The sequence below is a fragment of the Ambystoma mexicanum genome, chromosome 2p (genome assembly GCF_040938575.1).
Source record: "Ambystoma mexicanum isolate Mex_15411 chromosome 2p, UKY_AmexF1_1, whole genome shotgun sequence".
Lineage (NCBI taxonomy): Eukaryota > Metazoa > Chordata > Amphibia > Caudata > Ambystomatidae > Ambystoma > Ambystoma mexicanum.
The window spans coordinates 339,662,719-339,734,807 of NC_090923.1; positions in this window are offsets into that span (position 1 = coordinate 339,662,719).

Here is a 72,089-nt window from a genome sequence, read left to right on the forward strand (position 1 = left end):
TATTGAATACTTGGCATGTTGTGCACTGCACAAGCATTGTTGTGAGGTGTTCCTGGATGTTCGGTATGTACCAGTCCTCCTGGGTGTTTGCTGCAATGTGTTGTTTCAAACTGTGAGAGGAGTAGTGTAATTGTTCAAACGCTGTCTGCAGTAACTCAATGCACATTACTGCCTTGCGTGTGCACTGTTGCAGCCATAGGAGATCAGTGTGTGATTGTGTGCACTCATGTTTGAGCCAAATGTCCTTTTCATCCTGTGGTGCTCTACCCTGGAGCTCTATTATTTGGGCTGTGGGCAGTGTTGTGTAGGGATCCTTTTCCACTTGTGTAGAGGGGGTAGTGATAACGTACTCAGCATACTGGGAGAAACGCTGCCGCTTTGGCTGCCGCATCCACGGCTATGTTTCCCAAAGAGATTTCATCAGGATTGTTGGTATGGGCGGCGCATTTGATGACCGCCACTACAGATGGCTCTGTTAATAAGGAAATCAGGGTGTTTAGTAAGCCTGCATGTTTCATGGGGGAACCGTCTGGCCGTTGGAAGCCCCTTCTTTTCCAGCGCGAGAGACCAGCATGCACCATTGTGGTGGCATATGCAGAGGCTGAGTAAATGGTCACATGACAGTCTTTTGATGCTCGAAGCACTTCTAAGAGTGCTATGAGTTATGATGCTTGTGCTGAGCAGTGGATGGGTAGTCTTTTCATTACTAATGTTTCATATTTCCCGGCTTCTAAGTGCACCAGTACAGCCCCAGTACGTCTTTGACCTGTGTCCTGGTCAACTATCGCTGACCCGTCAATGAAGAGCACCTCGCCATCCTCTAGTAGACTGTATTTTGCTTTGGGGATGTCATCTTCCTCGCCCTCATATTTGACAGAGTCATGTTGTTGCAAGTCCTCCTCCGTACACGTGGTAGGATTTACTATTCTGCAGCACACTACATGGATGTTCGGGCCCGAGATGATAATCTCATATGCCGATGCTCTCTGGGTGGTCAGGGTATACTTCGATCTTTCTAAAATTGCAAATACAGAGGGCTACACGTACAATGTCACTGAGTATGCTATCACAATTGTGGAGCTTTTCTCGATGGCGAAGGCAGCTTCAGTGAGGGCTTGTTCGCATGCAAACTGTCCTTGCATCACTGAATCTAGTGTACCGCTGTAGTAGGCCAGTGGCTTATGGCCCATTGTGCTCTTTTGTGCCAGCACCACAGTATTAAGTCTGCCATTTGAATGTGAAAGTCTGGAGTGGCTAGAACTGTGGCTGTGGAAATCACTTCTTTAAGGACGTTGAAATGTTGTACCATGTCTGCTGTCCATTCTAGCTTATAAATGACCCTTTGTGCTTTCTTAAGGCCCTCTAAGAGTGGTCTTGTGTATTCTGCATAGTCTAGAATCCATGCCCTGCAGTAGTTGCATAGTCCCAGGAACTTCTGCATGTCTTTTACTGTGAATAGCTTGGGCGTGGCGCGCACGGTCGCTGTTCTGTCTGGTATGATTCTTTTGCCATCTGCTGAAATTAGCTGTCCTAAGCATAGTACCTCAAGCTGGCAGTATTGGAGCTTGGCCCTGTCAACCTTGTACCCCTTGTGGGTTAGCAGTTGCAGTAGCGTAATGGAATCTTTGCTGTAGTCTTGCTCACTGTCACTGCGCACTAACTGGATGACCGTGCTGGGCACATGGATGTCACCTAAGTCTTTGTGCAGTATCCTGTTGAATATGCTAGGGCTCTCGCAATACCCCTGGGGCAAACAAGTGTGCTCATAGCGTATTTCACCATGTGTGAATGCTGGGAGGTACTTTGAGCCTGGGTGCAATGTTATTGAACAGAAGGAGTTCTTTAAATCGACCACTGTGAAGTGTGTCGCTTATTTGGGGATGCTGCACAAAATGGAGGCAGGGTTCAGAACCAGAGAAAATTAATTTTGTACTACGTCATTAAGTAGGCGGAGATCCTGGATCATTCTCCAATTACCCCTGTTGCCTTTTTGACAGGTATGTGGCCGTGTTGCATGGTGAGGTGGAGGGCACTGTTATCCCTTGGTGCAATAGGGCCTGTATTGTATCTTTCATTCCCTCTTCTGCCTCCCTTGATAGTGGGTATTGTTTCACTCGGGGTAATACTGCTCCATTCTTTAGTGTGATGCATACTGGCGTCACTTCTCTTAGTAGTCCTACGTTATGTGGGTTAGTTGTCCACAATTGCGTTGCTACGTGCTCCAAGTCGGCCTGGATGAAGGTAGGTGGCACGACAATGGCCATCAGAGAGCTCTACACTCTTGTGTACTGCACCATAATTTCACAGGGGATGCACATTTCAGATATTATCTCCCCGTCATTGTCAATTCTTTGGGGGGTACACTGAGATCAATGCACAATACAGTGTACCACTGGCATCCCTGGCTGTCTGTGCCAAGAACAACAATTATTTTGGCAGATACCAACAGCCCTTGCAAATCTATAATGACAGTATGGTGCCTGCTACTAACTCTGGGGACACTACAGGGCGGAAGATGAAATCAGTTGGCACTCTCCGACAGGCTTTGGTAATTTGCGGCACTGCCTGCACAGGTACTGTTATGCCGTAGATTAACATATCTGGGTCAACAGGGATGCCTCGCACCACTACATCACATGGCAAGGAAGGAAGAGGACTGCTGCAACGCCTAGACGACCAGTGAAGCCCTGCTGCAGATCCGAATTGCCTGAAAATCCGACGACAGAGAAGCCCTTCAAGGTTAACTTTTCCCTTGAGTTTGGTGGGAACAACCAACTCTCAAGCCACCTGGACACTGTCCTATTCTGGTCTAATTTTCATTAGAGTGCTGTTGAAAACCGGATAGCCAAAGGGAGGGAAACCAGTTTGTGGACTTTAAGGCACTCACACCTTAAACCGACATCCTCCTACTGCTTTTGCCCTCTTCCCTGGGCAGTGCGGGAACCTCCCGACGTCCTTCTTGTCCCCACGACTGAAGCTCAGGAACAGCGAGATCTGCTCGAACTGCCAGGAACAACTGCCTCAACTACAGCTTTCTTCATTGACAAGGTACTGTGCAAACACGGTCCGGAAATCTTTTCGGCCATCGAGAAAGTGCGTGAAACTTTCCTCAACTACGAAGGCTTGTCCTTCCCTAAACATTCGTCAAAACTTTCGCCTAGCCAAATCCTTTAAAATCTGGGGCAAAAACTTAACCGTTATATACTGGAACTGTGCTATCCTATACAAAAGACTCTGAACTATTGACTTTGGGTCTTCTATTCTTATAACCTTGTCTTTTCCTTCCCTTATTAAGTATCTGAAGTGCCATTTTGCTCCCACTTCATTTTGGAGCTAAACTTGTTCATTTACTTTCCGGTTGGATTTTTGTGGTGTATTAGTGTGTGATATTGAGCTGCTTATGCTAGAGTAATGTTTTATAACTGACTGAGTAAATAAATGTATATTCTTTTACCAAGAAACCTTGAGTAAGTGTTTACTTGAATCACTGTATTGGTTGGTCCTTTGTGTAACTTGTTCTACTGCTCACTTAAACTCTTGAGATAAGTCTGGCTGCTCATCCATCGCTACCACTTTACTGTGTAGTACGGGCTTGCGCCAAAGGTGAAATTGTGCTTACACTTGTAGTCCTAATTGCCTTTAGTGGTCCCCAAGGGTACTGCAGGTGATTCTGCCTAAGAAGCTTGGACAGCTGCGCTTGGAAGCAGAGAGGCAGGACAACCAGGCCTGGGCACGGGGAATCACAGAGCGGTTGGCCAGGAGGAGGAGGACAGCCCAAGCAAGGTGTGCCCCGATCCCCACGGTCAGGCCCTGACCTTGGTCCCTCACTGACAGCCAGTTGGTCACCCTGTACCGCCTCAACAGGGAGACCATAACAGAGCTGCTCACCACAATACAGGATGACATAGGGAGCAGGATCAACAGCCAGACTAGTGTATGTCCTAAAATTCCTTGGAACTGGCACCTTCCAGCACTCTGTGGCCATGATGCACGGCATGGCACAGCCCACATTCTGTGCAGTGCTGGCCCAGGTGCTTGAAGCCTTCCTGCGGCAAGTGCAATGCCAGATCTCGCTGCCTACCACTCCAGCCCCGGTCAATGCCATAGAGGCACAGTTCTATGCCATTGCCCAAATGCAAAATATGATTGCTGCCCTAGACTGTACCCATGTTGCGCTGGTGGCCCCCAAGGCCCACGAAGCAGTGTACGGAAATTGCAAGCACTACCACTCCATAAATGTCCAGGTGACCTGCAACCCCATCCTCATCATCACCCACTGCTGTGCCCGCTACCATGATTCCAGCCACAATGCCATGGTCTTATGGAACAGCACACTGCCAGGATACATGGAGATGCACAGAGGACAATGGACCTGGATAGTGGGTAAGTAGAAAAGCCAGCACAAATGTGCTGCAGGGCGCATGCCCAATTGGGGGGAGGGGAGAGCTTGCGACGACCACACAAAGGATGGCATGACAAGCAAATGCAAAATCTGCACATATCGGATTTACCTGCATGGAGAAGCACTAGTACACATACAGTATCAACCAAATACACCAACATGACTACAGGTACCACAATGCAACATGCACCTACCAAAGCAATGCTCACAAATGGCCAAATTGCCTCGCAAAATAACATCCCTGCCAGTGCCACGGCCATGCACCCATGTGCGGCCAACCCACAATGCCCACCCGTTGCCACCAGATGCCCAGGGAGGGTCCACAGGGAACCCATCATGCCACATGCACAGTGTAAATACACAGCCACATGACAGCCACCATGTCCGCTGCACATGTCACAGACAGACACCTTATGTAGCATATGCTGAAAGGGAACAGGGTCCATGTGAAGCACAAACAATGCATGGCACGAGTGACACTGCATGCACAGAAATAGAACAGGTCAATTGACCTGATATTGTGTAAGTCCACCCCACGCATTACACTGTGACTAATTCCTGTGCCTCCCCCCATGCAGGTGACTCTTAATACCCAGAGCTGCCCTGGCTGATGACCCCTGTGTGTGATCCACAAACACAGAGAATGCCTACAACCATGCTCACAGCAGGACCTGTGTGTGCCTTGACCGTACCTTTAGCCTCCTGAAGGCACATTTCCGCTGGCTTGACCATACCGGTGGAGGCCTGAGGTACGCACCAGAGAAGTTTTCGCAAAATTGTGCTTGTCTGTGCAATGTTGCACAATATCTGCCTGAAGAGAAATGTTCTGCTACCCCATGACGTGTAACATGCCACCCCCAGAGGATGAGGATGCATTGTCTGTGGCAGAGGAAAATGCATGCATTGCCATAGATGCTGCAAGGTATGGGAGAATGGCACGGCAGGGACTGACAGGCAATTTATTCTGACACTTTCACATGGCACAAGCCATGTACCACTGTGTGACACCACTCCAATCAATAAACACGACCATGACACAATCAGGAATGTCCTCGCAATGATGAATTTTAACAGTTTTTATGGAATGAAGTGACCTAACTATCTCCCCTCCCTCCACCAGCTTCCCATCACACTATTCCCCCTCGCCCACCCACCACCAACTCCTGATCACACTATCCATCCTCCCCACTCCCATCACCAACTCCCCATCACACTATCCCACCTTCCCCCTCCTACTGCCAACTCCCTATCAAACTATCCCACCTCCCACTACCAACTCCCCATCACACTATCCCGTACCCCACCACCACCACCAACTCTCCATCACACTATCCCCTACCCCCACCCTCCCACCACCACCACCGACGCCCCATTACACTATCTCCCCCGACCACCAACTCCCCAGCATGGCCACTCATGGAAATCAGTATCCCAAAGGCCCCCCCAACCGCTGCCAGACCCTGGTGATTTTGTTCACAGAAGGCGCTCTGACGGTCGCTGCAGCGTGCCTTGCTGGGACCCCTCAGGGGGTGTGGATTAAGTGGATAGGACAGAGCCTGTCCCCAGGTTTTGCTGCCGTTGCACCTCCAGCCTCTGCCGGATGGCCTCTGCCAGAGACGACTTCTGTCATTTCCCTGACACGTTAGGCATACATTGTCACGACCGATGTGTTGGCTGTCGTCTCTGCCGTCTCTGCACACACAACCCTACTGGTAGCCCCCTGTATGCTCTCCCTAATGGCCTGCAGGTGTGCAGTGTTTGTGTGGCCAATCTCTTCCATCTCCTGCTGTCTGCACTCCATGTTCTCGAACCTCCCCAACAGCATGCTGCATGTTGTAGTGTGGTGTGTGGGTGAGGGGCTCTACACTGGCCCAGGGCTGTATTCAGGGGAGCTACATGAGGGTTTATCCACATCCAGCTCTGGGGTCCGTGCCCGCTGGCTGCATGGATGTCTCTCCGGGGAGTGTTGGCGCTGATGGCGTGGAGGGCTCTCTGAGGAATGTGGCCCTTCGGCAGGCGATGGCACCGGGCTGGTGTCCCCCTGTAGCTGCTCAGGCGCACTGGCAGCAGGTGTGGCCTCAGTGTCTGTGCATCCGGGCTTCAGGTGTGGGTAAAATGTGCCCTGCACTGTTCCTGGTGGCCTATGGTGTGGGTGTTGCCTTGGCCCTGCTCTGCTGCTGCATTATGCGCCGGGACACCCGCTTGGTGTGGCCTGTGTGGGCCTTTACGGGGTGGTGGTGGCAGTGTTGGCAGACCTTGAAGCCCTGAAAGCGCCGCTCCCTGATGGGCCTTTATCCTCCTCCTCTTCCTCTGATGCCTCTGGCGATGCGTGAGTGACTGTAGGGGACATAGGAAATGTTGTCAGGTATGTCTCCCCTACGTGTGTTGGCATGCAAGGCGCAATTGCCATGGTACAGAGTGTGAATCAAAACATATGGGCAAATGGGCATGGTTAGTAATGGGAGGATGAATGTGGGCCCATTGTCATGGGGTTGCTTGTAGCGATGGGTGTGTGACCCATGACCTGTTGGTCTTTGGCCTGTGTGTGGGTAGGGCAGGGTGTCCATGCTAGGGCAGCTTACGTCGGCCATGATTGCTTGTGGTCCTTCATGGCCCCACATTCCCTCCCTGGGTGGCACTCAGATGGTGGGGGCTGGGGGTGGTGGCTTAGTCCATGGCACTGTCATGGCTCTATAGGGTACTACTGTGCAGCCAGCAGGGCTGCACTGTGGTGCACAGTGATTGGCAGGCTGGGCACATGTCGGTGTCTGTGACTTGTCTGGCATGCCAACATAGGGCAGCCCTACTGGACCCACAACATGCTGGTGTGACTGCTGCACAGTGTTATGGTCGCTCACACACCTCAATCCTGCTGGCACAAGGTGCACCAGTAGGGGTGTGGTGCCAATGGCATTTGTTTGGTTCACTTGCCTGCTCTTCCCGCTGCTGTGACGCTCAGGGGTGCCCTTGGTGCCCTGCCCCATGGCTGATGTGGAGGGAAGCTGATATGCCACCCCGTCACTGTGCCCTGTTGGCATTCCCATCTTCTGGGTCTGCTGACTTGTGTCCCTGTCCACTCGGGCATTTTATGCTGGGCTGTCATTTGTGCATGCATTTTTGTTGGGGGTTCACTCACCTCCTGCCTACTGGCACCCACCTCCCCACTGCCGACACCCTCTATCCCTTTGAGATCCAGCACTGTGCTACATTTCTCCTCCCAAGTGGTGAGGACTGGTGGCTTTACGGTGCCTCCTCCAGTTGCCAGGGACTCCCGGCGGTGTTGGACAGCAGTCTCTGCACCCTGACCCCAATGCCATTCCACCGCTTGCGGCAGCCCTCTCCATCACTGGCTACACTTGATACTGCTGTCACCTTCTGGGAGATGGAATTCTAGATGGCTGTCTTGCGCTACCCAGTGGTCACTTTATGGCGACTGCCATAAAGTTCCTCACAGTGGGTAATTACCTCATCTGTGAGAACCACCAACTGCCCCATGCAAAATTTGGGTTTGCGCAGACGATATCAGCCCCCTTGCCTCTTATGCTCTCCTGCAACATATTTGCATTTTACCAGGACTGTATGGCTGCAGGAAGTGGAGATATTTAATGGATTGTATTTTTCAAAGGGGCAGCCACAATGCTTTCCGTTCCGGCAGTGACACAGTTTCTGCCGGCACTATTCGCGCTGGCGCGAATAGTGCAGGGATCTCCGGCGGTAGCGCTATTAGCACTGCTTTGCCGGCAGTATCCCTAATTTCTGCGCAGTCACTTCCAGGTGCTAATAGCATTATTGCCGGAGTTGGGGCGCGTTCACGCCAGGTTGTGATGCAGATCTAATTCCGCTGAATGACCCAGCAGTAATGCTATTTACACTCAGCGGTAATTGTCCTGGATTACTGCCAGACTTGTAATGCGGCCCTGTGTCTTTAAGTATGTGAGTTTATTAAGAACCCAACAACAAGATAGGACATTAGCCTTAGAACCTAATGCAATCAACCACTACCCAAGCCAAAAGAAAGTAAAACCAAGGCAACTTCAAACCAACAAATATTGCCAAAGTCAGGAGGGAGCTAAGGAAAGTTCCAACGGCGGTAAAGTTATTACTGTGGAGAGTCCTGTGGATCCCCTCTAAACCCCTGCCTAAGGTCTCCTTCTTGGTGGCCAGGAGAGGGCAGACTCTTCCTGATACCAATCCTGGTCCCAGAGAGGTGGGGAGATTTTGCACGGTGAGACACAGTACTTTTCCTGGGAGAAGAATTATTTTACCCCAGATTTAGAGGAGGAATTGGCTTATTGCCATTTTGATATATCTCAGCCTCATACTAAGGCTAAAAAGGTAAAATCTAGAGAAGTACTTCAATTTAGTGTTGAACCTAAAGAACCTATCTTTTATGCCCCTAAGAATCCATATCTTCCACAATGCCAAAGGTATGCCAACAAGAATGGCGAACCTGTGACTTTTCCTACTCCATCTGTCTCTAAAAAGGATAAACATTTGAATTCCTCTTATAATAACATCAAAGGAGGAAAATCTCTACTTAACCCTTTTAAAGATGTAGAGAAATTGAAAATTTCTGCAAAGGACTGCATGTCCCAGAATCCCTCAGGGACTGTGAAGAAGAAGAGGGATAAAGAGACATGCAGGAGCTCAGGTCAGGCAGGCAAGCCTGATAGATTTTTGGCAGGGTCAGACAATTAATTCTAGGGGCCTGTACCTGAAACCAATTAACCCACCCGAGGGGCATAAAGGCTGCTGCAGGGAAGAGCAATAGAAAGAAGCTGGAGCAGGAGCCCGAAGGTCGGTAGTAGCAGAAGAAGTAGAGCACAAGCCTGGCAGTAAACCAGAAAGTGTGACCATAGAAGGGACGCCTGAGCAGAGGAACAACAAATTTCACCTGCAGGCTCTGAGTTGGTCTGGTGCTAACAAACCCTGTTTGGATGTGGCAGCATTGGAAGAGACTGGTAGAAACAGGCAGTCTTTCCAGGTGCGCCTAATTGCTGTGAATCAAGATCTGAAGTAGTGCATCCACCCAAGGCCCATGTGCAGAAGCAAGCTGAGGGAAACTGGAGAGTAGAAGTATCTCCTTTGATGAGGCCGGAGTGGAGACACCCGTGCAGCAGAGGGGTGTGGAAGCCAAGAGGGCCTGCAGCAGTAGTAGAAGAAGAAAGCAAGCCGGGCAGCAGAAGCAGCCCACACTAACAGTGATTGTGGAGTCGGGAAAGAGATGCTCTGTACTCCAAATCAACCAAAATGCCTTGCCGGTAACGGTAGCCAGCTTTGTTGTCATTTGCGTACATACTCAAGCGAGCTAAAGTTGTTAGTAGAAGTGGGAAGTCAGGGAAATGTAACACGCGATGAGATTATCAAAGCTGAAACACCTGCGTGTAGTGAAAGCCTTTCCTTTTCCCATTGTTAAATATAAATCGATGCCGAGCGGTCGTGTAACTCCTGTTAACACGGAGAACACTGCCGGTAAACCTATTGATTACTAATTGACTTTCCCAAAATGTTACAAGCACAGTTTTTTTTTTAAAAACCTTTATTTTAATTCTGATAGGTACTTCACTTCACATAGGTACATTGTTACTCCACCAGGGTGGGCAACAGGGTATAACAACAAAATCACATTTTCATTCTAATATTTAGCTCAAAATATACATCACTTTATTGTAGTTTTCATTCTGTATTCTCGCTGTCACTGCCTCGGGTGCAGTTAAGGTATGATCGCAATGGAGCCCATATGTCCTTTGGTCTACATTCTGCAGTCACACTCATCACATACTGCTCCTCGCTCTCCTGGACACACAGTAGGTCACTTAGCCAAGTCTTGTGATTTGGGGCTGTTTTAGCTTTCCAGGATTGTAATATGTTCCTTTTGGCGACTGCTCCAGCAATCGCTCCAGAGCGGTGGGTCTTAACGGATGCTTTGCCTATGTCGCCCAACAAGTACTTCAGAGGGGTAGCTGGAATATTCATCCCAGTGGCGTTGCTTACAACTCTGGCCACTTCTTCCCAGAAGGCTTTAACAGGGGGGCAGTTCCAATACATGTGAATGGAGTCTGCCGTACTTTACTTGCATTTAGGACAGGTTGTGTCGCAGGTTGGGTCGAACTTGGCTGCCTTGTGTGGTGTTTCAGGTTTTTAAATTGTATTAGTCTAAAGTTGGAGTTAAGTGAGATAGATTTGGTATGTAGACAATACTTGGACCATTTGGTATCCTCGACGGTGATTCCAGGGTGACGCTCCCATTATTGTCTTATGCAGTTTTTGGATGGAGTATGTTCTTGGGCTGCTCTGTATAGACTGGATATCGTACCTGTAAAACCATCTTGTGTCATAGTTGCCGTTATAAATTGGTGAGGTTCGGGGGTGTCAGGGAACGTAGGCCATTTTCTTTTACATCCCGCTTTCAAGCGGTAGTATTGTAATGTTGTGATGAGCTCTGCGCCCACTTTATCCTGAACAACCTTTAGTGTGGCGAACTTGCCCTCTTGGTATAGATCTCCTAGTCTCATTTCCTTATCAGGGTCCCATTTCCTCTGCAGTGCAGTGTCGAATGTGGGCTCTAAATCCGGGTAGTGCCATAAGGACACATGCGGCCAATAAGGGTTCTCACATCCTACTCTTGGGAACAGGGTGGACCAGGCTCTTACCGTTATGGCCACTGGGTCTATTTCCTTGATATTCACTTTTGTTTTTGCAATCTGCATCGCTTGTATGTTGGGAGGGGCTGCTGCAAACTTTTCGGCCCTTACATGAGCGTGTGGTTCGGCTGTATCCGCCCAGTATCTAGTAAAGTGTGCCTGTACGGCATGAAAATATAATGTGTAGTCTGGGGCCGCCAGCCCTCCGGTTTCATACCTTTCGCACATCTTTTGCCAGTTGAGCCTTACTGATTTTCCTCCCCACACGAAGGTGGTAGATAGTTGTTGTAGTTTTTGAAAGAAGTCCCTTCCCGGCCATATGGGGATACCACAGAAAAAGTACAACAGTTTAGGGACCACAACCATTTTGAGCAGGACCACCCGTCCGTATAGGGATATTGGCAATGCACCCCATATTTTGAGTTTTTGTTCCAGAGTGTGTAGGTATGCCTCGTGGTTGTTTATGTAGAGGGTCTGTCTATCTGTGGCCATTAGTATACCCAGGTAGCGTGCAGAGGTGGGGGCGCGCTTGAAACTCGCTGTCGCCTGTGATTGTGTCGTAGTTGGTGTCAGCGGAATGATCTCTGACTTGGTCTGGTTTATGTTGTAGCCAGAGTAGGTTGAGAACGTGGATATCTCCTGCATGATAGGGGGAAGGTGGGTCTCAGGGTGCCTGACATATATCATTGTGTCATCGGCATACACGAGAGGAGCTGTGGGGACCCCCTGATGCGGATGCCCCTCCAGGTATGTTCATGCCTTACCTTGGCTGCCATCCCCTCTATCGTAAGGGCGAATATGAACGGAGATAATGGGCAGTCCTGTCTGGTGCCTCTCCCTAATATGAAGGAGGATGATATAGTGTTGTTTGTCCTAACCACTGCAGTTGGTGTCTTAAACAGCACTCGGATGTATTCTATGACTGTCGGCCCAAACCCCATTTTGACCAGGATGGAAAACATGCAGTTCCATGAGACAGAGTCAAACGCTTTTTCGGCGTCTAGTGTGACTGCAGCAGTTTTGGCATTGGGGTCCAATTGTGATGTAATGGCGAAAAACCTCTGCAGGTTCAGCGCAGTTGATTGAGTTGGGATAAATCCCGACTGGTCCGTGTGTATTAGTTTATTCATGTACGGGATCAGGCAGTTCGAGATTTCCTTGGCGTATATTTTTGTGTCCGTGTTGATTAGAGATAGGGGGCGATAGAATTACAGGTCTTGGGGGGTTTGTGTGGTTTAAGCAGGACAGTTATTACTGCCTCTCTCATGGTGTGTGGTAATATCCCTCCTTCAAGCGCCTCCTCCCATACTTCCATTAGTCTAGAAGCCATCTCGGACTTGTATACTTTATAAAAATCGGCAGGGATACCGTCCGATCCCGGTGCCTTGCCTGCCTGTAGATCTGCTATGGCTTGGTCGATTTCTTCAGACGTCAATGGGAGTTCCAACAGTGCCCTCTTCTCCTAACCTGGGCAACGGGATGGAGTGTATGTATTCTTTAAGTTCTTCCTGGCCCACCGTGTCAGCATTTGTGTATAGTGTGGAATAGAATTGTTTAAATACTTCATTATTTGCTTCTGGGGATCCTGGGGAGTCACAGATACTGGTAATTTGTCTTACTCCCTGTTCAGTTTTGATAAGGGACGCCATTAATTTGCTGGACTTGTTTCCCTCTCCGTATCTCCTTGCCCGCATAGGTTGTGTTATGTGATACAGTTCTCTATCGGCCAGACATTTGTATTTGTCCATTTGAGCCTATATTTTCATTAGGTGTTCTCTCCCATCATTACTGGGTTGTTGGATCTCGAGGTCTCGTAGTTCTCGATCGGTCTGGGACAGTTCCTTCCTTATATCCCTTAGTATGCCATAGGATGTCCCCATCAGTTGGCCTCTTAACCAAACTTTGAACGATTCCCATACCACCTTCAGGGACCGCACTGACCCTTCATTTCGAGTGAAGAATTCTTCTATTTCGGTTCGAAGGGGTTCTATTACTGATTCGTCTTTCAGCAGGTCTGGGGGCATGTGCCAGTTTCAGGTCGTGCGTGTCAAACTCCTCGAACTCCTCGGCATCAGTACACGGGAGGATCTCACATTGCTCCACTTCTGCGATCAGCTGGGGGGAACATAGCCAGTAATCAATCCTGGAGCTGGGCCTGTGTGCCCCCCGAGTAGAATGTGTACTCCCTTAGCTGAGGATGTAATTCACGCCATGTATCCACCAGCGGTAGTGTGGTCATTGCTTGCCTCAATGTCATCTCCGCTCTTGTGAGTTGTCTGCAGTTCCCCATTGAGTGGTCTAGACCCAGGTCCAGTATTAAATTGAGGTCTCTTCCCTAGATCACCTATACAGAGCCCACGGGTGACATCTGTTCTATGATTCGCAGGAAGAACCCTGGGTTGTCCAGATTCAGGCCATATGTATTTACCAGGATAATGTCTTTGTTATGTAGTTGTCCCCAAATGACCACATACCGACCCTCATCATCTGCTATGGATTTGAGCATTTGGAAGTTTAGATGCCTGTGCACCAGCGTGATTACACATCTAGCCATCGATGAGTCATTTGTGGCCACTTTCACTGGGCCCCAGTTTCTTGCAAATGTATCAGTGATTTTTTTTGTGGCGTATGTTTCTTGTAGGAGGAGGATGTCCATCTTGTGTCGATTTGTGTATGCTATTATTTTCCTTGCCTTTATCGGGTTTGCCAGGCCCCTAATGTTCCAGGTGAGTAACTTAACTCCTTGTCCCTTTATTGCCATTTCGTTCGTTGTCGTGGGCTTGCCATAGTTTGCGTTTCATGGATTGTGGTGTCTTACTCCCTGTGTTTCTCCTGTCAGTGTTTTTGTTGTTTTCATACCTTCTTTGGTAGACTTTGTTTCCCTTGTCAGTGTATTCCATCCTGCTTCTTGAGTTGTGAAGCGGATTGTCCCTTCCAACTTGTGGGCAACAGGCCCTACAACTCCACCTCCCCCCTCCCTATCCCCCCAACTGGACAGTGTAAATCCCTTTTTAAACTTTAACGTTTGAGACAACTGTCGGGCGGCTCTGTTTAGGTAGTCTGACCTTCTCCCTCTCCCGACCAGACTGGTCTGATGGCCGCTGTTCCGTCATTGCATGAATCTAGATGGCTTGTCTTCAAGTATTCTAATCGAGTTGTGAGCTCTTGTCTTTCTGTGATTGCAGGATATTGCGTTCGATATACCTCATGGCCTCTTCCAGGGATTCAAAGAACTGTGCCCTCCCTCCATGCTGGAGGCGTTGCTTGGCGGGGAATAGCATTGCGTATGGGGTGGAGCGTGCCCTAAGTGCTTTCTTGACCTGGTCGAAGGTAGGGTGTGCGGCCTGTACACCGTTTGAAAAGTCAGGGTATATGTGTATCCTGTTGGAGTCGAATAGTAAAGTGCCCTTTTCCCCAGAGAGGCGGAGGATCATGTCCCTGTCCCGGTAATTAAGAAGGCGGTTGATAATTGTGCACGGTGGTGCCCCGGGTTTAGGAGGGGCCAGTAGGGCTCTGTTGGCTCTTTCGACTAAGAATTGTTGTGAAAACTGTGCCTCCAGGAAAACGGTGCGGAGCACCTCCTCTAGGTACACTTCCATTACGACATTGAGTTGCTTTTCCGCCAGCCCCACCACCCTTCTATTATTGCGGCGAGACCTCGATTCAAGGTCGTCGCACTTCATTTGTACCTGGGCCAGGTTCTTTTTGATGGATTCAATGTCCTTGCCATGGTTAGTCACGCCATCTTCTACCGTGCTGATGTGACTCTCTGCCTCCGCCATGCGCGTGTTCACCTGGTGTAGGTCCGCTATAATAGATGCCATTGTGGTCCCCATGTCATCAAGTTTGGAATTTACTGCCGCGAAGCCAGCTTGGAGGGCTGTCATATATGGGTCTGTTGAGTCATCTGTCAGGCGCTGGGACGTTGATTGGCTGACTTTTGGTATCACCTCGCCCCTACCCTCCTGGCCATTATTCGTGTATGCATCCATGGGGCCTTTTTTGTTTGCTTTGCTGCCTCTTGGCATATGTTGTGGGGTAGTTTGCACCCCTCTACCCCCGATCGCTGTAGGATTCCAGTCCCTGCCGACTGCCAGAGGGGAGATGGTAGTGCGGAGCGGGCTGTCACCCGATCCCACAAGCACGCCGCTCGCTCAGCTCACTCGCGGCTGCCAGGGAGAAGGAGCCTGCTCTGCTCGGTGTTTGTTTTAAGGCACCAGTCCTCCTCTTCAGCGGGAGGCCTCTGCAGTCCCGTCATGTTTTTTCCCCCGCCCAGTGCCCACCATCGGTCCTCACTGTTGGGGTCCCTCGGGGGCACCCCCGGCACTCCAGTAGGTGTCCGCTGGTACACACGCCGTCCCGACGCCGACAGGCACCAGAGGAGGAGGGGAGCGCAACGAGGCCGCGTCTCGCCTCTGGGGACCCGGAAGTTTCTCACCACGGTATTTCTAAACGATTATGCGTGGTTAGATTGTCCAAATTAAGTCAGCAGGTGCTCTGGGGTTACAGCTACACAGTCCGACATTTTATAATTTTTCTTCATCTCTGGATTCGCAGGATTTTGGCTCGGATTTATGTTTGACGGCGCAGCTACACTCTCAGGCAGCCATTACCGTCGGCGTCCAACAGCGCCCCACGTTACAAGCACAGTTTTAACATCGGAAGAAGTTGCACATGAGACATTGTTTCGCAATTACCTTGGAGACTAGAAGCTGACCAAAAGGTAGGAACCCACATTTTATGAAGTGGCAGTTCAAGAGTAAATGAAATTGTGTGTGCTTAAATTAGTTTTTATTCGATAACAGACTTCTTGTAGCATCCTGAATAACGAAGCATAAGTTGTAGAAGTGGTTGAAGGTGATCAGAGAACAAGTACGACCCAAGCCAGTAGACCAAGCCCATCCAGTATATCCAGCTCATCTAAGAACTGAACACTATTTTTGAGAGTTGTTGAAGCAGTTCTTACCGCAGGGGCCTTAACATAGGGGTGACAAAGGTTATCCAAGGTTTAAAAGAGTGACACTATGACTTTGGGATAACCACTGGAGAAACTGTGTCATTGAAGCTGGGGAAGGGAGCTGGGTACTTGTTCAAATCAACACATTTAAAATCTGTAAAGCTAAGACTATTTAGGTCAAGAAGAAATAGTCTGAACACTTAAAGCAGATTTTAGGTTAACTGCAAGACAGAAGGAAAGATAAAGATATTTCCCTCTCTTGCAGCAAGTGAGAAGAGTGCCTTGCCAACCTGTAGAGGTCATAGAAGTCTTGTGGAAGTTGCCTAACCCTATAAGTTTCAGTAGCAGCAGCAGAACTGTAGTCGCCAATACAACTGTCAGAACTGTAGTAGTTGAATGTAGCAGAAGCAGAAGACATTTGTGGGTCAAGGAAGCCACCCTGCACAGTTTCATTAGTAGAAGGGAGTTGCTGGAGAGAGAGCAAACCCTAAGCAAAAGCATCTTGACCGAAATGTATATAAAAGAGGCTGCAGAAGTTGCAAATAGAAGAGTTGTTAAGCAGTAGTGGTACTTTTGTCTTCAGCTTTGTTCAGTCTTTCCTGGAAGTCCATTGGTGCTGTTGTTTTCTTTGTGGAATTTGGAAAGGGGAATCTTTTCATCAAGCGAAGAAGAACTGTTACGGTTGGTTTTGTATTTGTGTGAACATTTATTTCTTTGGAACCTTTCAAGACTTTTCTTTTCCTGGGAGAAATTGACTTCGGGACATTCCTGGGGGAGTAGGATCTGCCCAGGATGTCATGAACCACCGTGCTCGCCCCTTTTGGAATTCGTGGTCCATGATGCGCCGCGGTGTCTACTCCGGGGTCCTACCAACATGGCCGACGCTTCCGAAGCGCGCTGTGCCATTCCTCTCTTACTACGTTCAGCTTCCTAGAAAAAGGCCACGCCTACGCGGCACCGCGCTTCTCAACGCTACTGCTTGGTGTAGCTAGACGTGCATTCCGAAGTTCGCTTCGCTCTCCCAGTTGTTCCTCCTCCCTTCCTGGTATCCATTTCACCCTGCCCTTACCCAAATTCGTGGACTATTCCTGGAATTTACCCGTTCCTTCGGGTCCTTTCGTCTGCATCCTGGTTCCTCGCTCGGAAGCGGTACTCTTCTGTCGGAAGGCTGCATCTTCACGCTGGTCTCCAAAGACCTGCGTCCAGGCTTGTACAAGTCCCGGACAGTAAGGAAGAAAGAACCTACCTTCAAGAGCGTCACAAGAAAGGAAAGACAGGTGAGAAGGGGAGAAACTTGTGACAGATTGAGACACCTAAAACCTGAAACAAAGACAGAAATGGAAGCCGCTGTACAGGACCTTATGCGAGGCATGCAAGAATTAACCACTGAAGTTCAGAATCTAAAGGCGGAGAATGCTGCATTAAAGCAGCTGGTTTTGTCCAGGGATTCTGCTGCAAAGGAAAGCCTCCTGTTAGGCGGAGTAGTTGACAAATTCGATGGATCTTCCAAAACTCTACGGGCCTTCCTAGATTCCTGTTTGGTACACTTCACTTTCAAACCATACTATTTTTCCACTCCACGGGCTAAGGTCGGCTTCATGATATCTCATCTCACGGGCAATGCCTTATCCTGGGCCACCCCTTTAGTCAATCCTGGCAATGCCCTCCTGGATGATTACGATGGGTTTGTAGAAGCTCTTAAGTCCGTGTTTGAGCGTCCTGAGCTCGTATACAGTGCGCAGGAACGAGTACTCGAATTCCAACAAGGGAACCAGGACATGCTCACGTATGTCACACGCTTCAAGCAGCTAGTCAAAGAGGCTGATTGGTCCCCTGAAGTTAGCTTTACCCTCTTTCGAAGAGGTTTAAATGAAGAGATAAAGGATGAACTAGCCATAGTAGCTCGCCCCAGCTCCTTTCAAGCCCTCCTGGATCTCTCCCTACAGATCGATTTCAGGATCCAGGAAAGGAAGGCCGAGAAAAAGAAATCAAGATCGACATCTCCTAAGTCAGTCGCGAACTATCCTGGTCCTAAAGAAGCAACAAACACTCAAGCCTCTGAACCTGAGCCAATGCAATTAGGAGCCTTCCGAGGACCTATTTCCCCCCAGGAAAGGATGCGCTGAATCAACACCGGGCTATGTATGTATAGCGCCTCAGACAAACATCTTGTGAGAGAATGTCCTTTAGCGCCACCTCGGAAACGCCAGCTCCCGATCCTAGGCGGAGCACAGCTTCGGGAGAAAGACCTTTGCTCCTCGTCTATTCCCTCCTTGAGATCTCCTGGATAGAATACTCTTGTGGTCCTACAGACTACCCCATCCTTTTCCAAAAATAAATCCTACCCCATCCTGGCTTTAGTGGACTGTGGCGCCATGGGCATCTTCATAGACCATAATTGGGTCATTGAACATCACATACCCCGGGAACCTAAAGAAATTATTCAACCGGTCGAAGCCATTGATGGCAGACCCTTGTCTTCTGGACCCATAACCCATCAAACAAAGGATCTACTGTTGTCAGTAAATAATCATCGGGAAATCCTCAAATTTGACATTATAAAATCGGCTCACTATCCTTTGGTTTTGGGTATGCCGTGGTTACCAAATCACAATCCCTACATCAATTGGGCAGCAGGGTCCTTGTTTCTCGGTTCAGAACATTGTATGTCTCAATGTTTATCCCTTACCACATTGTCGCATCCTTCAGAAGATTTCCAGGGATCTCAGCAATCCTCAGTAACTATCTCCAACATCATCCAGATTCCCCGAACTTATCAATCATACTCAGATGTATTTTCAACTGCCATTGTTCAATCACTCCCACCTCACAGACCTGAGGATTGTGCTATTGATACTGAGCCTTCAGTGGTAATTCCTTTTGGAAGAATGTTCATTTTGTCTGAACTGGAAAAGAGGGCCCTCCGAGAATATTTGGACACTAATCTAACAAATGGAACGATTCGACCATCCAAGTCCCCAGCTGGTGCTTCTCTCTTCTTCGTTCCAAAAAAAGACTCCAAGGAACTTAGACCCTGTCTGGATTACCGTGGCCTCAACCAGTGCACTCTCAAGGATCGCTACCCACTCCCCCTTATCTCAGATATCTTGGAGGCTGTGAGGGGAGCTGTCATCTTCACTAAGCTTGATCTCAGGGGGCCTACCATATCATTCGTATAAAAGAAGGCGATGAGTGAAAAACAGCATTCAGAACTCCCTTTGGTCACTTTGAGTACCTGGTAATGCCCTTTGGTCTTGCTAATGCTCCCGCTGTGTTTCAGCGTTTCATGGATCAGATTTTTTCAGATATGTTGTTCCTTTTCGTCATAGTGTACCTAGACGACATATTGATTTACTCCAAGGATACTGGAAAACATCAAGAACATGTGAAGGCAGTTCTACAGCGTTTACGTGAACATAACTTCTAGCCAAACCTGAAAAATGCCTATTCCATGTATCAATTGTTCATTACCTTGGGTTTGTTCTTAGCTCCAAGGGCATCGGAATGGATACTTCCAAGGTCGAGTCCATCCTGTCTTGGCTGTTCCTACTACTGTGAAACACATCCCATCCTTCCTGGGGCTTGCTAACTTTTACAGGAAATTCATACCCACATTTTCTGACATTGTACACCCTATTGTAACACTTTTGAAGAAAGACACTCCATTTCAGTGGACCTCAGCTCAGGAGTCGGCATTTCAACGATTAAAATCGGAATTCACTTGGGCTCCCATCCTAGCCCAACCGGATACAGACCGACCCTTCCTAGTTGAGACTGATGCATCGGATTACACCATCGGAGCAGTCTTGATACTGGAACTTGATGACAAGAAGGAACATCCCATTGCCTATCTATCCCGTACTCTAACTCCCAGTGAAACACACTATTCCGTCCTGGAAAAGGAGTTGCTAGCCATCCGACAAGCCTTCACTGACTGGCGTCATCTCCTTCTGGGAGCCAAACACACAGTACAAGTTCGTACGGACCATCGCAATTTGCAAATCCTAGAGTCCCTGGAGTGCAGAAACAGCCGACAGGCAGGTTGGGCTTTCATTTTTGGATCAATACCAGTTCCAAATACTTCATCTTCCTGGCACACATAATGTCACTGCTGATGCCCTGTCCGGACGTCATGACAATGAGCCTCTCAAAGCACGCTCCTTTCCCAAGATGTTTCCGAATACAATGTTTGTGGCCCAAGCTGACTCCCTGCTGGAAAAGTTCAGAGCTGCAATCCCATTCTCTGAGTTGTGGAAGGATTACATTGGAAAGAACCAATGGTCTTTGGACACAAAGGATGGTTACCTTTTCAAAGAGAACAAGCTGGCTGTGCCCACAGACAACATGAGAACCAAGATTATCCATCTTTGTCATGCACCTTCCATTCCGGACATCGAGGCATCACTTCCACCCTTCATCATATTCAGAGACAATTCTGGTGGCCACGGATGAAAGATGATGTAAGAACCTACGTTCAGTCCTGTGCAGTCTGTAACCAGAATAAACATGATAACCGAAGACCAGCAGGTCTCTTACATCAACCAGCGATGCCAACACGGCCTTGGGAAATCATTGCCACAGACGTCATCGTAGAGTTATCTCCATCCAGAGGATACACAACCATAATGGTTACCTCTGTTCCCTCACATGGCTCATTTTACACCTCTGCTCAAGCTACCATCTTTGTCAGAACTGGCTGGAATCTTCCTGGAACACATATTCAGACTTCATGGACTGCCTTCCAAAATCATCTCAGACAGAGGGCCTCAATACATATCCCAATTTTGGAAACACCTATGTCAAATATTGGGAATTCAGCATGCATTATCATCCGGTTATTACCCTCAAACCAACGGAGCTACGGAACGAGTCAATCAGACTTTAGAGCAGTCGCTTCCTTATTTTTCTACCAAAGTCCAGGATGATTGGTCGCTTCTTATTCCTGTGGCTGAGTTTGCTTACAACAACTCGGACCACTCAGCATCAAGACCAGTCCCTTCTACTGTAGTCAGGGGTTTCATCCTTCAGTTCTACCATCTATACTACCTCATCCAACTCCAGTCACTACAGGCAACTCCTGGATCAAAACCTTAATCAATATCCACAAAGACACTAAGGAACGATTGGAAAAGGCCAGGAAGGATGTCAAACGTTACGCAGACACCAAAAGGAGACCAAGTCCTCCTTATACATTTGGAGATAAGGTCTGGCTGTCCTCGAAGCTTCTTCCACGGCATCTACGGCCAAACAAATTGGCTCCTAAGTATTATGGACCCTTTTCTATAAAGGAGATCGTCAATCCAGTAGCCTACCGACTCCGGCTACCAGATTCCTCGAAAAGGATTCATCCAGTCTTCCACACTTCTTTGTTGAAATCGTTTATACATTCCACCCGAACTGCTCCTAGACCCCCTCCAGTACTCGTCAATAAACAACTTGAGTTCGAGGTCTCCAGGATATGTGATTCCAGATACAGACGCGGCCAGCACCAGTACCTGGTTGAATGGAAGGGGTACCCTCCCAGTGAGCGTACCTGGGAACCGGTCTCAAACATGAATACCCCTCGCCTGTTAAGAAGATATCATCGGATCCACCCAGGCAAACCCGGAGGAGCCGGGCTTAGGAGGAGGCATGCTGTCATGAACCACCGTGCTTGCCTCTTTTGGACTTCATGGTCCATGATGCGGCACAGTGTCTACTCTGCTGTCCTACCAACATGGCCGACGCTTCCGAAGCGCGCCGTGCCATTCCTCTATTACTACGTTCAGCTTCCTAGAAAAAGGCCACGCCTACAATGCGCCACGCGTCTCAATGCTACTGCTTGGTTTAGCTAGACGTGCGTTCTGCAGTTCGCTTTGCTCTCCCAGTTATTCCTTTTTCCTCCTCCCTTCCTGGTATCAATTTCACCCTGTCCTTACCCAAATTCGTGGACTATTCCTGGAATTTACCCATTCCTTCGGGTCCTTTCGTCTGCATCCTGGTTCCTCGCTCGGAAGCGGTACTCTTCTGTCGGAAGGCTGCAACTTCACACTGGACTCCGAAGACACGAGTCCAGGCTTGTACAAGTCCCGGACAGTAAGGAAGAAAGAACCTACCTCCAAGAGCGTCACAAGAAAGGAAAGACAGGTGAGAAGGGGAGAAACTTGTGACACAGGACAAGTAGAAGTCATCCAAGACACTGGTTCTTTTGTAACCTTTCATTTATGTTGTTTTCATATTTCTTTAAATGTTTTTTGTTGTTTAGTGTGAGGGTTAGTATTGTGAATGCTAGGTGGTGTTCCCCTAGATCATAGACTAGGTAGGGAATCCCCTTGTACAGTAGGTTCTGTTAGGGTTTATTGCTTATTTTGGTTTAAAATAAAATGTCGAACCTTAAGAAAACTAAACCTAGTCTTGAGTCTCACATTTCTTACCCCTCACATTGCCCATATTTGAAGAAGCAAATAACAAAAATGAATATAAACCCACATTGCCAAAGCCAAGGAAGAAGTAGAATAAAACCATATCCTTACCAGTATTTGGTTAATAACACAGTGGGGAAACAAGAGTGGCAAGAAGGCTGTCCTTCTGGAAAAGGTTGTTCAGAAGGAGAGGAGCATAACTTGCAGAGGGTTTGGAAAGTACAAAAGAGCACTAAAAAAACATCAATGTGAAGCCTACCTTCCCTGAAGAATTGCTTAAAGCCTGACGTTGTAAAGTAATGAACACTACAAAGCTGTTGTACGCTAATTGTAACCACAGAGGCACTTGTTTGTAAATCACTGTTTGGGCAGGGGAGTTTACCCAAACAGCAACCTTTGAAGTAGTAGGCCTGACATGGGAGTAAAACAGGTGTGATTGAAGTAGTAGGCCTAGCATGGGATTAAACCAGGTAGAAGTTGATGAAGTGCTGTGAAGTGGTGTTAACAAATTATCCTGACAAAGGACGCAAGAACTGTATGAAAGCTGCTGCGGAAGTGTCATATATATTCAGAAATGATAGGCTGTTGCAAAAGCTTCCTGACAAAGACAATTTACATGAATACTGATGAACTAAGGAATTATTTCTTTATGTGAAGAAGATTGCTTTGAGTCTCACTACTACAAGAGGAAAAGAAAGAACATTTTATTGAACCATTGGAGTGTTGGAACTTTTTGTTGTCAAGTTGGAATCACAAATAACTGTGTTAGAACTTTGTTGCAAACCAGGATTTCCTTTTTTTCTTTTTTCTTTTTTCTTTTTGTAACTGTGGAAAAGAATCCTGCTTCAATCTGGGGAAGGGGAATTCAGCCAGATTAGAAGGATAGACTGTTGTCATATTGTGAACTTAATTGTTCTATTTCATTGCATTTACGTCAGAATAGGGATAGTGAGGCGTTTTTGAGTTAATAAGATGGCCTCTTTTGAAAAACCACACAAATTTGGGAAGTGGCTGAGCACACCAAATTTAGGAATTGCAGATTGTTATTTTGAAGTTTGTACAGCTAGTAACTAGCTAAGAGGGATTTACGCTCTGTTAAGGGTGCAAGGGAGAACTCTATGACTCTGGCATCAAAAGTCAATACATAAATTAGAAACAAAGTGTCCATACTTCATGGGCACTCCCGTCCCTTGCACACCTATATTTACTGAAGCATATTCAGTCAGCATTCTAGAAGATTTTCATAATATTGAGAATTTACATCAATGTTGCTTCTAAACCGGAAAAGAATCTTTGTTGTATATTTGATCAACAGTCAGAATTATGTCTGTACTCAACAAAAAGACAGTTAAGTAAAAAGGCAGTTTTTCAAAATGTTTTGTACAACATTTGTTGAATTAGCACAAACATGTTTTACAAATAATAGAGCTTGACGCATTTGAGAATAAGTTCTCTTCTTCAGGAGCAAGATATCATTTCATCTTCAGTTTTCATAATGCAAACACATTTCTATAAAATAAATTTCAAAAATTCAGTTGTTAAACTGGACCTTGTTCATTTAATTGTTAACTCTCTGATGTCAAGAAAAAAGTGTCTTAATGGATACTTCACCTAATGTCATTCCACTGGGAGATCCGTGACAAGATTCTGTTGTACTTATATTCAACGCTCTGAAGTTTACCTGTGGATCATATGTTCACGATATGTTAATGTTTAAATACTATATGATCTTGTAGTTCACTAGTGGGTGGGTTGTATGTCTCTACATGCACCTATTACCTTAAGGGTATCCTCAAACCCCTATAGAAGTGGCGTCCCTTCTTCAGAATTCATCCGCACTACCTGGATGATTCGGCGTATTCCTTTTGTTGTATTAAGCAAGCACAGTCTCCTATAAAGGATGTTGAATATAAGAATCTTAATGTATTTTAGCTAGACATGTGCTGTCGTAGTTCGCTCTCGTTACTTCTTGTTTCCTGGTCCCCATTTGTTACCTCCACATCCTTTCCTTTCCTTGCCTTCACTTCATCCCAGACCTCTGAATACTCACAGCCGAGTGTAAGCTTTGCTGTTTCCAGGACTTCCCGGGCTTTCTGAACGATCCAGGACTCAGACACTGAACATACGCTGGACCCCGAGGACTCTCGCATGGGGTTGTACAAGGCCCGCATTGTAAGCAGGAAGACTCCATCGAAGAAAGAACAAAGACAGGTGAGAAGGGGGGAAACCTGTGACAGATTGAGACGCCAACAAACCGACACTGATACGGACATGGAGGCGGCAGTCCAAGACCTCATGCGCGGCATGCAGGAGTTAACAACAGAAGTTCAGAATCTCAAAGCCGAGAATGCCGCATTAAAACAGTCCTCTCACGTGATTCTGTGACCAAGGAAAGTGTATTGCTGGGTGGAGTAGTGGATAAATACGATGGTTCATCCAAAAGCCTTTGTGGATTCCTTGATTCATGTTTAGTCCACTTTACCTTTAAGCCCTATTACTTCTCTAACCCCAGGGCAAAGGTGGGCTTTATGATTTTGCATCTTTCCGGGAATGCACTAACTTGGGCTACGCCCTTGGTTAATTCTGGAGATGCCCTCCTGGATGACTATGATGGGTTCGTACAGGCTCTAAAGGCCATGTTTGACCACCCAGAACAGGTCTACAGTGCCCAGGAACGACTACTGGATTTCCAACAAGGTTCCCAGGATATGCTGACCTATGTGACACGCTTTAAGCAACTGGCCAAGGACGCAGATTGGTCCCCGGAGGCCTGCTTTACCCTTTTTCGAAGGAAAATATAAATGAGGAAATAAAAGATGAGCTAGCTAGGGTAGCTCGCCCAGGTTCCTTCCAGGCTCTTATGGATCTCTGTTTACAAATAGACTTCAGTATCCAGGAAAGGAAGGCAGAAAGGAAGAAGACTAAAGCGCCTTGCCAAAAGGCCTCCATAGAACCTTCCTCTAAACCTGAGCCCATTCCAGCCCCCACTACAGAACCAGAACCTATGCAATTGGGGGCCTTCCGTGGACCCATATCTCCGCAAGAAAGAATGCGACGGATTCACACTGGGCTGTGTATGTATTGTGCCTCAGATAAACATATTGTGAGAGAATGTCCCTTAGCTCCTCCACGGCGTTCAGGAAACGCCAACTCCCGATCCTAGATGAGCACAGCTTCGGGAGAGAGATGTTTGCTCCACATCTATTCCATCCTTGAACCCTCCTGGACAAAGAAATCTTGTGATCTTGCAGGCCTTTCTATCGCCATCCAAGAAAGTAACTTACCCCATTTTGGCATTGGTGGATTGTGGGGCCATGGGGATATTTATAGATCAAGATTGGGTCACTACGCACCACATTCCATCCATATGAGACTCGAGGCATAATGCAGCCTGTAGACGCTATCGATGGAAGACCCCTCTCTTCAGGATCCATCACCTTGCATACTCAAGAGATCCAGCTCTCTGTAAACCATCATCGGGAGGTTATCAAATTTGACATCATAAAGTCTGCCCATTATCCAATGGTACTGGGTATGCCTTGGTTGCAGAAGCACAACCCATACATCAACTGGGCAGCAGGATCCTTGTTTCTTGGTTCCGAACATTGTATGTCTCATTGTCTCTCCCTGGATTCCTCGTCAACAACCCCAGAAAGTTCCTCGACAAAACAGCAAGGCCCATTCACAGTCTCAAATATTATCCAGGTTCCTCGGGCCTATCAGGATTACACCGATGTGTTCTCAAATGCTATTGTTCAGTCTGTACCCCCTCACAGACCTGAAGACTGTGATATTGATACTGAACCTTCAGCCGTGATTCCTTTTGGAAGGATGTTCATACTATCCGAGCCAGAGAAAAAGGCCCTCTGAGAATACTTGGATACCAACCTAGAAAATGGCACCATACGACCATCCAAATCTCCAGCGGGAGCTTCGTTGTTTTTTGTTCCCAAGAAGGATACCAAGGAGCTTAGGCCTTGTCTTGATTATCGTGGTTTAAACCAATGTACCCTCAAAGACCGCTACCCGTTACCCTTAATCTCGGATATCCTGGAGCGGTGAGAGGATCTGTAGTCTTCACGAAATTGGATCTTAGGGGTGCCTACCATCTAATCCGTATAAAGGAGGGTGACGAATGGAAAACAGCCTTTAGAACACCCTCTGGACATTTTGAATTCCTGGTTATGCCCTTCGGACTCGCCAATGCCCCGGCGGTCTTCCAACGTTTCATCGACCGGGTGTTCTCCGATATGCTGTTCCTCTTTGTCATAGTTTACCTGGATGATATTCTGATATACTCCAAGGACCATCTCAAGCATGAAGAGCATGTTAAGGCAGTCCTACAGCGGTTACGTGAACATAAACTCCTGGCTAAACCAGAGAAATGCCTTTTCCATGTCTCTACTGTTCACTATCAGGGATTTGTCCTCAGTTCAGAAGGAATCGGGATGGATCACTCAAAGGTAAAAGCCATACTGTCCTGGCCTGTCCCAACCACTGTGAAACAGATTTAATCCTTCCTGGGGCTTGCAAACTTTTACCGGAAATTCATACCTTCCTTCTCGGAGATAGTTCGACCGATCATTACACTGTTGAAGAAGGATACTCCCTTTCTTTGGTCAGCAGCCCAAGATAAAGCCTTCCAACGATTGAAATCGGAGTTTACACAAGCCCCCATCTTGGCTCAGCCTGACATTGATCAACCTTTCACAGTGGAGACGGATGCCTCCAACTACTCCATCGGAACACTTCTCAAGCAGGAACTCGAGGACAAGTTAGAACACCCCATCGCTTATCTCTCGCGAACTCTAACTCCTAGCGAGACTCATTATTCTGTCCCGGAAAAGGAACTGTTAGCCATCTGTCAAGCCTTTACCGAATGGCGTCATCTACTCTTGGGGGCAAAACATCCTGTTCAGGTCCGTATGGACCATCGGAATCTTCAAGTTGTGCAATCCCTGGAATGTAGGAATAGTCGTCAAGCCCACTGGGCCGTCTTCTTCGCACAGTATCAGTTCCAAATACAACATGTCCCTGGAACTTACAACATAATTGCTGATGCCTTATCCCGACGTCCCGACTATGAAACTCTTGAAGATCGATCCTTTGCAAAGATGTTTCCCCACACCATTTTCATAGCCCAAGCAATCATTCTCCTGGAAGACATTCAAATCCAAACCCAGTCCTCCGAGATCTGGAAGGAATTTACTGGAAAGAACTGGTGGCATCTTAAAACAAAGGATGGGTATTTATTCAAGGATAATGGCCTGGTTATCCCCAAACAAAGACTGCGACAAAGGATCATAAACCTCTGCTACGATGCCTTTCATTCAGGACATCGTGGCTTCATCAACACTCTCCATTTGATACAAAGGCAATTTTGGTGGCCACTAATGAAAGTTGATGTCCAACGATACATCCAAGCCTATGCAATCTGCAATCAAAACAAGCATGGCAACAAGAGACCGGCGGGTCTCCTACTCCAACCAACACTACCAACAAGGCCCTGGGAATTAATTGCTACAGACTTTATTGTGGAATTGCCACCTTCCAGGGGATACACAACTATCATGGTTACCATAGATTTATTCACTCACATGGCTCATTTTATACTCTTCTATAAACTACCATCTTCCTCAGAACTCGCTGGAATTTTCCTGGAACACATATTCTGACTTCATGGACTCCCTTCCAAGATCATATCAGACAGAGGACCTCAATACATATCTCAATTCTGGAAACACTTATGCCGTATACTAGGAATCCAACGTGCCCTCTCCTCAGGTTATCATCCAGAGACCAACGGAGCTACAGAACGTATGAACCAAACCCTGGAGCAGTATCTTCGTTGTTTCACCACCAAGGTCTAGAACGATTGGTCACTCTTGATACCTGTGGCTGAATTCGCCTACAATAATTTGGATCACTCGGCTGTCAAAACCAGTCCCTTTTTCTGTAGCCATTGGTTCCATCCTTCGGTTCTACCCTCCTTGCTCCCACATCCTACACCAGTACCTACACTCGACTACTGGATTGAAAACCTCATCAACGTAAACAAGCAATCCAAAGAACACCTCGAAAGGGCCCAAGCTTCTACCAAGCTCTATGCAGACTTCAAACGAAGACCAGGGCCTTCTTATGCAGTAGGTGATAAGGTCTGGCTAGCCTCAAAACTACTGCCTCGGCATTTACGACCAAATAACTTGGTCCCCCGGTATTATGGTCCCTTTTCCATAAAGGAAATTATTAACCCAGTGGCCTTCCGTCTCAAACTACTAGACTCCTGGAAGAGGATCCACCCAGTGTTTCACACGTCTCTACTGAAACCATACGTCCAGTCCTCCCAGACTGCTCCTAGGTCTACCCCTGTGATTCTCAATGACCAGCTCAAGAATATGTGACTCAAGGTACAGACGTGGCAGCTACAATATCTGGTCGAATGGAAAGGGTACCCTCCCAGTGAATGCACCTCAGAACCATTCTCAAACCTCAGTGCCCCCAGATTACTCAAAAGGTACCACCTTATACACCCCGGCAAACCCAGAGGGACAGGCCTTTGGAGGAGGCATGTTGTCATGTACCATCGGACTCGTCCCTTCTGGACCTCCTGGTCCCTGACCCATAGAGGCTTGCACTCAGCAGTACACCCAACATGGCCACCGAACCCGGAACACTGTGTACCAGTTTCCGCGTCGCACGCATCACGTTCTGTAAAGCAGACACAACCCCGCGGCTCTGCGCGTCTCAACGCTACCGCTTACTGTGGCTAGACGTGTGCTGTCGTAGTTCGCTCTCGTTACTTCATGTTTCCTGGTTCCTGGTCCCCATTTGTTACCTCCCCATCCTTTCCTTTCCTTGCCTTCACTTCATCCCAGACCTCCGAATACTCGCTGCCTAGTGTACGCTTTGCTGTTTCCAGGACTTCCCGGGCTTTCTGAACGAACCAGGACTCGGACACTGAATTTACGCTGGACCCCAAGGACTCTCGCACAGGGTTGTACAAGGCCCGCACTGTACGCAGGAAGACTCCATCGAAGAAAGAACACAGACAGGTGAGAAGGGGGGAAACCTGTGACAGTGCAAGGGTCGGGAGTGCCCATGATGTATGGACACTTTGTTCATCTTTTGAAAAACCTTCACAAAGTTGTCCGCCTCACATTTCTGACCCCTCACAGCACATTTACTGTGAATTATATTGTGTTTTGTAGTTTTATATTGCATGTATAATATTCCCTTTGTATAAGTGATTGTTCTGATTTTTGTTGTATCTGTATCTATAGTGTATGACATAATGTAATGTCCCGGAAATGCTGGAGGATTGGGGACAACCCACTGATGTTTTTCAGCAAGATTCCTTATGTCACTAGTTAAATATACCAAATTAGTTTTCATTAACTCATTGTGCCTCATTGTCATGACCACTGCTTCCAAGGAGTCAGGAGCAGCCCAACGCCCTTGGAAGCAGGCTCACAACATTCATTGCAGATGCCAGCAAGTCCCTTTAGGGACCTTTTGGGCCTTGTCCTGGCACCGGTGGTGCCAGGCTCATTGTGGGGACTGGTCCCGGCACAAGAAGCGCCGGGCTCATAGCAAATACAGAAGTGCTTGGGTGGACCTACCTGCAGCAGACCATGCTGCTTCCTTACCGACAAGATGATGTCTTCATCCTCTTCTGGCAGGAACTACTTTTCCTCTGGGTGGGGCTGGCACCACTCCCTAGAACTGGAACTCTTTTTCTTACCTGGGCGAGGCTGTGGAAGAAGATGCCTAAGCACTCCTGTGCACTATTTAAACCACACCCAATTGGTGCAACGTGCTTCGCGTTATTCTGCATCAGCAGCAGGACGCTCACCGTGTCAGCTCCAGGGAATCTTCCATTCCGGCTCCTGTGAACGTGAAATCTCCGGATTTACCTGATGAGAATCCAATCTTCAGTCTTCAGCAGCATCTGCAAAACAACAAAAACACAGATTAGCAAAGTCAAGGTCAGCGCTTCAACTTACCCGATCCACCGGAGTGTTTAAGGTATTTGCCGCATTCTTTCTCCGCCATCGAGCCCTGCAAAGACAAAAGAACATTGGTTTGTAACGTTCTGTTTCTGAACGGCTTACCTGTGCGGCGTACGCTCCAAAGTCAGCTCGCACCGCACTCCGCCACCTGCAAGGCAAAAGAGAGACATTAAGGTGCGTTTAAAGGCCTAGAACAGACTTTCTACTTACGTGCCTTCATATGCTCCATCATCTTGTTCACTCTTCGGCACAAACCTGGTCATCATCTCCGGCGCCTTCATCATTCTCCATCTGAAAGGAAAAGACATTAAGGTGCGCATTAAAGTACTGTGGCATTCATTCTACTTACGTGCCTCCACGAACTTTGGCATTCTTTCGCCATCATTTCTTCTCAGTGAACCCTGCAGAAAAGGGACATTAAAAGAGACATTAAGGACTTTGATATATGCAAAATACGCTCGTGCAATTAACGGCGGCATCGCTCTCTACTTACTCTCTGCAATCAAGAGGCTGATCCCAAATCCAGTGAAGTAACTGGACCCAGAGCCCCTGCACAAGACGCAGGATGGAGAGCCCGGCATTCACCTATTTAAGGTGAGCACAGTTAGCAACCGAGTACCACGGGAGGAGAGAGTGTGGGGGTAGAGACTTCATCCAACCTTCCAGCTACTAATCCCCTGATTTTTCCACTTGTAGACATCTCACCCTCCAAGTCAAGCTGTCGGTGAGAAGGGGGCCAAACCAGGGAGCCAAACGAACCGTACGCCTAACATTGAAGACGGTTTCACCGCCCAGCCAAGACCCGCGCCTCCGAGGGAACCAGGTGAGCGTTACAGAACGCAAAGCCTTACCGCATATTTCCCGCCCAGGCGCAATGGAAACCTCAGACACAGACCAATTGGCCCAGTTGCTTGGGGAGTTGAGGGCAGAAGTACACGCAGCACGCCAGGAAACGAATGCCTTAAGGAGAGAGTTAGTTGTTTCTAAGGAGTGAACTGATGATCTTGCCAGACAGTTGTTACAAGCCCAAGCGGGACAAACTCCACTGCCCGCCGCGGGAGGGAGCCATGCTCCAACGACTTCCACTAACCCGGTGCAGATTAATATACCAGGAAATGTACCTTTGGCCCCGCCCAAGCGTTTTTCTGGTGATCCGAAGAGATTTGCTGTATTCTTCAATCAGTGTCGCTTGCACTTTTTGTGTAGACCCGCCGCATTCCCAACGGACCAGGCCAAGGTGGCCTTCGTGCTCTCATATCTTAGTGGCAGTGCCGCAGATTGGTCTATACCTTTAGTGACTCAGGATGACCCTGTTCTTCATAACTTCCAAGACTTTCAAGCTGATATGGAGAGATTGTTCGCACGACACTCCCAGGGTCAGGCCTTGGATAATGAACTTCTTTGACTACGACAGGGTAATCAAGACCTCTTGGCTTACATTGCGTCATTTAACAGACTAGTGGTGGAAACCGGATGGCCGGAAGATAAGAGAATCACGCTTTTCTACAGAGGCCTGCGAGGGGAACTTAAAGTCGTTCTGGCCCAGGTGGTAAATCGGCCACAAGACTGTTCTGAATATATCGATCTGGTGGTTCAATTAGATCACAGGCTACAGAATCGGAAGGCCGATCGTTCCAGATTTGATTCTCGTGTTTTTTCGAGACCACAGAGCTCCGCTAAAGGAAATGATTCTGTGGAACCCATGCAAATTGGGGTCGTGAAAGGACCCCTAACCCAAAAGGAACGGGAAAGGAGAAGACAATTGCAATTATGCTTCTATTGCGGAAATTCAGGACACTTTCTTCGAGATTGCCCGGTGAAACCAAAGAAGAAGATGGTAGGAGCATCCGAGAAAGGTGCCGAAGGTTCTGAGTCGGAAAACGACCTCGCCCGACAAGTGTAGAGGTCCGCTTGCCGAGCGTTAAAACCAGTTCTTTGACCTCGCATTTCGTCATGCCTATGGTCCTCGTGAATCCAGAGCAGCCTAATCGTATGCATGCCATAAAAGCATAAATTGATAGTGGCGCGATCGGCAATTACGTGGATTGTGAAATGGCCGCCAGGATGAATCTACCTCTTTGTCCTAAGACGGTGAGAGACGTCATTACCACCGTGGACGGTACGGAAATAGCTTCCGGACCAGTAACTCACACCACCTTGGAAGTGACGTTGGTAGGCCAAGATGGACATCAAGAGAAGATCGTGTTTGACATGATCAAGGCCCCGCAGTTTCAAGTTATTCTGGGAATCCCTTGGTTGGAGAAGCACAATCCTCAAATCGACTGGCGAGCAAAGACAATTCGGTTTCCAGAATGCGCTCCCACCTGTTATCCTCAGCCTCCCAACAAGCTGGCAGCAACCTCCTCTGAGACTCCACAATTGCCTCCTGAATACCGGGAATATCATGATGTCTTTCGGAAAGATCAAGCTAACACCCTGCCTCCTCACAGGTCATACGACTGTCAGATAGACCTGATTCCGGGATCCACTCCTCCGTGCAGTTGAATTTATGCCCTTACCGAACCAGAAAATCTTCACCTAAGGCAATATTTGGACCAATACCTGGCTAATGAATTTATCCGTCCTTCAAAGTCCCCAGCCTCTTCAGCTCTGTTCTTCGTTCCAAAAAAGGAGGGAGACCTGAGAACATGTATAGATTACCGTGCCCTGAATCAGATAACAATCAAGAACAGATATCCGTTACCATTGATCCCAGAACTACTAGACCAAGTTAAAAGTGCCTGTATTTATACTAAGTTGGACCTCAGAGGAGCTTACCATTTGGTATGAATAAAAGAGGGCGATGAATGGAAGACGGCCTTTCGTACTAAGTATGGATTATTCGAGTATCAAGTAATGCCCTTTGGATTATGCAATGCACCGGCCGCTTTTCAGTACTTTATGAATGACGTCCTCAGAGAACTCATTGATGTGTGTGTAGTTGTCTATATTGATGATATTCTGGTCTACTCGGCCTCTGAGGCTGATCATCGAAAACACATCACAGCGGTACTGGAGAGGCTCCGTCAACACAGACTTTTTGCCAAGCTGGAGAAATGCGTTTTTCACGTTACTGAGGTCGAATTTTTGGGATTCATTTTGTCACCTAACGGAGTTCACATGGACTCAAGAAAAGTGGACGCTATTCTTAAGTGGCCCTCACCAACCTCAGTAAAAGGAGTCCAAAGCATGTTGGGCTTCGCCAACTTTTATCGTAGGTTTATTCCAGACTTCTCTCGAATAGTTCAACCCATTACAGCCCTTCTCAGAAAAAACAAACGTTTCGAATGGTCTACGGAGGCCGAACAAGCCTTTCAAGAACTGAAAACTAAATTCATCTCAGCTCCGGTTTTAAAACATCCCCGCCCGGAACTTCCCTATGTTGTTGAGACCGATGCCTCCAGTCCCGCGATGGGAGCAGTGCTTTCGCAGAGGGACCCAGAAACAAACCAGTTGCACCCTGTGGCCTTTTGGTCCCGCAAATTTTCGGCTCCCGAAATCAACTATACCATTACCGATAAAGAACTTTTAGCTATTAAATCCGCCTTTAAGGCCTGGCGGCACTATCTCCTGGGAGCCCGACACACAGTCACCGTCATTACGGATCATCGCAATTTACAATACTTGAAATCAGCCAAAGCTCAATCCTCTAGACAACTCCGTTGGGCTTTATTTTTCGCCGAATTCGACTTTGTAATTACTTACCGACCAGGCAACAAGAATGGAAAAGCAGATGCCCTCTCCCGAGTGGGAGTAGATGAACTCATGACTAGTCCTGAACCCGTACCAATAATTCCGGAACAAAGAATCCTGGGTTTAATTAACACACAATCCCTTGAAGATATTGAAGCGAAAGTTAAAAAACTTATAACTCCAGCAGAAATAAAAGATTGGAAACTCAAGGGGAAAGATTTTACAACGGAAAAAGACTTACCATACTTTCAAGGTAGATTATATCTGCCATGTACGGATTTACAATCACAGGTCATCTCATGTTACCATGACTCCTTAATGGAAGGGCATGCCGGCATTGCTAAAACGTCTGAAAAAGTAAAAAGACATTTCTGGTGGCCATCTTGGAGGAAGGACATTAAAGATTTTGTAATCTCCTGTGGTGTGTGCGCTCAAAACAAAAGTCAGAAGGAGAAACCATCAGGCCTCTTACATCCAATAGACATTCCTCCTCACCCGTGGCATACTCTCTCCATGGATTTCATCACGGATTTACCACCATGCTCCGGATATAATACGATCTTAGTAATTGTGGACCTATTTTCTAAAATGGCTCATTTTATTCCATTGAAGGGGTTACCCACAGCTTCAATTCTAGCCCGGGAATTCCTCGAGAACATCGTTCGGTTGCACGGCTTTCCTTCAGTTTTAATCTCGGATAGAGGAAGTCAGTTTATTTCCCACTTCTGGCGGAGTTGCTGTCGCTTAGCCCAAATTGACGTAAGGCTTTCAACCAGCCATCATCCCCAGACCGACGGGCAGACCGAGAGGACCAACCAAACTCTGGAACAATATCTACGCTGCATGTTGCAGCAAGCAGAAGGCACTTGGAAAGAAATCCTCTGGATTGCGGAGTACGCTTATAATAATTCAGTCCATTCTGGAACTGGAAAAACCCCTTTTTTCCTCTTGTATGGAATCCACCCTCGCACCTCAAATCTCGATCCACCTCAGACTCTTGGAACACCTGCTGTAGATCACCTGCACTCTACAATCACTCAAGCCTTTAAGGTAGCCACTTCTCATCTTCAGCAAGCCAAGGAACATTACAAGAAGGGTGCAGACCAACATCGAAAGGAAGCTCCTCAATATCAAGTGGGAGATCAAGTCTGGCTGTCCACCAAACATTTACCCTTAAAAGGACCACGTACTTTCAATCCACGATACCTGGGACCTTACCCAATCACTGCCATAATAAATCCAGTGGCAGTTAAATTGGGCCTACCTACTCATATGAAAGTTCATCCCGTCTTCCACGTTTCCTTTCTAAAACCCATGCAACCTGGAACCCGTTTGACAAAATCTCTAGACCCTATCCTAGTGGATGGAGAACTGGAGTTCGAAATTCAGAACATCCTAGACTCCAAGATTTCCAAATCAAAGCTATACTATCTGATTGACTGGAAAGGTTATGGCCCCCAGGAACGGTCTTGGGAACCATCGGAACATGTGCATGCACCCCGTCTGGTCAAGAAGTTTCATCGAACTTTTCCCGACAAACCAAGACCCCCGGAGAAGACGAACTTGGGAGGGGCCTTGAGGGAGGGTGCTGTCATGACCACTGCTTCCAAGGAGTCAGGAGCAGCCCAACGCCCTTGGAAGCAGGCTCACAACATTCATTGCAGACGCCAGCAAGTCCCTTTAGGGACCTTTTGGTCCTTGTCCTGGCACCGGTGGTGCCAGGGTCATTGTGGGGACTGGTCCCGGCACAAGAAGCGCCGGGCTCATAGCAAATACAGAAGTGCTTGGGTGGACCTACCTGCAGCAGACCATGCTGCTTCCTTAACGACAAGATGATGTCTTCATCCTCTTCTGGCAGGAACTACTTTTCCTCTGGGTGGGGCTGGCACCACTCCCTAGAACTGGAACTCTTCTAGAAACTGGAACTCTTTTTCTTACCTGGGCGAGGCTGTGGAAGAAGACGCCTAAGCACTCCTGTGCACTATTTAAACCACACCCGATTGGTGCAACATGCTTCGCGTTATTCTTCATCAGCAGCAGGACGCTCACCGTGTCAGCTCCAGGGAATCTTCCATTCCAGCTCCTGTGAACGCGAAATCTCCGGATTTACCTGATGAGAATCCAATCTTCAGTCTTCAGCAGCATCTGCAAAACAACAAAAACACAGATTAGCAAAGTCAAGGTCAGCGCTTCAACTTACCCGATCCACCGGAGTGTTTAAGGTATTTGCCGCATTCTTTCTCCGCCATCGAGCCCTGCAAAGACAAAAGAACATTGGTTAGTAACGTTCTGTTTCTGAACGGCTTACCTGTGCGACGTACGCTCCAAAGTCAGCTCGCACCGCACTCCGCCACCTGCAAGGCAAAAGAGAGACATTAAGGTGCATTTAAAGGCCTAGAACAGACTTTCTACTTACGTGCCTTCATATGCTCCATCATCTTGTTCACTCTTCGGCACAAACCTGGGCATCATCTCCGGCGCCTTCATCATTCTCCATCTGAAAGGAAAAGACATTAAGGTGCGCACTAAAGTACTGTGGCATTCATTCTACTTACGTGCCTCCACGAACTTTGGCATTCTTTCACCATCATTTCTTCTCAGTGAACCCTGCAGAAAAGGGACGTTAAAAGAGACATTAAGGACTTTGATATATGCAAAATACGCTTGTGCAATTAACGGCGGCATCGCTCTCTACCTACCCTCTGCAATCAAGAGACTGATCCCAAATCCAGTGAAGTAACTGGACCCAGAGCCCCTGCACAAGACGCAGGATGGAGAGCCCGGCATTCACCTATTTAAGGTGAGCACAGTTAGCAACCGAGTACCACGGGAGGAGAGAGTGTGGGGGTAGAGACTTCATCCAACCTTCCAGCTACTAATCCCCTGATTTTTCCACTTGTAGACATCTCACCCTCCAAGTCAAGCTTTCGGTGAGAAGGGGGCCAAACCAGGGAGCCAAACGAACCCTGCGCCTAACATTGAAGACGGTTTCACCACCCAGCCAAGACCCGCGCCTCCGAGGGAACCAGGTGAGCGTTACACTCATGCTGGGTTTGCCGGTCCTGAAATAAGGGTGCCGGTAAACTCACCTGCGCCCTTGTTTCCGGACCGGAAAACTAGGGGTGTGTCTACTGGAGCTGCTGTGCTGACAGGTCTAACCCTGCTGGGCACCGCGGTCACAGTAGGCAAAGCCGTCATGGAAGCACCGGCACCGTTAACAACGGTGCCTGTGCTTCCGTGTCCCCACTCCCATAGAGTCCTATGGGACTCTATGCAAATGTGGATTAACAAATTACCGGCATCTGACTTCCCGGCCACCAGACTTGTAATAGCTCGGTGGCACCGGGAAGTCAGGGGACGGTAATTCTTTACAGGTCTGGCGGCAACCCACCGGTAGCCCCGGCAGGGTTACCGCCGGACCCATAATGAGGTTGTCTCAAATTGAAACGGTTGAGAACAAACTCAAAAGTGTACATTCGACCGAGGCCAGAAATAAATTGAGGGCCTGCATTGATACTGGCCTTATAGCCTACGAAGATGACATCAAACAATGAAAGAAACACACGTTTTTGCGTGATAAAACTGACTGTCATTATGGTTGCGTGTACACCTTTGCTAAAAGGTTTGTCTCCATGAGGCAACAGGTGAAAAATGTGCGTTTGTTCAACATCACTCCTGTAGTGGGGTCTTCTGCTTCAGAATCTGATGCCTCCTCTAGTGAAAATTAAGTACCACCAATTCGGCTGAATGTTTTAGAAGAAATGCGGCTCCTCTGTAAGGATGGGAATACCCAACGGGGCAAGGGCCACGGCAGAGGAAGGGACAGAGGAGGAAATCAGACCTCAAGAAACCAAAGGTTTGGAGAGGCAGACAGGGCAGGGGGATCGGGAAGCAGCAAAACAGAGAGGGTGGCATGCTCTTACAGTCGGGGCAACGATTGAAAAGTCCTACATCGATGCAAGTGGTTAATTTATCTAGCCATGTCTTGATTAAGGAAGAAACTAAGGTATTACATCTGAGATTGAATTTCTGTACATCTACTAATTTTAACTATACTGAGACTAGGTTGGACTTTGATCAGTTTGTAAGAAAATTAAAATTAACTAAGTTCTTCCTGGCCAATCCTAGTAAGGAGACTACACGGCCTATTCGCCAAGGTAGAACTAATTTGTCTATTGCCGAACTTGCCTACTTTAGTAAATATGGCGGTGCTGGCAGACATTCCAGTGGATACTTGTAGTTTGGATCTGGCTGAACAATATCAATACAGATTGGTCTAAGGATAGGAGAAGTCTACACAAATCTAGATTTAATCCACCAATGCCAGCAGGCTATTTAGAAACCTTTCAAGATCTTGTTATTTATTTTATTTTATTTTAGTATTTATAGCAGCGCCAAAGACCCTTAGGTATCACGGTGCTAGTTAAAGTAAGTGCATAGTGGAAGATAATGAAGTGAAAGACAACGCATAATAGTTACAACATGCAGGTAGGAGTACAAGTACAGTGTGGGGCTCTATGTGTCAGACTAGTAGTTGCAGGTAGGTAAAAAAAGACACAGCGTAGGTCTAAGCAATGTCAAATCAAGTCGTTACAGGTAGGTAAAAAGCAAATACAGCGCAGGGCTGAGCAATGTCATTTCCAGTAGTTACAGGTAGGTAAAAAGCGAATACACCACAGGGCTGAGCAATGTCAAATCCTGTAGTTACAGGTAGGTAAAAAGCAAATACATCGCAGGGCTGAGCAATGTCAAATCCGGTAGTTACAGGTAGGTAAAAAGCGAATCGAGCGCAGGGCTGAGCAATGTCAGATCCGGTAAGTTACAGGTCGGTAAAAAAGTGAATACAGTGCAGGGCTGAGCAATGTCAAATCCAGTAGTTACAGGTAGGTAAAAAGCAAATACAGCGCTGGGCTGAGCAATGTCAAGTCCAGTGGTTAAAGGTAGGTAAAAAGCAAATATAGCTCTGGATGAGCACTGTAAATCCAGTAGTTACAGGTAGGTAAAAGGCGAATAGAGCGCAGGGCTGAGCAATGTCAGATCTGGTAGTTACAGGTCGGTAAAAAAGTGAATATAGTGCAGGGCTGAGCAATGTCAAATCTAGTAGTTACAGTTAGGTAAAAAGCAAATACAGCACAGGACTGAGCAATATCCAATCCGGTAGTTACAAGTAGGTAAAAAGCGAATACAGCACAGGACTGAGCAATGTCAAATCCAGTAGTTACAGTTAGGTAAACAATAGAATACAGTGCAGGGATGAGCAATGTAAAATCTAGTAGTTACAGGTCGGTGAAAAGCAAATACAGCTCATGGCTGAGCAATGTCAAATCCAGTGGTTACAGGTGGGTAAAAAACAAATACAGGGCAGGGCTGAGCAATGTCAAATACAGTAGTTACAGGTAGGTAAAAAGCAAATACAGCATTGGGCTGAGCAATGTCAAGTCCAGTGGTTACAGGTAGGTAAAAAGCAAATATAGCTCCTGGATGAGCATTGTCAATCCAGTAGTTACAGCTAGGTAAAAGGCGAATACAGCGCAGGGCTGAGCAATGTCAAATCCGGTAGTTACAAGTAGGTAAAAAGCGAATACACCACAGGGCTGAGCAATGTCAAATCCAGTAGTTACAGGTAGGTAAAAAGCAAATACATCGCAGGGCTGAGCAATGTCAAATCCGGTAGTTACAGGTAGGTAAAAAGCGAATCGAGCGCAGGGCTGAGCAATGTCAGATCCGGTACGTTACAGGTCAGTAAAAAAGTGAATACAGTGCAGGGCTGAGCAATGTCAAATCCAGGAGTTACAGGTAGGTAAAAAGCAAATACAGCGCTGGGCTGAGCAATGTCAAGTCCAGTGGTTACAGGTAGGTAAAAAGCAAATATAGCTCCTGGATGAGCACTGTCAATCCAGTAGTTACAGGTAGGTAAAAGGCAAATACAGCGCAGGGCTGAGCAATGTCAAATCCGGTAGTTACAGGTCGGTAAAAAAGTGAATATAGTGCAGGGCTGAGCAATGTCAAATCTAGTAGTTACAGTTAGGTAAAAAGCGAATACAGCACAGGACTGAGCAATGTCCAATCCGGTAGTTACAAGTAGGTAAAATGCGAATACAGCACAGGACTGAGCAATGTCAAATCCAGTAGTTACAGTTAGGTAAAAAATAGAATAAGGTGAAGGGATGAGCAATGTAAAATCCAGTAGTTACAGGTAGGTAAAAAGCAAATACAGCTCACGGCTGAGCAATGTCAAATCCAGTGGTTACAGGTGGGTAAAAAACAAATACAGGGCAGGGCTGAGCAATGTCAATCCAGTAGTTACAGGTAGGTAAAAAGTGAATACAGTGCAGGGCTGAGCAATGTCAAATCAAGTAGTTACAGGTAGGTAAAAAGCAAATACAGCACAGGGCTGAGCAATATCAAATCCAGTGGTTAGAGGTAGGTAAAAAGCTAATACAGCGCAGGGCTGAGCAATGTCAAGTCCAGTAGGGAGAAGAAACTGGTAAAGCCATCGTGATATGGGGAGCTATGTCAGGTGCACACATAGGCATGAGAAGCAAAGCAACATGAATGAGGGATTGCAAACTGGTTAAGCCACGCCACATGGTATGGGGGCTTCGTCAGCAGCACACATAGGTGTAAGATACAACGTAAGTGATGGTTCATGACTGGCCTGCTCTCCCCATATGGTGTGGGAGGCTGAACAACACTGTGGAAGGTATGTAATTCAAAACTAATGTGGGAATCGTGTAACTAGAGTAGGAATTATATTTAAGCAGATAAGGCACGACAGTCCTGGTAGAGAGTGTCAAAGCAGTGACCTAGAGGAAGCCGAAGAAGCCTCACCCCATGTGCCCGGGGGGGGGCTACGTTGGCTGCAGCAGGCGTTAGCAGAGGGTGTCAGTCAGAGGAAGTGCCAAAGGTGCAGACGCAGTATAAGGTAAGTATATGCATAAAATAACGGGGCAGATGAAGCTGAAGCAAGCCGTGGTAAACATGATGGAAGGGAGAGTTTGTGATCCTGATGATCAGACGGTTGCAGGGGTTAAATACACAGAGAAATGAGTCAACCACTCATACCTTAGACTGTGGTCAATCATGGGCCCTCCCTGGCCCGGACATTGGATGCCCTTAGATGTGGACCTTCGGAGTGGGAAGCCAGCTTTGCCTGCTGGCAAGAGTCCATTCCGGATATGTAGTTGGCCAGCAGCCCATCAGGAGGTGTGACAGCCATAGAGGCTGCATTGCAGGCATGATCGTTCCTCGGGAAGGTGAGCCCCATGCTCAATGAAGCTGGCAGAACAGGGGACAATGTCAGTGGCCATCTTAGAATGCTCCATACCTTCTTGTGGTAAAAAGGCTGTGGCTTAGCAGCCAGGCTGGATGTTGCTTCAGGGGGCATAAGATCTAAAAAAGAGGAGACATGTAAGATATAACACACCTCGTAATGTGTCTCTTAAACAGGAGCAAACTTTACTCCGACTTCAAAATCTGCCTGACCGAGTTATTTAACCTTCAGAAAAGTGGTCCAATATTGTGTTATTGGATTGTGCTGATTATATCGCTCAGACCAATAGACAATTGCGACATTGTAGTTGTTATACTAAATTGTATTGTAATAAATTTCCTAAAATCATCATGGATCTCTTGGCATGATTACAAAAGTGGTCGGATTCTGGTATCTTGGACCCTGATATGCTACATTTCTTTTGCCCTGTGCCCCAGTCATCCCTACCATTTATTTCCTCCTCAGAATTCATAAATTCCTCCACAAACCACGTGTGAGACCTATTGTTACTCTTTCTGGTCACTGTTGGAAAATATGCTGGATTTATTGATGAGACCTTCAATCGTTTGGTGTCCACTCTTCTCTCTTTTCTGAGGGATACCAAGGATTTTCTATCTCACATCAATGGTATACCCTGGGAAGACGGCATGCTGCTGGTCACTCTTGACGTAGTGTCATTTTACAGTGTATTGATCATAAAATTTGGCTTGCAGCGTGCAAATCCTTTAATGACTCTTACAACCATCAGGTTAAGCTGACTGCGTTGGGGGCTACATTTGCCCCATTGTATGTCAATCTCACCATGGGGTGGTAGGAACATAACCATGTTTGGGCTTCTGACAATGAATTTCATACGGACAAAGTGTCCTGCTGGCTTTGCTATATTGATGATTTATTTATTATTTGGAGAGCCAGCGAGGGCACGTGGTTGGACTTTGTTGGGATTCTGAATGACAATTAATTGAATTTACATTTTACAGAATCTCACAGTAGTACTGATTTAGTATTTCTAGATGTCAAGGTACATAAAGAGGCTAATGGTCTGTGCACCACTGTGTTTCGCAAGCCCACCAGTTCGAACCAGCCCTTAGCAGCCATGAGCAATCATGCCAGGACATGTATTAACAGTTTTCCTTATGGGGAGTTTATGCGGTTCCGCCATAACTGCTCTAGTATTTTGATTTTGACTCTGGGCTATCCTAAAGAAATTGTGGAAAGAGTTTTTGTGAAAGCACATAACCTTGACCATGACTCTTTGTTGACTACATCGACCACTTGTGTCACTGATTCAGATATCAGATTGATTTTAACATACAGTTCACATTCCACTTGTGTCCGTGAAATTATTTCCATGTATTTGCATGTTCTTAGAGCTGATAAGGATCTGAATAGAGTCCTGCCAGCTCACTCTTATCTGACCTTCTGTAGAGCTGCTTCCTTGAAGGATAAACTTTCTTCTTGTTTTTTACCACTGGTGAAATCACAAACCTAGTTAGCCCATAATGCTATTGGTTTTATTAAGTGTTCTAGGTGCAAGGTTTGTCTGTATGCTACTTGCTTGTCATCATTCAAACATCCTATAGTTGGTAATACGTTTACCATTCGTAGTAGCATTAATTGTAACACAGACTTTGTTGTTTATATTCTCAGTTGTCCATGCTCCAAGTACTATGTCAGAAGCAGGACTTGCAAGTTAAAAATATGGATTTTACAACACATCCGGGCCATCAAGCATGCTGACTTTTTCTATCCAATTGCCAAACATTTCTCTGAGTAGACAGCTTTACGTTTTTTGGAGTTGCACATATCAATTAACATCCACATGGTGTAAATAGAACATTGAAGCTCAGAGAGCTAGAGATAGGAGTTATTGTGGATTTTCAAACTAAGTTTAATTCAGGACATAATATTGATGAGGAGCTCTACACTTTTATTGGAGTGTAAGGACCAGCATATATCTCATTGACTTTCTTTTGACCTGCTTTTCAATGAATTTGTCGTTTTATTTGTTGTTAATGCCTTTTTATGCAAAGTGATTGGGGTTGCTATTATATGTTTTTCTTTTCCTTTTCTTTTCATTTTTTCTTCTCTACATTATATTCGCCTTGGTGGGTTTATCTTCATTATGTTAATCAGTGTGACCGTCCTGGTTATTATGATTTTTGATTGTAATTATGTCCAGTATATTATGGTCTGCAGCAATCATTTTTTGTTCAGCTATACTCAATTATCACCAGCTGTTTTGGGTAGTTTTTAATGATGTGTGGTTTAAAAAAAATCTCTTGAGTATTTCCTTTCTTTTCTTCTTGCCATTACACCTAATTGACTTTTGACTATGGGTTCTGTATGCATCGCCAAGTATGCGTAATTTTTTGTATATTTAACTGAGCATTTATCTCGACTTGTATTTTTATCCAGCATTAACCCTTTGAGGGTCAACAATCCCCAAGCACATGTCACTTTAAATGTGCCTATTATGGACTATATCACCATTGAAAGTGTATGAGGGGCTTTGTATTGTGCAATTACTTGATGCACGTTGTCCATTGGGACACATTTATTTGTGGAGATCATAATATGGATCCTTGCTGCTGTTATTGTTTACATCCAATTGCACTTTACACTTTGCAGACCTTGGGCTGTGTCTCAATCTGAGCATAGCCCGTCTCTGAGCCGCATACTCTCACTAGACTAGTTGTGTCATGTAGTACATATTAGTTTTTGAGCATGTGTCTTTTTGTGCATTCTGCTATGTTTGGAGGACTTGAGCCGATACACAGGTCAAAAAGATTGGGTGATTTTATTCAGTGCTGCATTTGCTGTATTATCAGTGTTCATGTGGTTTAAGACTAAATTAATTACATTTTTCTTGTGTTTCTTTTTTCTCCTACGGGAGACATTGTAATTTTATAGGGCAAGGGAATGGCTAATATTACCTGTATGTAATTTCAGCTAGTGTTTATGGTGGTTTTATGGTCGGTTGTCACTTGGTTTTCATATGGTGGCTGAAATGATGACTATTAATATGTGTGTGTATTTTTATGAATACTGACATGTGTATTAATGAGATTAATTTTGGCACTCTGCACTTTATTATTTTTTATGTCGGTATTGCTTGCAGCTATTTGATGCTGTGTGTTTTAATTTGCGTATTTACACTGGCAGAATGTGTCTTCTGTGTATTACAATGTTACAAGATGGCTGCAGCCATTTACAAGTCTACAATAGAGACACACCATCATAGAGTTGTGCAATGTTATAATGAGTACCTTTAATATGTCAATGTTAAAGGATATTTGTACCGCACACTATCACCACTGGAATGGTCCCCTGGCGCTCTGGCGGCTCTGAAAAAGGAAAGGGGCGGGGGCGTGAGTTAGTGGGAATAAGCTGGAAAAGTGCAAGAGAGCAGTGATGTGCTGTTGGTGGCCTCAACCCGGTTAACTCAGTTGGCTGGGCTTGTGGTGTTTTCCGGTCGGTAGTCATCGTGTGCTGTTGTGCAAGTCTATGTATGGTTTGTTTTGTTGCTGCAGTGTAGTGAAGTTTGTGCGGAGTGTTGTGTTATAGGCTTGTGGTTGTGTTTGGTTAGAGTTTGAGAGGTGTATGCAAAGGAGTGAAATTGTTAGTGGATTGGTTAATTGGCATTGCTGTCTGGAAGCGAGGCGCTAAACTTCCGTATTCTCTCCAGGTGCCGTGTACGAGCATCTCAGTGTCTCTGTCCAGATCTGGGACAGTCCGAAACTCACAGTCCTTTTCACCCATGGCGACCATTTACATTTGTAACCTTGCCCAAGTTCGGCCCTGGCAACCTACGTCAAACCTGTCAGTATGCGGGGCAGGCAGGTGATTGTGCGTCCTTCAAATCTGGCCCGAAGAGCATTCCCAATCCAGTCAGTGCGCGGCATCGGTCAGCCAAGGCTACTCCATCCATATGTGGCGGAGGTTGGCATTCATCATCTAATTCAGTTGCTCCTGGAGGCTACCGCTCCCAGCCCTTTTCGAAGTGTGGCACATGCCAACGCTTTGCAATTATTTCCTGGGCCGGCACCTGCCATCATTCACAACTCCATCTGGTCTAGGCCCATGCCAATGTCCACAACTTAGTTCAAGTTTGTTTATGATTATGTGTGATCAAGCGCCCTTTGTGGGTGTGAAACGCGTGCATTCTTCTTCTTGTGGTTTTTGAAATTGTTCCAATTAAACATACTTTTTTACTAGACATCACATAGTCTAGCATGGTGCATTCTTTTTGCTGCGTTGCAGTGCGACCCGGCACCGTTTTGTGCTTTCATTTTGGTGGTTTCATTATTTAATGTGTGTAAGATTTTTATAAACCATTTCACAATAAAGAAACACACACAAAGAAAGATATTTAATTTTGTTGGGGCTGTTGCTCTCGGTATCCTTCTAGGATCTTCGCTGACCATAGCCTTCCAGTATTAACTGATCTTAGTTTTCTCAATGTTTTAGGCATTTTGTAAGGTGTTCAGGGCTTGTGCCCAGTAGGCTTAGTGTGCAATGCACACAAGGTCGAGTTTTATTCTTTGGAAAACTGCACTTGCTCCCAATTGACCAGAGGCTGGTGTAGCATTATCGATGTTTCAGATATGGTTCAGATGCATTTTTGTTGCATGATTTTATAATCATTGTTATTCCTGCAATCCTTGTTTTGGTAATCCTGCACACATTTACTGTAGTAATATGCTCAGGATAATAGAAGGAACCAGCTCAAGTCTGCATTGTGTCTTAATTTGAAAAAAAGGGCAAAATCACTTTCAAGAGATGGAGTTGTTACAGTTTACGCTACATCATTCAAGCAGACACCAACACAAATATTTGCATCCACTGGCAATGAAACGGATGTTTCAATTTATGGCAGGAACGTGGCTGTTGGAGACGGTACCCTCAAACAAAAGCCCAGGTAAAGATGATCTATTGTGGGTTGCTCCAGCTGGTTCTTCTCACTATTGGAAAAGATCTGCATTCCAAAGTGTGAACCATCTTCACTGGGTCTATTGATTGTATCTGTAACATTTGCTTATTTTGAGTTTTGTCCATTCTATAACGAACCCTCCTTGTTGTGGTCTATTAAGATCTTTGCCAATTTTGACCATGCCGCCCATGTCAAGACCTGATATTTTACGTGTTGATTTGACTATGTGTTTCATTCTATTCAACTTGTTCTGATTTTGCTTTATTCAGAGCTGTATTTTGTTTCCCAATACAACTAACAATTAAAAAAATATTTCAGGCAACCTTTAATAGAAGGAGAAACTGTTGGGGAGCGGGGACGATCGTCCCAGGGCACCAAGAGGTGCTGCATGAGGCAGAGGCATAAGACTGTGTTGTATGTGCTCGGGGTGTCGATAGAAGCCGCATTATGGATAGCTTATTATATGTTTGGGTATAGATTGCGCTGGGAGGGAAATGCCATCTTAGAAAACAGCAGCCAATTTGAAATCGAGTCCTAGCAGCGCGATGCAGCCAGGGCAGCAGGCCGAGGACAAGAACATAGAAATAAGTATGTGCATGCAGGGTCGGGTTGCAGCGGAGGCAGCAGTGAGAAAGACCAAACCCATGAAGATTCATAATCCTCTCATTGTTTCATACTGTTAGCACATATATCCCTGAGGAATGTGCCCTGCAAGGCGATCAGGGGGCCGAGAGCTCCCTGTGAAAAGTTATCCCATGAGAAGGAGGGCACAAGCCTCCCACCTTCACCAGTCCAGGCCCTAAGCCATAGTTCCCAGATGCCCCCGTCCCAGGACCCCAACATTCAACTATACCAGCCAGCCCCAGACCACTGACCATAAAACTGTTAGATTGCCCATTTATCAGGAAGATCACAGCAGAAAGGCGGGTTCACCACATCTTGGATCCCTGTGATTTGTGCTGCGAGGTGTCAGGGGGAAATGTAACAAATCTAAAACCAGGGTGGGAAGAGATGGGAAGGCGCTGACGTGCCTGAGATCGAGCTGGGGATTGTGAGTTATCGTGACCTCGAAAGTATCCTCTGCACCCATGTCTGCAGCGCCAGGTTCACATTAGGGCACAGATAGGGGATGCAATGATTTGTGTTGGTAATTGCTAAATAGGAGCATCGGGCCTGATGACATATAAAGAAGAACCTTGCGTGGAAGAAGACGAACAGGAGTAGCTGGGACCAATGGCATGGAATCCCTTACGGGGCAGAAGGTATATGTATAGGGTCGTACCAACCAGCACCTGGATCTGTAACCTAGGTAATTTATGTCATTTATGAGACTGCGTGCCTTTATAACTTGTTGCTTATACTGTTTTTGTCAGTGCGCTCCGTGTTAGCAGAGTTCTTTGCTTGCATGTATTTGTCCTTGTTGCGATTAAACCTTGTTCTCCTTGAAGAAGGTGTGCTGGGTGTTTTTCCCTAGCGGGTTGTATTTTTCTAGGTGTGTGCGTTGGAGGTCTGCTAGATAAAAAAACAATTATAAGTAGTAATTACAAGTAGTCCATTATCCTTTATATGTAAAAAAAAAACGTGAAGCCCTAATTATCAATAAGTCTGGATAAGTCGCGATGAGGGTGGGTATTACCTGAAGTGGTAATGTCCCCCCCCTGTTCGGGGCTTATTGTTATTAGTACCCTGACCCGTAAAACCGGGGTACTAAATGCATTTCTTTTGCAAATGAAAAAAAAGAAAGAAAAATGGCCACCAAGCAAGGGGGAACATAGTCTGTTCTCCCTTTCCATGGTGGCCATTGTAAATAGTAAAAAAAAGGTAAACAAATCAAATGGGCACTATAGAAAGGGAGAAGGGACTTCATGTTGTCCCTTCTAACTTTCCATGGCAGCCATTCAAAATAATATGGAAAAAGTTAACTAAAAGAAATGGCCACCATGGAAAGGAAAGAAAGGACCACACATAGTCCCTTCTTCCTTTCCATGGCAGCATGCCGCAGATCGGGAGCCGACGCGCTGGAGAAAGAAGTGCTCCCAGCACGTCCGCTCCTGAAAAGCAGGTAAGTGTTCAGGGAAGGGAGGGAAGGAAGGGAAATCTTGGAGGGGAAATAGGGGTTGGTGGGAGGAGAGCACTTACCTCCTTCTCCGGTGGGGGAACATGGCACCCTCCAGCCCTGAGGAGGGTCAGGGTGGCGGGATTACCGTCTGGTAATCCCCCACGTTCCAAGCCTCCTCAGTGGCTGGGAGGCTGTCACCCCCTAACCCGCCGGGTACTAATTGTGTATAAACATACTCAGGCTGCATGCAAGCTGTGTATATGACTTGTGTGACTACATAAACGTATTTGGCCTTTTAAGTTTGGGCTGTTAGGTGGCACTTGTGCCACCTATAAACCGCAACTATTGCATTAGAATACAGATAGGGAGAAATGGCATATGAGCAGGGACACAAAGCATGTAGGTGTTGTTTGGTTATTTGCCCACCCATTGACTGTCCATAACCATGCTAATCCCTATAATCATTCCTACCCAGTTCCTGCCCCTCCCCGCACAAAACACTGCCTCATGAAAACCCTTTGCGCTCGCTTTAATAAAGCCTTATCATCAAACTTTGCACTTGAAGTGCCTGCCAGTGTTTTTCAAAGCAGTCTTCTGAGAGTTAATGACTTACTTGGAGCTATAAACACGCTACTGGCTCAATAAAAATGTTCTAACCAGGTCTGCCTTCAGCCACTCGATTTATAAACCCCTTTGCATGTGCTTCACTGAAGTCCTGTTAGAAACAAGCATTGGCAAAGCCAACAGTTTTGGCCCGTGTAGGTATTTGCCAGGCACTGCTATTAAATGCCCAGGTATTCTCACCATTTTCTCACCTGCTACCATCAATGGCTAGTTAATACTACTACGGCAGTGCCAAGCAAGCGCCTTTCACACGCCTACACAAAAGCCCAAACTGTTAGCATTGCCAATCCTTGTTTTACATATGAAAGAGCTTTGCCCGTCCACAAGTTGGGCTCTCACGGCTTGAAAGGGGCTATGGCCAACGTTTCCTAAAACAGGAATAAGTAGGTCAGAATAACATGAAATGGGTCAGATAGGGAAGCCTACATGATCCACATCCTAACAGACAGTCCTCAGGACCCACCGCTGCATTACGATGGTACGGCCTACATAAGCATCAACTCCCTCGGCCGCTGAACATGTTCTGATGCACATGACCAACCTCAGCGCCTGATGTCTCGGGCTGGAATAAAAAGAAGGGAAGCACTGTCTTGCTCCATCTCATACATGACCCGATTCTCCCCACCCGAGATCTCTCGCCCCAGTGCTCCAGAACTTTCGCCACACTCTGGCCCCAGCATGCCACCCTGCCTCACAAAAATGCTGCCTGGGCCTTCTCCCTTGAGGTGTGGACCGTTATACTCCTTTAAATTATCAGAGAAAAATGATTGTAATTTGTGCAGAGAAACAACACAAGCCTCACACCCTGTGAGCAAGCTGTCCAATTAGGTATGTCTTGTGAATCTGTCATGTGATTTAGCAACAATTTTTGTTAGGGTGATTACTGAGGCACATGAAAAGAGCAAAGAGCCCACTTTGCAAAGCTTAATCAGATCAATTTCATGCTGAATCACTGTCAAGGACATATTTAAAATGCAAAATGTGGCAATTCTTAGGTTTCCAAAATGCTCTCTGCTTTTATGCAAATCCCCACGATTGTGTTCCCTTGAGATAAGGCGCTGCTTGACTTGAGCTCGGACATACAGGGTTCCCAGGAAAATAAAATCCCTGTCCAGCACTGCCTAATGCCACATATACTTTCGGAAAAGTACCGATTGGACAGAGTGTTAGGCTACTCCAGTTACATTTTCCAACTAGTTATTAGCTCTTTTAGTGTTTATTGGTTATACTTGATATTTTTATTTAAGCAACAGATTAGTCCTTGTTTCTTTCCAGTATACATATTAACTCCCCTGTTCAGAAACCCAAATGCTGCTAATGGAACCAGTAGAAACCAATTTAAACTCTTGTTAACATGTCCTGCAGCGCATCCTTTTGAGCTAAATTATCATTTTTTTCCTAACTTTTATAAATATCAGTATGACATTTATAAAAGTTAGGAAAGCATAAAATTGCCAACATGATTTCCATGCCCTCAAGAAGGGGCTCCATTTAGAAAGTGTAACGGATGGCATGGAAACTGGTTGTTCACCAATTTATAATGTTTCAAATGTGATTTAAATCAAACTGTTAGCATCGGGCCTTGTAATTTCAAATTCACCTCCAAGTGGTAAAAAAAGCAAAGCACAAAAGGATAATTAAAATGTCTGAGCTGATTATCCCGCAATGAGCACCTGAAAGACCGCCCTGACATGTCTATTGAGCAGAGTCACTTTGCTGATTGTTTTCCAAACCCGAGACCATCCCAAGTGCCACAGTTAGTGACTTGGGCTCTTCAATTCGCAATTGAGCAGAATCCAGGGCCCTGCCACTGATACTATCTCTGTGGATCAGCTGGTTAGTTAAATACACTTCGCAAGTCCCACGTGGGGTCACATTACCCTCAATTAACAAACCAGCAGACAAAGGGTTTTGTCATGTAGGTGCTCTCATTAGTCGTGTTTTAATTTGCATTAACTCCCTGAATGTGGCCTCCCATAGTCTGAAGGAAGGCGAGGGGGGCGGGTTAAGTTGTGCAGCGGGGAGCATGCTGTGCTATTCACATGAAGAGGAGGGCTTTCCTAATGCTATTACACTAACCCACAAACCCGGAGAAGGAGTGCTCCAGACACTTTCTCAATAGAGGGCCAAATGCCTAGTGTGCAGTAGCCACATAAGAGGGACAACCTACAATCAGACTGGGAGATTTCTCAGCGCTGTCTGCTGCCATGTAGCTGGCAGGTTGGACAATGTATTCCATGTCACCAGAACAGCCTTTTCCAGTCCTGGAATTTCAATATGCATATCATTGGTATCAGGTGTTGCTCGACGACCGATTCAATTTGCACAATTAAGCAGGTTGTGGAGGAGCAGCACCTCCTCCCCTTGTCCCTGAGAAAACATAGAAGTATGTTCGTTTTTTGGGACACAAGGGCAGCCCTGATTTATTTATTTATTTATTTGCATTTGTATAGCGCACTTACAGCCCAGGGGCATCGAGGCGCTGGATAACCTTGCCAGGCCATCGGGTTGGGAGGCATGGAAGAGGGCCAACGGGGGAGGGACACCTAGTAGGTGGAGGCACCTCCTCAGCGCCAGGTGAAGGGCAACATCATGGGTAGGCGCCACCGTTCAGCGCCAGAAGTGTAGAGGCAAGGGATCCTGGGCGGGTACAAAGAGAGGGGGCGCATTGCGCCCACCCTCTCTTTCCTCCGGCCGGGACCAGTGTGCTTCCTGCCTTGGCAGCATGTTTAGTTTTCCCTCACACCTTTTAGATCAGCAGGTGGAGAGTGTGTTGTGGTGGTTGGAGCACATTGCATTGAATTGAGCAAGGGGCTCAACCTTTTGGGTCACTGGCAGGGAATATATTGCTGATTTACATTAGGGTCCTGGGTTCGGGATGGTGAGGTGTCAGGTCAGGGGCTCATAGAGCGGTCCTCACCGGTCCGTGCAAGGGGAGAGCAGGTCTGGGAGTCGGGTCGGTTTGCGGGGTCTCATATTGCCCATAAACCCATCCCAGAGGGGGGGGGGGGGCTCTGGACATGTACGCTCCCCACCACTCTAGTACGTAAGGGTGACGTAATTGATGATGTAATGATGATTACATATGATTATATCGAATTAGAAAACACAGAATGAAATTTGAACGAACCCAAAACATCTAAAAAGAAATAACGGTTTATTTTTCATTGTTTTTGGAGGTGGGGGATCCCCCCTCAAACCACCCCTTTTTTAATACTTTTCCACCACCCCAAAAACTACTCGTCCCATTCCCAACCATATATATATATATTTTTTGTATTCGTAATTTCTTTTAGTTGTTTTGGGTAAGTCGTTCAAAAATCCATTAGTTGTTATCTTCTTGATAATATCACTGCATATCGTAATAATAACGCAATTGATGACAAAAAGATGACGTAACCTTTTGGTGATGTAATTCATGTATGGCCTTGTCGCATTTTGGTGATGTAAGATATGTAATAAATACGGCCTAATGCCTTCCCAAATGAACATTGGTGTGTGTGTCCCTCACTGGCCCTGCCGCCTGCATCGCCCATAGGAAATGTCTGTGTTATAAATAAATATGGCAACAAAGTTATATCTCTGATTTTATAGTCTACAAACAAAAAAGTGTAATTTCTTAAAGATAATATACTCCTTAACATATAAAGAGTCTGTGAATTACTGCAGGCTGATTGAGTCCGCTGCCTATACACCAGCTGTCATATCTAGGGCCGGGTGAAATTGTGAACTTCTGTTCCACCAGGTAGAAGCGAAATCTGTAATCGGTTTCCCGTAATCCACCGTTCAGCCACCCATGCTATCGAAAAGAGAGCGCAAAGTTTCTTGTGTTATCAAAATGTATATAGCGCAGTGTGCACCCAAAGGCATCTTGACACTAGCTTACGCAGAAGGGGGAGAAGAGAAGATCTAAAACAGGTAGGTTTTCATCGAGTGCCTAAATTAAAAATAATTTTGAGTAGTCAAAGGGCACAAGGAAGAGAATTCCACAACCGTGCGCCGTTCATCAAAAAATACCGACCGCCACCCCGGGAAAGCTTAAAACCAGGTACCACCACCAGACATACGTCAGCAGATCAGAGAGACTGAGCAGGGGTGTAAGGGCAGAATTTTGTTTGTAAATATCCAGCACCCAAATCGTGGAAAGCATGGTGCACCAGGCAAAGAGCCTTGAACTGAATACACTTGGCTAAAGGCAGCCAATAGGAATAGGAGAGATGTGCATATTTCTGGGTGTACCACCCGGGATAATAGCGTCACTGCCAACCGGTCTGGGGTTATTAGTGCCGGATCAAGGGTTGGGCGGTAATGGGTATTTCCCATTTGGTCCATTGGACCCAATGGGGCATTTTTGGCGCAATTAGTGCGCGCTAATAGGGCTGCGCTAATTGCGCCCGAAAATGGGCGTTAAATTGGCTAATTTACCCCCAGCTTGAAGCTGGGGGTAAATGCTACCTAACTCGTGATTGGATGGACCCTTAAATGTGGCGGTAATAGCGTTACCACCGCATTTAAGGGCTACCGCCCAACTCGTGATGAGGCCCACTGACTGTAGTAAATAAACATGTTGTTAGACAGTTGGAACGTGTAATATAGCTCAGTGGCAACATGCTCATCTTGGAAGCAAGATGATGCAGAGCAACACAGATTTAAATGCTGGGTCCGCACGTAGAAACCTCTTTGGTATTAAGTGCGTTATAAATAACCCCATAGACATGTTATATATGTTGCCATTACCCTGCATGCTTTGTATAGCTTGTTGCCAATATAATACAGGTCAAGGGAACCCCAAAAGTTCACCCCTATGGGGAGACCTATCTCTACAGTCTTGGGTCGACAGATATATGTATACAAAAAGAAGGGATAGGGTCTAACACATTTAAACAATTACAGTGACTATCTTGCATTCCTTCCTACTGCTCAGTCCTGAAAAAATTGACCTAGTAGTCAAAACCTAAAATCTCACATTCATTTTTATTGCATTTTCACATCATAATTCAACATAGTACAAATTTAAAACATTCAATAAAAAACATTAATCTAAGAACACCCCAGGCTAGTTTTTCAAAAGCAAAAATCAGAACATAAGATACATCCATGCAGGGGGCGTGGCTTGGAGCTGCCGCTCCTGGCATGGCTCTTTAGAAGCTCCTGGCAGTCTCTATGTATCGAGCACAAAGTTAGCGGCATACCTCTCTGTTTTTCTACATAAATACACAAACGGAATGAGGATGGAATGGTGCAGGTGCCGCTAGGAAAGTTCTCCTCCGAGCTGCCGGGGTTGAGGTGTAATAACCGAGAGAAGAGTACGGCCGGCACAGAGACGGGAAAAAGAAAATGGCAGCTGCAACCAGCCGGAGTTCCACTGACAACATTCGGAGGGGGAGTCATCGCAACTGACGGAGTGCCTAGCCCCAACACTGATGTGGCTTCGCAGGAGGGGCACCGGGGGTCTGGCAGTGACAGAGGAGGTCCCAGCTATGCTCCGCGGCGGAACCCTGAACCTGGAGGCGCCGGCTGCTGCCTGAGATCCCACGTCGCACCGCCTCACTGGAGCACTGGCCAGCGCGTTGAAAGAGGGTGGCCGGCACTGAAACACAGCACTCAAGAGGCGGCCAGCTGGGCGATAGTGGCCCGGGCGGTAGCCGCCCATCATAGAGCCCTGACAAGCAGTGGCTGCGGAGTCTGACCCGGGACACAGCCGCCTCGGCAGGGGCGAGCCTAAGGCGCAAGAGCAGCCTCGGCCGAGGGGGGCGGTCCCCGGGCTACGGCCATCCAGATTCTTCCTGTCTGGAGAGGAGGACCCACGGCACCACATCGCGGGAGGCCCCAGTGGGGAGGAGCTGGAGGAGTGATCGCTCTCCCCTGGGGCTCCTACCACTCGAACAGCGACACCCCATTGCGTGAGTAAAAGCCAGAAGCCTCGGATCGAACCCATGGGAATTAAACCACCTGCAGACCCGGATATGCTCCCTGTGTGAGCCCAATACCGAGTTGGACAGGGAGTGTTCTCCCTCATTAAGGGCATGGCAGCCTAGCCCTATCTCTGCAACCTAGGCAACCCACGATTGTCTGGCGTCTCAACAACACTTGAGCTGGCTGAATCAGTCAGCGCTGTCACAACTCCGGCGCGCCTGCACTCCATCTCCCCAGCTCCCGCTGCAGGGGCCTACATCCGGGACTTGCACCTGAACAGCCTCCTCCTGCTAAAATAATCTGTGGAGCTCGGAGCACTCAGCCCTAACTGGGAATTGTGCACGCAAACCACCCATTAGAGCCTGGGGGAGGTGGAAGCCACTTGCACACCCACTGCTACGAGGCACATGCTTGAAGAGGTCCCTGCCCTGAGGCGCCTCCTGGAGCCGCTCCAATTAAGCGCAATTCTCCCCGTCACCTAACGGTGAACCACCATCTACATCAAGGCAAGGAAGCGGGCAGCGGACCTTTCCCTCCCGCTGAAGGACCCTCTGGATGACGCCAAGTGGAAAAAGCACCCCTCCCACCCCAGGTTTCCAGAGCACTTGCTGGCGATCAGCCTTGCAGAACGAGGGGGGAGCAGCTGCTACTTGGAGCAAGACTTGAGCCGCCTCGGGGGGGCAAGGGAAGTGAGCCAATATAGCACTATCAAACGTGCACCTCGGCTGACCAGTTTCACACACCAGACCCAATGGCGAAGAGTGGCAAAATCGGCCAAGCAGACGGACATAGCGGTTCTCATGAGTGGCTCCACCTCGGAAAAGGCAAGGAAAGGGGGCGCGCAACAAGAATCATCTACCGGTGGCCGGAATGAGCCCAGAGCAATCCGCCACTAAATCAGACTTAAAGAACCTACTTGACGCCCTAACCAAGGAGATCCAAAAGTGCACCGAGGAGGTATCAAAGAAGATCAACCTCCTGGACAAAAGTGTAGCAGAGGTAGGGTCCCGCACAGCGGAGCTGGAAAACGAGTGGTGTGACCAGAAATTCGACTGGGAGCAAAGGCAAGACAGAATCACTGCCCTGGAAGCAAGGTGCGAATTGCTGGAAGCGAAACAGGAGGATGCAGAAAATAGGTCACAGCGTAACAACATCTGCCTCAGAGGCATTCCATCATCTGTCTCAGACTCAGGTCTGGAAGGATTCGTGTCAGACCTATTTAGATGTATTAGATTTATCATTACGCTCCCTGACTGCACACCACTTGAGTTGGACCGTGTACACAGAAAGATCCTGAGGCAATCCTCCAACTCCCCGCCAGACGTACTGGCAATAATCCACTTCTATAAAGTGAAGGAGGAGATCATGAAAGAAGCTAGGTCGATGCAGCAAATCAATTTCAGAGGCTCGACCATCCAGCTCTACCAAGACCTAGCAAACTCCACCCTCCAGAAGTGGAAGGCTCTCAAGGTGCTAACAGAATGGCTGCGAGGCAAAAGCATTCCGTACCAGTGGGGATTCCCAACATCAGTGAAATTCTCCTGGGAGGGAGTCCAGCAGCAGATCCGTTCGCTAAAAGAGGCTGAGAAGTTCTTGGGCGTCAGTGGGGGTAGCGACCCCTCAGGGCCGGAAGATGTCCCCCAACTCGCCTCCGGAAAACCATCAGGAATGTCATGGACAAGAGCCAGTAGAAGACGCAGGGTCTGTGGTCCCCCTCGGAGTACCCCCAAGTCGGACTGATCACCTCAGGTGCCACATGGTCAGAGCTCCCCCATTGGGTGTCTTCAGGGCCCCCCCTGCCTGGGCTTTCACCCCCCTTCTGTTGGGTTTAAGGGGGTCCTTGGCCCCAAAAAGGGGGGGGTTAAGGGAGGGGAAGGGTTGGGGTATCCGAAGAGGCTCAAATGGCCCTTTGTGGGAGCCACCCACTAATCGCCGCTCCTTCTTCTGCCGTTGCAGAGATGCTGCCACCCCTGTCTAGGTTATGCTGGGCCCGGTTGGCCTCAGTTGCTCGGTGCAGGAGCATCGTCAGTTGCCCTGTTAGGTGGGACGTTGTTATTCCTACCAGTTGGCAAAAATGGGGAGGTGGGAAGGGGGGAGAGGGGAAGATATGGGGTTAAAATGTAAAATTGCGGTCACAAGTTCTCCACGCCTCCCATTTTCAGTTACAAAAAGCAACACACTAACACTAGCAACTTGTCTAGGCACACACAATCAGAGGATCTCCCCGAAATCAACATGTGCGTTCTCAAGCAGCGCAGCACTCGCAGCTGATCTCATTATTGAGGTCAATGGGGAGAGTTGATGAAAGTGAAATTAAGATCCTCATGTGCCTTAGCGACCCAGGGAAGCGCAGATCCGTAGAGCACAAATTGGGACTACTGGAGGGAGATGTGGTCCTACTCCAGGAGACCCACCTGCTGCTGGCTGATGAAAAGCGCATTAAATTTAATAGGTACAAAAAGGGATTCTTCGCCACATCTGGGGAGAAAAAGCGAGGGGTTGCAATTTTGCTAAGTGAAAGGGTCCCCCTGACAAGCATCACAGTCAAAAGAGACCCAGGTGGGAGATTCCTACTGGTAAAAGGATACCTCGTGGAGCGCCCCGGCACCATAATCACGGTTTATTGTCCCAACTCCGCCCAGGACAAATGTATCACCACCCTGATTCCCACAATCCTAGCCTTCGCAGAGGGGGTCCTGATCTTGGGTGGGGACTTCAACCTAATTCTGGGCCCCCTGGTAGACAAACTCTCCCCCCGTCCAGAGTAGATTACGCACACGCCCTCTCTATGGCTATTCTCCTCAGGGAAACGGAAACTGTTGACGCGTGGAGACTGCATAACAGTAGATCAAGAGACTACACATATTACTCTCACGCACACAGGGGCTTCTCACAAATAGACCTCCTCCTGGTCTCGGGCATTATCTACCCAAGCCTGGACAAAATAACCATTCACACTCAGACAATTTTGGACCGTGCACCAGTTACCGCAAATCTTAGTATAACGGGTTCCCCTCCGGCCCCCAAAAGATTTTGGAAGCTACATGACTCCATCCTTCTGGACGAGAGCATAAAAAGGGAAACCGGTGAATCCCTCACCAACTACTTCACTGAGAATACAACTCCCGGCACCGCGTTAAATATGGTCTGGGACGCCATGAAGGCAGTGATTAGGGGCACTCTCATTAGCGCAGGGGCGGAGTAAAAAAGGGTCTCAAAAATAGCCGCAGCCAAACTAGAGGACGAGGTGGTATCGCTGGAAAAGTAGCTTCAGTCCCGGAGGTCACGGAAAACCGAGCGAGCATGGAAGAGAGCTAAAACAGCCCTCGAAATGCACTACGGCCAAATCGCTAGCATACACCAAACAATTTGACTATATTAAAGGAAATAAGGCAAATAAAATCCTTGTGTACAAACTAAAAAGAGTCCATAGTAGGAACAACATTCTAAGCCTCATTGGAACCAACGGTAGAACCCATACTTTCAGTTCGAATGTACCGAAAAGAGAGGACCTCAGATACAAATTTGTGAAATTGGAAAGGGCATCCCGTTGTGAAATTGACAAGTATTGGGAAATAATTTCTTTGAAGAATTATCTTTCAAAAGAGCAGATCCCAAGAGGACTACGTATCTTAATTTTTCCGGATTTTAATAAAGATGATGACAAAGATTTAGCAGACAACTGGGAGTCAAATCTAAACCATTGCTCGAGACAAATGTTGGAAATGCTTATTGAACATGCGCAGACGGAACACAAGAAGACGACAGAACAAATAGAGAATATTATAAAGGAAATCAAGGAAACCAAGGCTCTAGATGTTACCAAGGAAAATAATTTTCTGAAGATGTACGAGATTCTTAAGGAATATCAAGATGATATAAAACTCAGAAAGCTAGGGAAGTTCTACCGTGATGATAGAGACTATCAAGATGATAGAGTTTACACTTTCCAAGAAAAATATAACAAAATCACCAAGCAAGTATCTAGAGAAAGCACTCCTAATACTTCGTCAGCAGGCTTGGAGACAGAAGAAGAACTTGAAGGAAATGCAGATACAGCGCAGGTGGCTAGTAAGTCAAAGGGACAGGGCTTTATGAATCAAATTAGACGTTTTAAAAAAGGAAATAGAAATGTCCCAACAAAGCAAGTCCGTTTTCAGATGAACAAAGTACCAGACACCTCACAGAATTCAGTCGGAGCAGAGGCAGGAGAGGAATAGGAAGATCCAGACGGCTTAGACGCCTAACGGCGCCTAACTCGAGCAGCATCACGAGAAGCCGCGAAAAAACAGAAATAAATAACTTAGTGATGAACATATCAAACCAACCGCTAACAGAAGAGGAAATCAGTTTACTGAATAGAGGCTTATCATTTGCCCCAACATCCTTCTACGAACCTATTGATGTTCATATAGATCTTTTTAAATTGGTTCGGAAACTTAAATTAAATACTTTTTTGCAACACAAGTAGACAAAAGGAAACCAACCTCAGAGAGAATAACTAAAAGTGGTATAACTATCGAAGAATTGAATAATGTCCATTTGATAAGATCTCTACAGGAACCAGATGATTACCCAATGCACCAAATAATACATGAGCTAGAAATACAACCGGCAACCTTAACCAGTAAAGAACTCAAATCAAAATCAAAATTCTTACCTCAACTATCACCAGACAATATGGTGGACTCATTTTACAAAGCAGTGACATGTGACTTATATCATTTGAGAACAAAAACTAAATCAAGACGCAGTAGTGTTTCCAAAAACCTCACCCAAAAGGAAATAACAGCAATACAGAATCTTCAACTAAATAAAGATTTGGTTATAAAAGAGGCAGACAAGGGAGGTAACATCATTGTAATGAACCGAGTGGATTATATCAAGATGGCTAATAACCACCTAGAAACTCCAAATTGCTATGAAAAACTGTCAACCAACCCAACAACAAGGATAATACAAGATCTGACAAGTTTAATAGTTTAATGGCTGGTACCGGCAAGGACTAATCTCTGACGAAGAAAAATACATCTTGGGGTAAAAAGACCAATTATTCCAACTATATACTTTCTTCCAAAAGTACACAAAACCTTCGACACCATCCCAGAAGGAAGGCCAATTATGAGTGGCATAGGATGGGCGACAGAACCACTGGCGGAATCTATTGATAATTTAATAAGACCAGAGATAATCAAAATCAAGGCGTAGCTAAAAGATACAACTGCTGTCATCAAAATATTGGAGGAAATACATTGGCAAGACACTTATTTACTGGCTACCTGGGACGTGAAGGCACTGTACACCTCTATTGGGCACCAACTGGCATTGGATGCAATAGATTATACTTTCAAAGATAAGTCTGCCTCACATTATAATTATGCTTGTATGCTGAAAGAAATGCTTAGGGCCACCCTGGAGAACAACATTTTCATATTTGACAAGCAGTTCTTTTGCCATATTTGTGGGGTTGCAATGGGTGTAAAATGCGCCCCAGCCCTAGCCAATTTAGTGATGGGGATGTTCGAGGATCAATTCATTTATAAGTTGCAAGATTTTAAAAACAAGATGATTAAATGGTCAAGATACATTGATGATGTATTACTAATTTGGAACGGAACACCAGAAGAATTAGAAACCTTGTTACATCAAGGGAATGAGAAACAATATAGCTTAGAATTTACCGGACACAGTAGCCGCTCAGAAATAAACTTTCAAGATTTGAACATTTATGTATCTGGCAACCAACTGTATACCAAAACCTTCAGGAAGGAAACAGAGGTAAACTCTACACTTTTCGCAACTAGCTGCCACCATCAACCTGTCATTTTAAACATCCCTAAAGGAGAATTCATTCGTGCAAAACGAAACTGTACTGAACCATCAACTTTTGAGAAAGAATGCAACCTATTATCAAACCGTTTCACAGCAAGAGGGTACCCTCACAAAGCAATTACAACCGCTCGGAAAAAAGCTCAAAACATGACAAGGCAATCAATACTGCATCAAACAACTAATAAAGCACAAACAGACAATATGATTCAATTAATTACTACTTATTGTACAAATAATAGGGAAATCAAGCAAGTTCTTAAACGTAATTGGTATCTTTTGAAATTGGACCCTGTTAAGGTGCGCGTCCCTGGAGCGCTGCGTACCTGAGGTTTCGGTTGCTGTTCTCGCCGGTGACGCCAGGCTGTGAGGTCTGGGAGCAGAATGTAGAGGGTGCGACGCAAGGAGGCAACCCCAACCCAACCCTAGTGGAACAGGGATGGATGGGAACCACCTCCCGACGCCACTGACACACCTCCCTGCGGATTAACATAACGTCGGGACAGTGCAAGCACTGACAGGGAGGTCGATGGATGTGTCAAGCTGGTTACAGTCCAAGGTGAGTGACAATCTCCAAACACAGGAATGGCTGATAAAGATCTTTAGGAAGGTCCACAAACAGTTCACAAGAGGCAGGCGAAGATCCGTGGGCCTGGTACCCTCAGCCAGGCAGGCAAGGAAGGCTTCCAAACAGCATGGAAGATTTGGTCCAATTGGTAGTAACCCAAAGGAACTGGAAGGACCTGGGGTAGGGCAGGAACCCTGGGGGAAAGGAACCAAAGAACCCCCAGGAAGGCAGCCAAGGAACCAGGAGCCAACCCCCTCCCCAGACAAGGATTGGGTTAGAGGAGGACAGGAGGGAAGAAGGGAGGCAGAATGAACCAAGAAGGTTGGACAAAACAGGGATCAGGAAGCCAACCCCCAGGAACCCAGAGAACGAGCTGGAGAGCAGGCACAGACCAGGAAACAGGGAAAACTGGAGCAGAACGAGGGGCACCAAAGCTACGGTCAGCAAGGAAACAAACCGCGTTAATATGAGATTTGCTCAGGAGCCGGACGCTATTTACAGCGTACGGCACGACAACGAGGCTTGGAGCGCTGGTGAGCCTGCGTGTGTGTCGTGGCCAAGCGGGAACCAGAGCGAGGCTTGGAACACAAGCTTGCCTTCTCGTTCCTGGTTACCCGCGAGGTCCGCGCACGCAAGTGGAGGCGCTGACCGCCGACCTGCTGCGGGATGCCGCTTCTCCAGAGCCGGAAACGTGGATACACTTGCCACGTCTGGAGACGGGAGCAAGATGTGATCAGGTAGGTGTTCTAACAGACCCACATGTAGGCAAGCACATTCAAGACTATCCGACGATAGTATACAGAAAAGCAAAAACTTTGAAAATGATGCTAAATCCATCACTGCTGCCAGAAAAAGAAGAGACAAGACCACAGACATGGCTACAACAATCACCATCAGGCTTCAGAAAGTGTGGCTTTTGCACCATGTGTCAATATGCGGCACCAGATACTAACATGTTCACAAATAAAGATGGGGTGATCAAGGAACAGATCAACTGCAGATCCAAATATGTGATCTACGCAATAATATGCGTTTGCAACGTAATGTACATCGGGAGCACAATTCAGGGGTCGAGAACGAGAATCAGAGAACATATCTCTGTAATTGGAAGCCAGGATAAGAATCTCCCACTGTCCCACCACTGGCAAAACCATCATCAACTACACAACAAAAAAGACATTAGGTTTGTGGGCCTCAGAAGAATAAAAATGGGCAAACGTGGAGGAGATCTGGAACTACGCCTGCGGCAAGAAGAAGCCAGACTAATTTGTCGTTTTAAAACTGTGGAACAAGGACTGAATTCAGACAATGAAATGGTTCACGTTTTATGAAAGATGAGCACATTTATTATGACTAACGATATGAAGAATGTGTGTATTATCTTGTATGTACTAGAATTTGAGTTATGAACGAATCACCTAAACTGGGAACTAATAAGGACAGGTCAATGTGTTTGCAAAAAATGATGCACTAAACTATGTAAAGCAGAGGGTGCCAGAATCAGGGTAGGCAAATTAAATGTACTGACAGTGGTCTGATATTATGAGTACCACTAGCATAATTTCAAACTAGGTGGAAGTTAAGAAGAAAGGGGAATTATTAAACAAGGTGACAAAACACATACATGCTTGGTAAATAAACCTAACGCAATAAGTAACTACCATGACCATAATCCCTTGCATTTTACGACAGTGCCGAACGGGGCACTTAAATATAGTCAGGAAATTAAGCAACAAAAATATTGAGTTGGGGAGCTTATAACAAGCAGCCAACATAATTATAATTCTTCAGGTTATTTTCATGACTATGCCGTTTGAGGCACGCTAATTAGAGTTATAACTGCAAGCATCAGAAATTAGTGGGTGTGTGGGAATTGCAATAAATACAATGTTCTATGTATATATTAATCATTAAAATCAATGATGCCCGGAGTGGTAATAGTCTAAAATGCTTTTCAAATCAAATATAGGATTGCCATGAATAAATAGAAAATGGATGAAAGGGCTAAAACAAATATGCTGAACTGTAAAACATGGAGAGGCATCCCAAAATATGGACGCCCGTTTTACTAGTGGGGAATAGAAAGTGATGAGGGACTTAGGGGCACTGAGAGCTGACATTAACGAACTGCAGAGCCTCGGGGAAGAAGGAATCCGACGCTTGGAGCAGGAGCACTGAAATTTTGAGGGAAGCCCTTGAAGGAGGTGGGAAGCCCACCTGTAGGTCTAGGCACGTTTCTAGACCGTGTTGCTCACGAAACTGTATAGTAGACTCGAGGAAACAGAGGCACACGGAGATATGAATACGTGTGCAGTCAATGTAAACATGACGGTATTGGAAACAGCACTTCACAAAGTTGCTGTGCGTTGCAGGCACCGCATTACAATCGCAATGGGAACTTTTCATTTGAAAATGACGCCATTGTTAACAGCACTTCATAAAATTGCTGTGCGCTGCAGGCACCGCGTTACAGTCATAATGGGAGCTGTCAATATAAAATGAGGGTTGTGTAAATAGCACTTCTTAAATTTGCTGTGCGCTGCAGGCACCGCGGTACATTTCGAAAGGGTAAGAAATGGTGTCGTGATTGGGCACTAAGATTACATGAATATGTGCTCATTTAAAGCAGGTATGAGACCTGGAGCCATAAGATTTTTGGACATATTTAACTAAAGATAGGTTCAACTAGATTTAAACAGATGCTGATACAAAAAATATCTATGCTTTTCAACATAGGTGGGATTGAACCCAGAATTTGTTTAACCACTGGACAAGATAAACATTGTACCCTTTAAGGGGAAACCACAACATCTTATAAAGGGTAAGAAGTGACATAATTATGGATGAATGTGCATAAATAAGAGAATATTTAATATCAAGAACCATAACCTGTAACTGTCCTACCTTAGCCCTACAAAAAAATCACCAGAAAAATGCACGGGGTGTTAAGGTGTTAAGATATGATTGAAAAATGCTTTTTAATACCGGGGAAGTGGTTTACACACAAAAGAAGTCACTTTCAGCAATACATGTTTAATAACCGAGTAGGTTTATATATATGATTTTTATTTCTTGCAATGTGTTTTCTTTTCTCCATTTGTTTTCTTTTTTGAACAAGATTTGCCCGGATTTGAAAAAGGCGCAGTATATACTCCGAAGCACGTGTCATCCGAAAGGGGCTAAGAAACAGAACAAACTAAACAAATTAAGATTCTATTTGAGATACAACGGCTTTTTCATTTTGTTACTTATCTATCTTGGCGCAGTAGAGTGCGGGCACAAGCATACTTCTCATACTATTTACAGACGGAGTTCAAGGACTCCATCGTGGCCTTCCCCCATGCGGCAAACAACTGGCTAAAGTACTACAAATACATAAAGAAAGTACAATATTCACAAGGAATAAAACAATATAAGTCGTGCAGGTACAAACACAAGATATCTTCACAAGAAAAGTTCCTCAAGGTCTAAAAAACAACGGTAGAACTCTTTACACTGAGAAGGATAAAATGGAAGAGCTGGTGAATCACCATAGAGCAGTGATGTCCGGCCCGCCCGCACGCCCGGAGGGCTTGCCCAGCTATTTACCACCCATAACCCGCCCCTTGCGACCTCCCTTGCGGCCCTAGAAAACCCGATTTCATCAGATGAAGTCATGGACTCCATTAAGTCTCTAAAAAACACTGCGCCGGGTCCCGACGGGCTAACAGCTAAATTTTATAAAACCTACGCCCACATCCTGGCACCACAACTAACCGCTTTGTTTAACTCCTTTCTGTCCACAGGCTCAGTTACCAAAACAATGGCAGAGTCAGTAACGGTGCTAGTCAAAAAGCCAGGGAAGGACCCGAAACAGGCCTCCTCTTATAGAGCTATAACCCTTATGAATAACGACAAAAAAATATTCTCGAAAATCTTAGCAGCTAGATTGAGGCCGCATCTCCCAGACATAATTGCCCGAGACCAAACAGGGTTCATTCCGGGTAGGGGAACACAAGATAACACCAGGCGCACCATAGACCTGATAGAGAGTGTGTCCAGGACTGCGGAGGGCATGGCAGTATTATCGCTAGACACACACAAAGCATTTGATCTGGTCGACTGGGGGTAAATTGGCAAGGTTCTAGCACAATTTGGGTTTGGCCCGAGATTCTCAAAATTGGTAATGGTGAACTATTGCAACCTCACCACTCAGCTCCGTGTCGACGGCACTAGGTCGGAGCCCATCCATATAACTAGAGGCACCAGGCAAGGCTGCCCCCTATCACCGCTTATCTTTGTCTTATCCATGGAGCCTTTCGCAAACAGGATCCGGCAGAACCCAAAAATCAAAGGGCTCACAGTGGGGAAACACGAGTACAAAATCGCTCTATACGCAGACAACTTGCTTGTCACAGCAACAGCGTTGAACACATCCCTGGGGCCTCTATGGGAGGAAATCGAGAAATCTGGCCGGGTCTCCGGGTTCAAGGTGATTTAGATAAGTCCTCAGCACTACCAATCAACCTCACCAATAGGCAAAAAGCAGCTCTTAGCCTCACTCTACCGATCCCATGGGCAGAATCCACAATTGACTACCTCGGGGTGCGGATCCCCAAGGACATCTCTCACCTGTACTCGTGTAACTTTCCCCAACTCCTAGAAGAATTCCGACGAGACCTGAACCAGTGGGAGTCTCAAGAAATCTCCTGGTTTGGACGCATCGCTGCAGTAAAAATTAATCTGGTCCCCAGACTACAATACCAATGGGCAGCGCTCCCGGTAAATATCTCAGCAAGCGAACTGACCACACTGCAGAGGAACATCCAAAAATTCATCTGGGGGGGCGGGAAGCCCAGACTCGCAAAAAGGGTCATGCTCCGGAGTAGGGTTTCAGGAGGAATGGGAGTCCCGGATGTGACTAGATATTTACACATTCAGCCCAACTCTCCCATGCACGTACATGGTTCCAACCCGTTGACCAACCACTGTGGACCCAGCTGGAAGAAGCCTGGTGCCCGGTGCAGAGCTCCCTCACTTGCCCCCGATAAAGGCACACGCAAATCAGAGCCACTCTTGGCAACACTCACGACCACTAGCAGTTGGAAGGCAGCAGCACTAAAATGGAGTAGCAAAGCCCCCAGAGGGCCCCTCACCCCCATATGGAACAATCCAGACTTCACTCTGGGCAATCCCCCATTAGGAGTTGCAGCATGGAAGGAGGGAGGCCTGGGGAAAATATCTGATATGTTAGAGGGAGGCTCACCCATCACATTTGTGCGGTGTAAAGATAAGCTTGGGGTCGGGGAGAACGAACGGTTCAACTACGTCCAACTTTGTCACTGGGTCTCCCACAGAAATCAGTCAGGGAATGCGGGGCCAGAGAGTTAACAGCGCTGGAGAGCTCACTACTGACCACCGCCCCTAAGGGCAGGATTTCAACACTGTACCGGCTGCTGGAAAGATCGAACCCTGAAAAGAAAGAAAAGTATATGCTAGACTGGGAGAGAGACCTTGGGAGAGAGATTGAATTAGAGGCGTGGGATAAGATCTGGTCCAGACTTCATAAGAGCACGCAATGCATCTCCAACAGGGAAGGAGGCTACAAACTCTGCTACAGATATTACATTACCCCAAATCAGGTAAACAAGGCCAACCCCGAAATCCCCCAAAACTGTTGGAGAGGGTGTACCTCTAATGGCTCCTTATTCCACCTGGTGTGGTCTTGCCCGAAAGCCGGGGCTTACTGGAGGGAGGTAATAGACCAAATAAGGGCAATCACTGGGCTGGCAATCCATGGGATCCCGGAATTGTGCTCCTGGGTGACACAGGGGGCGGTGGGAATACCCATTACCGGGGCTGATATTGCAGCTCTGCACTCATCTCCTACTCGAAAGTTGCAATGGCCAGGCTCTGGAAACACCCAGACGGCCCCTTGATCCCCCTATGGTGGTCAAAGTGCTGGGAAATAGTTGTGGCCGAAAAGGTAACTGCAATACGGACTGGAAAGCTGAACTACTTTTTGAACACCTGGGCTCCAATAGGGTCCAACCCGGCAACATCGTGGCCCGGGACGATCTGCACAAGGACCTGAGGGCTCCAAAGGAGCATGACTATTACCAGACCGTCGATGAGCTTGATCCTACGTGAACGTGCAGAGTGATGTCTCTGTCTAACTGTGTGATTATGCAATATAATGCTTATGTCAGTGTATTTTCTATGTAAACCCTAATAAAATGTTTAATTGAAAAAAAGATACATCTACACATTACTCATAATAAACTCCCGAGAAAACATAATACAAAGATACAATAGGACAAACAAATAAATGCACAATGATCCAATTTGTTTATCTACACGCATAAATCCGACATGTTCCTGTCCCTAACACCAAATAGGTTCGACATTCATCAGGGGCTGTCCTCTGTAATTCTTTAATCAAGTTTCTGATTCTTGTATCTTGGGTGTAGGTATTCACATTAAGAACACTTTCTGCTCTTTATGCACGGTAACGGCCATGTAGTGGAGAATAATTCCACCGTCCTATTCAATAGGAGACAAACTTCATCATAGCCTCTAAATGGCCCCAGAGACACACTTTTCCTGGAGAAATGTAATATTCTACACACATAGGGTTAAGCATCATTTTCATGGTGATGTCAGATCCAATTTTACACCCCACGGGTCAAATCAGGCAACGGTCACGCTCTTCAATAGTGCAGTGAAAACTCCAAATGCACATGGATAGCGAGTACTGAGAACATTTTTGAAAACTAGCCTGTGGGTGTTCTTAGATGAATGTTTTTTATAGAATTGTTTTAGATTTGTACTATGTTGAATTATGATATGAAAATGCAATAAAATTGAATATGAGATTTTAGGTTTGACTACTAGATCCATTTTTTCAGGACTGAGCAGTAGAAAGGAATAGGAGATTGTCGCTGTAAAGCACTACATGTTACCCATATCATGTATTTATCATGTATTTATCATGCTTGGTTTGAAGATGTATATTGCTTTGATTGCCACAAACTGTTGTTGCACAGTAGATTTGTTTAAGTTTTATAATATTATTCATTAATACTTTCTTCCGTAATTTGTTTTGCTTTTGTAGAAACTTTGAAATTGTGAATTTTGCCCCTGATGAAGAGTGAATACTCGAAACGCGTTGGGCCATCAAATGATGAATTAAATTGAAGCTCTTGTGTTAATCATGAAAGTTTTGGTTTATTAATACTTATGAAAGAATTATATTTCAATTATTTTGTATGAACAGTATATAATACATTTGAAGAGCATTAACTACATATGGTGATTTGTACATCAGACACCATATGGTTAAAAATTATTGGTCTGTTTTGACAGATCTTAGACGGTGTGCAGGGGACGGGAGTTCCCCACTTTGGGAAGATCCACTTCTTGTTTTGGGATGATTTTATTGATTATGTTATGGCTATTCACGAGTCAAACTTCAATTTGGAGAGGCGCATAGCTCTCTTGATGCGGGTTTACGGATTGATATGATATGATAGGTTATTTATAACGCGCTTAATACCCAGAGGTTTCTAAGCGCGGACCCAGGGATCGAACCTGTGTTGCTTCGTGTCGTCTTGCTTCCAAGGCAAGCACGTTGCTGCTGAGCTATCCTCCCGGGCATGAGGGCAGGTACATACTGAAACGCCTTCCTGGCCTTGTCTTAACCTCTGAGGCCTCTGGTGAGGGGATAGGCCCGCCTTCTTCCTATGACATAATTCTTAAATTGTTAGACAAACATTACGAAAACAAATTTAGCATCATACTTCAACTGTATTATTTCTCTACCAGGGAGCATGCTAAAGATGAATCAGTAGAATGTTTCTATTACTGCCTTACGTGAACTTGCCAACACATGTAACTTTGGTTCCTCCGATGATGAGCATCTTCCTGACCAGTTCATGCTGAAAGTAAGGGAAACTAGAACCAGAGAAGAAATCTGGTCAAAGGGTGGCCCTAGTTTGGAAGAAGTATTCAATATAGCAAAAAAGCTGTACACATGTTGGCATGTGTAAAAAAAATTGTATTCTAAAATAAATAGAGGATCTGTCATTGTCAACACTTTAGAACCCAAAACCATAAGAAATCAACAAAAGAAACACACTAAGGAAGATGAAGGGCTGAATCACACTAAGGGAGATCCGAAGAAGTCTGCTAGTAGAGTAACATCTTCAGTTTCTCAAAGGAAATGTTTTAGATGTGGGAGTTCATTACTTCTTGCTAACAGTCCAATTTACCCTGCACATAGAGCTCTATGTAAAAGTTGTGGAAGAAAGAGGCATTTTTCCAAATGTTGTCAGAGTTCTTCTCAAAAGGTGTTATGATTACTCTGATTGTGAATGCCCTGATGAAGGTATGTTTTATAATGAGGCCTCAGGTGTAGCATGGTCCATGTGTGAGGTTGTATTAGGTTGCAGAGTCTGAGTACTAACCTGATTAAGCCAAATGTCTCTGCCGCTATGTAGCTGGAGATTTGCCGCTAGTAGACTAGTCCCACACAGTCTCCAATGAGCCCCAAAGAATGGGGGCGCAAAGGGTGTTCTGTGGGCCAAGCCCAATAGGGAAAAAATCCTGTGAAGGGAAAAACCCTCGTCCGCGAGGTACCGTGAATATAGGTGCCAGATTCTGAGGTGCAGAGAATTTCATAGAAAATCCCTCATAGATCACAGTAGGAATCACTTTGAATAACAGCCTCTGGTAGGATCAGAGTAAGGCTGTAATCCGGAAAGGCATCCAGAGCCAAAGGGAATGCAAGAGGGGCAGAAGGGGTAAGGAAGACAGAGAAGAACAGAGATAACAAGGATGGGAGCACTGTAGCGCGGCCGTCACTCGTGAGGCAGCGCGGATGTCAGAACAGAGTATAGAAGAAGGTGCCTAAGCACAACCAGACATGCTAGGAGAGCGGACAAGCAGGAAAACAAAAAGAGGAAACAGAGCGTCTGGGCTTCGAAGAAAGAAGTGACACAAGGGGCTCACCTGGCACTCTCACTATAAGCCAGTCCAGTGAAGGATTTGAGGCTGGTCCCGGGCGCCATCTTGAAAAATGCTAGAGCATTGTTAGAGCCCCCAGTTTATGGTCCCAATCCTCCGCCATCTTGGATGATCCATAATGCCGCCAGGATGTCTTCTTCTCCACTGATGCCAGATAGACCAGGCGCTGGCATAGGTCCTAACAGGTTGGTCCCTCTAAAAGGACTGATGAAAAACCACACTCTGTGGTGCTTATTGATGGCATTGGGGTTAAAATGCTGATTGATTTGGGTTCTGATTACACTATTATTAACAGGGACACCTGGCAAAAAAAACATTCTAAAATCAGTTTGAGGCCCTCACATATTATTGCCAGTGCATATGGTGGTTTCACTATTTCAATGATGGGATGTTTTCAGGCTACACTAGGTTGTAAGGGCAAAACCACGAAATGCAAAATATATGTGGTTGACAAATGAGGATGTCTTCTGGGTTGGTATCAAGGTGTGCCCCCCAGGACTTCCGCCTGTTTGCCTTGATCTTCTGGGACCCAGGTTATCCTTGACTCTGGCGCTCCAGAGTCCAGATGCGGTTTGGTCTGAAAACCCAACCCCCGGCCCATGGTCTGAGGACTGAACTCAGCCAGGAACCGGGATCCCTCGTCCAGCACCAGAGGAAGGACTTCCCACAATAATATTGTGGTACTAAAACAGTGCAAGCTCTGATGTGCGAGCCCAAGAATGGAAGAGGTAAAGGACACAAGGAAGGGTAGAAGCAGGTGAAGGCAAGGAAGACAGGACCTGTGGGAAGAGAAGTCCTAGGAGGAGCACAGAGAGTCAGGCTGGAAGGGGCAGACCAGGCACCTCTAGAACAGGAGAACTGGGCACAGGCAGGTCTCCACAGGAACAGTGAGCAAGAAGCTGAAAAGCATCAATTCTCTAAGACAAGGAACGTTGTGACGCATAGCGGGCAGCGCTTGCTATTCTTATGTACACACTGCATCAGAGCGAGGCTCTGTAGCTTCTCCGAAGGCATCACGGCAACCAGAACAAGCACTGTGGATCGTACATGCAAGGAAACTGGCAACTGGTCTCACGCGGCGCCCAGGAATCAGGACCGGGAAACAGGACCGGACAGCAACAAACCCAGGGGGAGATGGTCCTGGATGCGCCAGTGGGCTCTCCATGGAAGGTGAGCGCTGCACCGTAGAGAAACTGGCACTGTGACAGTTGGTACCAACAGGGAGACATGGGGTTAACAATCAATCCCAGAATCCAGAGAAATGTGGCCTCCATTGCATCTGTCCCTCAGAATAACACCTGTGATGTTTTTTGTGAGAAACTAGGCTGCTTAAAAGGGGGGTGACACAAGATTACACTGAGGAGGGATGCTATTCCTGTTAATGCCGAATTAAGATGTGCTCCACTTGCCCTGAAGGCTGAGGTATCCCAAGAAATTAAGAGATTGTTTGAAGGAGATATTATTGAGAGTGATGAGGCTGCTTAATTGTGTTCTCCGGTGATGGTGGTCTGAAAACCAAATGGCAATGCTCGCTTGTGTGTGGACCTAAGAGGATTAAACAGATGTGTGTTGTTTAATTGTTTTCCGTTACCCAATATAGGGGAATTGATTAGCCTCACATCTGGTGCTGAAGTTTTCTCTACACTTGATTTGGCATCAGTATACCACCAAATAAAGCTTCACCCCAAGTCCAGAGATCTCACCACGTTTATCACTCATGAAGGAACTTTCAGATTCAAAAGGATGCCATTTGGGCTCATATCAGCAGCTGCTTTTTT